General features: G+C 45.2%; 1 protein-coding gene and 1 long non-coding RNA gene across 2 annotated transcripts; both read left to right on the forward strand.

Annotated features, from left to right (window-relative positions):
* Positions 1-33,309: 33,309 nt before the first annotated feature.
* On the forward strand, positions 33,310-49,497 carry LOC125946837 (uncharacterized). The gene is made up of 3 exons (XR_007467914.1): positions 33,310-33,482; positions 40,667-40,885; positions 49,395-49,497. It is a non-coding gene; the product is annotated as an uncharacterized LOC125946837 (long non-coding RNA).
* Positions 49,498-61,863: 12,366 nt separating this feature from the next.
* On the forward strand, positions 61,864-66,560 carry LOC119458254 (cystatin-1-like). Its single transcript, XM_037720081.2, has 3 exons — positions 61,864-62,058; positions 63,233-63,337; positions 66,376-66,560. The coding sequence occupies exons 1-3, from the start codon at positions 61,984-61,986 to the stop codon at positions 66,535-66,537; spliced, it is 342 nt and encodes a 113-aa protein (XP_037576009.1). The 5' UTR covers positions 61,864-61,983; the 3' UTR covers positions 66,538-66,560.
* The last annotated feature ends 5,529 nt before the right edge of the window (positions 66,561-72,089 follow it).

Here is a 72,089-nt window from a genome sequence, read left to right on the forward strand (position 1 = left end):
TTACCTCGACGACGTCCTTGGGTTTTCTCCTACATTTGAGACGCACCTTGAGCGCGTTGCAGCCATCCTTGACGTCTTCCGCAAGGCTGGGCTCCAATTAAACTTATCGAAGTGCCACTTCGGGCGCCGACAGATTACAGTGCTCGGCCATCTCGTCGATGCTTCCGGAGTACAACCCGACCCGGAGAAGGTTCGAGCAGTAACGGCTTTCCCTGTACCTCAGTCTGTCAAAGACGTCCGGAGTTTTGTGGGGCTCTGTTCTTATTTCAGACGGTTCGTGAAAGATTTCGCAGCAATCGCTCAACCACTCACAGAAGTTATCAAGAAAGACGTGCCTTTTACATGGGGTTCCCCTCAGGCTGCCGCATTTTCACGCCTTATCATGATTCTGACTAATCCACCGATCTTGGCCCACTTTGACCCGTCCACACCACCAGAGGTCCGAACCGATGCCAGTGGTTATGGGATCGGCGCCGTCTTAGCGCAACGCAAACACGGACACGACCGCGTTATAGCCTACGCTAGCCGACTCCTGACAACTGCAAAGCGCAACTATTCGATTACCGAGCGCGAATGTCTTGCTCTCGTCTGGGCTGTTTCAAAGTTCCCCCCATATTTATATGGCAAGCCCTTCTCAGTAATCACAGACCATCATGCGCTGTGTTGGCTTTCGTTGCTCAAGGATCCTACTGGCCGGCTCGGTCGTTGGGCTCGCCGACTACAAGAATATCCCTACACAGTGACGTACAAGTCGGGACGCCAACACCAGGACGGAGATTGCCTCTCTCGCTACCCAGTCGAAGACCCGACCTCTACGTCTGAGCCTGACACCGACGCCTACGTTCTCTCTGTTTTTCCACTGGTCCATGTCGCCGACGAGCAGCGCCGTGACCCGTCCTTGCGTGTCATCATTGACCACCGGGAATCTCCACTTGCCGACAGTTCCCTTCGCTTATTCACACTTCAAGATGGCGTACTCTACCGCCACAACGTTCACCCCGACGGCCCAGCATTGCTCCTTGTGATCCCTAAACACCTTCGCTCGGCTGTTCTCCACGAACTTCACGACCTCCCCACTGCTGGTCACCTCGGTGTGTCGCGTACCTACGACCGGATCCGCCGACGCTTCTTTTGGCCTGGGCTTGCTCGCTCCGTTCGAAGATACGTAGCTGCGTGTGATAAATGCCAGCGACGCAAGACACCATCGACGCTACCTGCTGGGTACCTACAACCAATCGACATTCCCGCGGAGCCATTCTTTCGGGTTGGTTTAGATTTACTTGGTCCCTTTCCTCTTTCTACCTCTGGGAACAGGTAGATCGCTGTGGCCACAGATTACGCCACGCGCTACGCCATCACCCGAGCACTCCATACAAGCTGCGCCACAGATGTTGCCGATTTTCTTTTACGCGACGTGATTTTGTTACATGGAGCTCCACGACAACTTCTCACAGACCGTGGCCGGACATTCCTGTCAAAAGTTATCACGGACATCCTGCAGCCCTGTGCCACGAGGCACAAGCTATCCACGTCATACCATCCGCAAACTAATGGCCTCACGGAGCGTCTTAATCGCACTTTCACAGACATGCTCGCGAAGTATGTCTCTTCAGACCACACAGACTGGGACCTCACTCTGCCGTTTGTCACCTTTGCCAATAATTCCTCGCGCCACGACACAGCCGAGTATTCCCCATATTTCCTCCTGTTCGGCCGAAAACCAGCACCGCTCCTCGACACAACTCTCCCTGTTCACGCGGCACCCACCAGTGAATATGTACTTGATGCCGTCGCCCGCGCTGCTCACGCAAGGGAAATTGCCCGTGACCGCTTTCTGAACTCCCAAGAGAGTCAAAGGCGTTTGTACGACCATCGACACCGAGACGTGCATTTCCCGCCTGGTTCTTTGGTGCTTCTATGGTCTCCGTCGCGTCAGGTCGGCCTGTCAGAAAAATTGCTGTCGCGTTACACAGGCCCGTACCGAGTGCTTCGTGCCGTGACATACGAGATCGCCCCTGACGCCCCATCTGCTTCCCAGTTTAGCGATATCGTGCACATTACACGAATGAAGCAGTATCACCCTCCCAGTGATGACATTTAGACGCTCCGGGACGTCGCTTCTGCCGCCGGGGAATTATGCTACATGCGTGTGGTATTTCATTGTTTGACCAAGGCGCGCGGGCGCCATCACTCGAGAAAAGAAGAGGAAGCACGAGCTGGGCTCGCGCTGTGAACCTAACCGGTCAGCAACCTGTAAATAGTTGCCCGTCTTACTGACTCGTTCTTCGCGTAACAATATTATTTGAAGTAATACGTATGAAGTGCATCTCCACGGTGGCGTGCACGAACCTTCCAGATATTTTCAACTAATCTACGGAGCACCACACTTGTTCTGTTGTGTTAAATTTGGACTTTATGTCAAAGTGGTGACCAATTATCCGACTTCTCTCAACTGCCTTCAGTTTGCTGGGACGTTTAAAGGTTCCCAGAGAGAAAAAAAAAGTTCCCAGAGAGAAATGTGTGGACTTTTTGCAAGGAAAGCTTTCCTGTGTTGGGCCTCAAAATATGCCTTTGACTGAATACTAAGAAGGATGGCGCGCTTTGCTTCGTGGACCGCCTTAACTAGATAGAGGACACTCTACCTAAACACGCGTCCAAATGGGCTCATAGTGGCCGATACAAAAGTTTGTACTGTCGAAGCGTCAGTTCTTTGTCGTCAGTGGTAGGCCATTGTGACTGGGACGCAAGCAATATGGAGTTTGCCGCTTCGCAGTCGAAGCAGCGCGCCTTCGGCGCTCAGCTAGTGGCAGAGTCGTCGGCTACTAGAGAAAAACCACATGGATGCAATCTGCGTATGCACCCTGCAGCCATGAACTAGAACTTCAGCGCGCAATCTTTAACACTAAACAAATTTAGAGTAGAAACGTGTCCTTATTAACTGGTCTGCGGCCGCTAAAGCGGATCGTGCTTTTGGCATGTAAAGTTTGTGAATTTGTTTGTTTTTGAAGTTTTTTTCACTTTTTTGTATTTGGGCTGCCGAGTTAGATGTATGGCCTTTGCGCAAGTGTAGGCCTTAGTCAAGCGTATTCCGCTATTACGAGGCATCATGGCACCTTGCAGCTTTTTAATTATTTTTTACGCTTGGTTAACGTGCCACGTATAGCCAATTATAGCGGAGTACATTTAAGCTTTAGCTCAATAGTTATCGTAATCACGTTTAATTCGTCATGTAAAATCTGAGGAAAGCTGAGGGTGAGGTCCTAATTTAATTTTTTGCGAACTTAAAACGCCTGTTATGTCTCTTATTCGGTTTTATGCTATTTTTAGATGTGCTCAAAAGATAAGATGAAAATGCCGCTCCGCATTAGAACATTTAAAAGGCAGAAGACGTATACGATATAATACGGAATGGGGATCTCTGACTCGGCTCTTCTTCAGTGCCAGGCGTTACACGGCGCTACTAATGCCGCCTCCTCTTTATCAATCACCACACAAGTACAGAAATTGATTCTTTGCCTGTCATAAAGGTCCTGGAGAGAATTTCACTAACGTTGATTACTTATTCCCAAAGTATATGAGATTAGGCACTACGGACCTGTCCTTAATCATTTAAATTGGTTGCAAAGACACATGTTACAGTCAAGTTGCAAGAAACATGGCACTTCATAACACAAAGAACACATATCCGCGGGCCTATCTTGCACTTCCTTTCCTTGCTCCTACCCCCCTAGAATTCCCTCCAGCAAAAAAAAAAAAACAAAAACAAAAACAACTTCGCGTTCTTGCATCGTGTTCCTCTCTTTCCCAAGCAACTTTCCTAAAGAGAAAAAAACTGGTTTAAATTTACCTGACAGGTATTCATTAGGCTTCTCGCAATCCCCTCTTGTCTAATGCTATGAGAAGGGATTGATTAAGGGCGGCTCCAGGTGGCCGAACTGCACATAGTCGGCGCAGAAGACGTGCATGTGCACTACGTGGGGTGGAGTTACCTACGGGAGACCTCGCTTGCTTATAATACCTCGCCTCCTCATTGACCGGCTAGTTGAATTACCACGTGGGTTGGAGATAACTACCCCTATGAACCTTACTAAATTGCTGCATGATTTAGGTTTGCACCTGTCAGCAGCATATGAGACATATTACCCCGCGTCACCTCAAACGCTCCTATAACGCAGGCACCTCGTCCCACTGTCCGTCTCGTTTCTCTCCCCACTTGGCACGAAGAATCGTCTAACAAGCAGCGGACGCCACCACCTGCTGTGCCAGCCACCACGACACCGCATTCATAAGTCCCTTCTCTCCTACTTCATGGGACACCGCACGAGGGACTCGAGCTGCTGGAGCAGTTGACACGGACGCGAGACAAAGAAGAGACTCGAACGAGAACGACGCGAGGAAAACGGCGCTGTGTTTTTATCCTGTATTGCAATATTTTCTTCTTTATTCAAGATCTCGCATTAAACCAGTTAACACCCCTGTAATATGAGTGCTGACACACCCATTGATGCAATGTTTCCTTCTACTATGTCGTGAGGTACATAGGTCTCCTGAAATTCAAAATAAAGATCTGATTATTTTTTGAAGCATATTCGTAATACATCTGCAAATGATCGGCGCAGTCACCTTGTTCGCGTTGTTCAAATGAAGAAGCTTTACTAACTTGAAACTGCACTCATAGATACACTGTTTCTTTCTGCGATGACCCAGGGTACGTAGCCCTCCTGATATAAAAAAAGTTCTGTCAAGTTTTTGAAGCGTTCTCAGAATGCATCTGTAAATATATATCATTTTTTCCACTTCAAAGTTCACGCACGCAGCTGAAGCAGCACGTTCTGCCATTAGGCGTTATCCAAATATCAAGCCATGAATTATAATGCATTCCCGCTTTGCTTTCACAGCATTTGTGCCGATGCTCTGACACCTGCCATTTCGATCCATATACAGATGTTTGATCGCCACGATAACGATCCGGCAAAATGTTCGCTTAGTATGCTTTTTTTAAACTTTGCTTTCACTGTCTCTTTCAAGGAGGAATTGATAGCCCCATATTCGCACTGAGTCAGTGTGTGGAACAGGAACTGTTCAACGCCCTGTGGTCTTATTTCCAGAGCAGGTATGAGTTGTTTCATTACCGTTCGCTTACTAATCACTTTGAAAAGGGAACACAGGTACGTCCTCATAATTAAAACTATAGAGACTATTTGCTTCAAAGAAAAATGATATTTTTTTTCTAATGCCAGGTAAAGCCTCAGAAGGACAAGTGCACTGATATGCGCATGAATCAAGCACAAACCGCACTTTTCAATTCAAGGCTACGTGCGTAAGGAAAACAAATAAATTCAATATAGAGAATTTACGTGCCAGAACCACAATTCGAATATAATGCACGAATCAGTAGAGAACTTCGGAGTCTTTTCTACCACCAGGGGCTCTTAAACGTGCACCTAAAACTAAGTACACAAACATTTCTTGCATTTCACTGCCATCAGAGAGTGGACGCCGTGGCCGGGTTTGACCCGCGACCTCGAACACAGCAACGTCATGCCATCGTCATTGTATTACCGCGGAGTGTAGATGTGGTCTAAGAAGCGGCAGAACTACCCTATGGTTATCGTTTGAACTCATTTGCACATATCTCAGTTTCGTCAGGTATGATTTCATCAATGTACTTAATGAGTTAGCATTATAATGAATGCGATTTGCCGGGGCGCTGCGTGTGTCCGTGACATTTCCCCCTTGTGATGTACTGTCTTTAAAAACGCATTATGATACGGCCTCTCACCACAGCATAAAAAATATATGTCGTACGTTCATACGAAAAGCAGTGTTGTTGGTTGACGGTTTCTGAAATGGAACGTGGCATAGCATTACGAAAGTAGTGTACACAAGACAGATAATACATAAGTACCGATGCGAAAGCGGAAGCATTCACGAACATGAATGGTCACCACTGCGGAAAACGACAAGGAGTAAAAATATAGGAGCAAGAGCGTGAAGTTTCATCCGCGTTTGATTTTTTTTCTGAAGCGAACATGACCTTTCTAGAAAAAAATGAATCACCATCACATTCAACGTTGCTGACGTCAAGTGAAATGTCAACCTCTGGTGTGTCTTTCTGAGGTAGTCGACCTTCGTGCTTGGCGCTCAAATCAAATGAACTTTATCGCTTTAAAAAAGTCACAGATTGTTAGAGAAACCAGAAGGGAGAAAAGGAGAACGTCGATAATATGAAGTATGAACATATAAACCTCATAAAAGAATAACAAAAGAAAAAAAAGTCGCAGTTTTGCGCGGAAGGCGAAGCATCGATTTAGTACAGAGCTATACCAAGCAAGGATAGTAGTTTATTGGGTCGTATAAAGTTGTAAACATTCGCTTACTAACTAAATTGACAAGCACAGAGCCACGCGCGCACATGTAAAGATGAACACAATTCGCTCGAGGACCCGGAAACTCACATTGAAAACGCCGGAGAAGGCGCGCCAGCAGCAGCAGGCAAATTGGCCTTCGCGCTGACTCTCGCCTTGCTTCAGCGCGACCTAAACGTCAAAAGCACAGGGCATACGAAGCTACCGGCACTCGGTGCATCATTTGGTCCCAATCGCAGATCGCTTTGAAGATGAAGCCGGCGCTTTCGCGCACTTTGCCCACAGCGCAGATCGCTTTCAAGATACGGTGCCCACGCGGCCGCGCTGTGAGCAGCAGCCGACGGAGCGAAGCGCACCCGCCCTCCCTCACCGTCGCATCACCCCCTTGCCTCGCGCGCGAAAGACCGCACGCTTCGGCCTGCCTTCCTCCCTCGATTACCGGCTCACCCTCGTGCGCTTTCACTCGCACACACAGCGTATGGCGCGCGGCGACGATTTTAACGCCGCTGGATTTTATACGGAACCTCACGGCAACGACGACGGCGATGACGACGGCTACTCCGACGGCAGAAATGCGCTTGAAGTGTCCATATATTTGCTATCAGAATAAAATAATAGCACAATACAACAGCGACTTTTTTATTTACACATTTGCTACGATTATTTGTGTTGAGCGTGAGTTTGTTCGTTGGCTATCTTGCTTAATCGCGGCTCCCTTTATTAAAATAATACAATATGTTTTTTTAAATCATAAGAATGTTGGATGCGCCGGCAAAAAGGCAGCGTGAAGGCTTGACGAGGGGGACGCACCCTGCAGAGGCTTGGCAGTGGTACTTGACAACAAACAAACAAAAATAGCATGAATACATTTTCAGATAATAAACTTTGAGATAACAAAGACAAGATAACAACGTTGGCATTGTTTAGTTATATATATATATATATATATATCGATTGAGAGTTCCTGTTTAATAAATGCGGGAGAGTGTAAGTACAAAATTTTACAACCATAATGTGCACGGATAAAGGTAGGAACAATTTCAACCTTGTTCGTGTAGAATACTTAGGCTCTTTGCATTTAATTACAGAGAGGTGCCACATAAAATACTTATTTTTAATAACACTTGCTTTATACCGTGTGAGGGGTAATGTTTCGTACAAATGGGGAAGAGGGGTTATACCAAGTGCTTTAAAGAACGGCTGAGTGTTTTCTGGTGGCGGAACATTTAAAATATTTTGATCAGCTTTATTTTGAAAGAGATGCAAGTGGTTAATATTGGGAAGAAGATGTGGTATCCCAAATCAGAAAGCAATAACTACCAACAGAAGAAAACAGTGCATTATACAACCTTTGCTTAAGACGCTTCGGCATGAAGTACATCAGTCGACAGAAAATACCGACAACCTTTCAAAGTTTCTTCACCGTTTTATTTAGACGTGCTGGTGGCATGAAGCAGAGGTAGAACACCGGGCTTCCAAGCCGAAGGTGGTAGGTTCGAATCCTCCTCAAGTCCGCTACATTTTCAGGCTTGAAGTGGCACCTGACAAAGGCAAAAAAACTGCAGAGAGCCAGTAAGGCTATGCTGGTCAAGTGCAATCAAATTAGGAAGGCCCACTAAGCTACAACAAAAGCACTCCCTCACCAGCACAGGAATCGACCTCCCTGGTGCAGTTTTCGGGCACTACCTCCGTTATGATTCCTGCAGTTAACCCATGGCCCTGAGTCCCCAGTGACTGCGGAGCACCTGACCAAGGCGGCGGTCAGACCTGTAACGGGGAAGATGGGGCTAAGAATCCATGGGTCCGGACAGGCCGCCACTGGAAACTGAACCTGGCAACGTTCAACACGCGCACCTCATCGAGGGAGGCTAGCATAGCAGGGCTATTTGAGGAATTATCAGGTATTGCCTGGGATATTATAAGCCTTAGCGAGGTTAGAAGAACTGGTGAGGCTTACACAGTGCTCACTAATGGCCACATAGTCGGCTACAGAGCTCTTCCAGATAAGAGACAATACGGGGCAGGATTTATCATCCATAACGAGATAGCGGGCAGCATTGACGAGTTCTGCTGCAATAATGAAAGGGTAGCAGTCGTCGTAATAAAGCTACAGTTTTATAATAGAACAGCTTTATGACGACTTTGAATTAGCAATGAGAAAGGTGCAAACTCTTATACTGTAGTCATGGCCGACTTAAATGCAAAAGTGGGAAAAAACGCAGGCTGGTGAACAAGCAATTGTCAGCTACGGCATCGATTCTACGAACGCTAGAGGAGAGATGTTGATAGAATTCGCGGAAGGGGCTGAATACGTTCTTAAGGAAGCGTAGCAACAGGAAGTGGGCCTGGAAAAGCCTCCATGGAGAAACAAGAAATGAAGTAGATTTCATACTCTCGGCCAATCCCAGCATAGTACAGGAGGTAGAAGTGTTGGGTACTCAAGAGACCAGAGAGAATTCTCTGAACTGTCCAAACTGATCAAAAAGAAGAAAGTAGGGGATATTCGAAATTATAGCTTGGGAAAGATTGCGGAAGCTCTAAAATAGAGTGTCGATGGAGCATTAAATCAGCGAGAAGAAAACTTGGCAGTGGACAAAGCAGGATGTATGCACTGAAATATAGGCAGGGTAATGTCATCAGGAATATTGATGACGTAATAAAAGCAGCGGAACAATTCTATACTGCCCTGTACAGTTCCCAGAGCAACCAAGCAAATTTAATTCGAAGTAGTGATGAACACGATACAGATGCTCTTCTATAACTAGCGATGAAGCTATAAGGGCCTTCGAAGACATGACCAGGAGAAAAGCTGCTGGAAAAGGTGGAATAATTGTAGATTTATGCAAAGATGGAGGAGATATGCGCGATGAGCTTGCGGCCCTTTATACGCAATGTCTCGCGACTTCACGTCTACCAGAGAGCTAGAAGAATGCCAGCATTATATTAATCCAAAACAAGGGTGACGTTAGAGAATTGTTAGAGAGAGTTTTATGTCCATTAGCTTGCTTTAAGTACTGTATAAATATTCACCAAGATAATTTCCAATAGAATCAGGGCAATACTTCACTTTGATGAGCCAAGGGTACACAGGCTTGCTTCAGGAAGGGATATTCTACAATGGACCACATCCATATCATCAATCAGGCAATCGCGAAATTTTCGGAGTACAATCATAATTATCATCATCAGCAGCCTATTTTTACGTCCACTACAGAACGAAGACCTCGCCCTGCGACCTCCAATTACCCCTGCATCGCGCTAGCTGATTCTGACTTGCGCCTGCTAATTTCCTTACATCATCACCCTACCTAGTTTTATGCCATCCTCGACTGCGTTTTCCTTCTCTTGGTAATATCAGATTACAGTAAACCTCTCTGTATGGCTTTCATGGATTATTAAAAGATATTTAATTCAGTAGAGATACCAGCAGTCATAGAGGCATTGCGTAATCAAGGAGTTCAGGACGAATACGTGAATATATTGCAAAATATCTAGAAAGATTCCACAGCTACCTTGGTTCTCCACAAGAAAAGTAGACAGCGACCTATCAAGAAAGGGGTAAGGCAAGGAGACACAATCTCTCAAATGCTATTCACTGCATGCTTAGAATAAGTACTGTTAGACGGTGAAGGCTTAGGAGTGAGGATCAACGGCGAATATCTCAGCAACCTTCGCTTTGCTGATGACATTGTCCTTATCAGCAGCAATGGGTATGAATTACAACAAATGACTGAGGACCTTAACCGAGAAAGTGTAAGAGTGGGAGAAAGATTAATATGCAGAAGACAAAGATAGTGTTCAGTAGCCTCGCAAGGGAAGAATAATTCAGGCTCGGGAGTCAGCCTCTAGAAAGTGTAAACGAATACGTTTACCTAGGTCATTTACTCACAGGGGACCCTGATCATGATAAGGAAATTTACAGAACAAAATTAGGTTGGAGTGCATGCTGCAGGCAGTGCCAAATCCAGGCTAGGAGCTTACCACTGTCATTGAAAAGAAAAGTGTACGATCATTGCACTCTACCAGTGCTAACATATGAGGCCGAAGATTGGAGAGAAACAAAGTAGCTCGACAAGTTAAGGACAGCACAAGGTGCGAGGGAACGAAAAATATTAGGCGTAACGTTAAGAGACGGTAAGAGAGCTCTTTGTATTAGAGAGCAAACGGGGTTAGCCGATATTCTAGTTTACATTAAGATAAAGAAGTGCAGCTGCGCAGGCCATGTAATCGGTAGAGTAGGTAACCGCTGGACAATTAGAGTTACATAATGTGTGCCAAGAGAAGGGAAGCGCAGTCGAGGACTGCAGAAAACTAGGCGGGGTGATGAAATTAGCAAGTTTGTTGGCCCAAGTTGGAATCAGCTAGTGCAAGACAAGGAGGGGCCTCTGTCCTGCAGTGGACATAAATATAGACTGAAGATGATAATGATGATGTCATAATGAATTTTTATTAAAGATGACACCTATACTTTTTACTGCTATAACTGTTTAGATGAGTGACGAACCCATCCTTAAACAAAGTGGCGGCATGTTTCCGGCTTATTGCAAGGTCTGAAAATCACAGCTTTCGTTTTTTCAGTGTTTTTTAAACAAATGTATCTAGAACATTCTAGAAGAGAATGTAAACAATGTGAGGCTTATTGATAAAGACCTAGCAAATGTGCTGGGGTGCTATAACGTAAAATTATTCCAAACTGTTTTCATTCCAATTCCTGCAATCAGCCTCCACGATTGGTCAACACATTTTCGGGCCAATCTCAACTTCGCATGTCGTCAAACGACGTCACGAAAACCGCGATAGCTCCCCATCTGATATAACGTGTTCACACTGATTATGCATGATTAAACCGCACAAAAGCAAAATAATCATTCCTGATTTGGCGCCTTTTCACCATTAGCCATCTGCTATTGGTCCAGTTTTTTCTGGCTACGCCCACTTCACCTGTCTGTCACGCGACCTCACAAAACCGCGAAATCTCACTGCGTCAAAGTGACGTGTACGTGAAAAAAATGCACTAATATGCCGAACAAAACTGAAAATTTTTCTCAATAGCCACAGACTGCCCCGTTCTGAAAGGAATAGAAGATGGCTGCCCACCGTTCACTCAGGCCCTCGCTACTCGCAGCTGCCGCTGAGCATGTATTTACTTGCGGATGATGAACCTTTTTGCGTGGAAGTAAAACGTTATCAAGCCCTTTCGGCATGTATACGACATCGCTCTGCAACTCTTCCTTGCTGAAGATGCGTTTTAGCGGCATTCTCATCCTTCCGCTTCACGCCGCCGCGATTTTCGACAAGCGACCGCAAGCTAAGTAAGGGAAAGCGGACCAATCGGAGAAGCCGGCAGCACCCTCTTCACGCGGTTATCTATTTTCACTGTTCCGGCTCGGCCCCATCTAATTCCATCTCCACTAGAGCGTGCTCCTTTGCTCTTGTCAGCCAATTAGATAAGAAAAACCGCTGAGTGTAGACAATGTTATTGGTTTTGAAAGCGAACAAAGGTGACCTCCTATAAACGAGAAGAGTGTTTGATTGGGTTGTTCAGACAACGCTGCGAGTCACCGCCCGATGCTTGCATCGGTGGTTACGTAAATTTGACGTCAGGAGTATGGAATCAGAGTTTGGAGTCATTTTACGTTATAGCGTCCCAGTTCTGAAGAATAAGGATGTGTGACAGTGACAGAGACAAGAACTTTTATTGGTCCTGAGAAACTGGCCAGGGTGAGCGGAAGGCTCCCTCAGGTCAAATCGGGGGCTCCGTCCACGATGGCACCGGGAGGCGAAATCCCGTTGCGATGTCATGGGCCCTCTGGACTGCCTGGAGTCGGATGTGGTTGTGGTCGCTTCTTAGGAACTCCTCCCACTGTTCCTTTGTGGCATGTATAGGGTTTTCTATGGTTGGGCGCAGCCAGAGCATGTGATCGAAAGAGCATGAGTCGGCTCGAAAGAGCATGAGCGATTTCGTGAAAGGTGCACAATGGGTCTTTCTGGATGCAAGCCTCGTTACGATGAGGGCCGTTGACGGCTGCGCGGGTCGTGAAATCGCGCGCCAGCCGGTGAGCCCGTTCGTTGGTGCTGCAGCCGTGCGGTTGGATGGAGTCTCCCAGGTGGGCCGGGAACCATGAAATGTGGAAATACCCTTCCGTGCCAACTTGACCGAAATTAGTGAGCTTGTTGATCGCAATTCTATTCGCCCGTATCGATACGCGCGCCGCCGAAAAGGACCTAACGGCTGTACGGGAGTCCGAGAAGACGAAGAGGGGAGAATGTGCGCTGTGTATGGCCAGGGCGATAGCCGCCTCCTCCGCTTCGTGAGCAGAATTGGTGCGCACAGAGGCCGCATTCACCAGATTGCCTTTCGCATCCACTACCGATAGGGCGAACGCGTCTTCACTGTCGTATCTAGCGGCGTCTACGAATAGAGCGTGTAGTCCCTGTCGAGTGATCTGTTTGAGGATTGCCTGAGCTCTCGCGCGTCTTCTACCCTCATTGTGTACTGGGTGAATGTTAGGAGGAATCGGGTCTACCTTCATTAGGGAACTAACGTTTTTAGGTAGACAGACTTTATCCTCCGGGTCGTGCCTGGGCCGAATGCCTGCCTCGTTTAGTATTCTAACTCCTGCCTTGCTGAACGATAGTCTATAAACCTGCGCCGCCGAGTGGGCTTCTATAATTTCGTCTATCGTGTTATGGAGCCCTAGCTTCAGTAGTCGTTCCGTGCTCGTGGACTGGGGAAGTCCCAGCACACGTTTGAGGCCCGTTCTTATAAGCGCGTCTAATTTGGCCTTCTCTGCCCTGCTTCAATTAAGGTAAGGGGTTATATAGGTAATGTGGCTTAGGAAGAAGGCATGCAAAGCTTTGATAAGATTGTCCTCCTTTAGCCCGCCTCTTCGGTTGGAGATGCGGGTGATCATTCTGATGACGTTTCCAGCCTGACCAGAGAGCTCATTGAGAGCCGTCGCGTTGCAACCCTTGGCGTCGATGAGCAGACCTAGAATTTTGACCGAGTCTGCCCTCGGTATTGGCTGCCCGTTTTTTGGCTTTGATAACTATGGGGAGGCTGCATAAGTCACGAATGTTGGGAGCTTGCTTATGCAGACGATGTCATAATTATAAATGAGGAATAGCAGTGGTCCGAAAATACTACCTTGCGGAACGCCTGCAGGGATGTGCCTAAAATCTGATGATTCACTTTTTTTTTTACCAGTTATACTCGAGAACTTAAGACTGAATGATTTGAAGGAACTTACCGCGAAAAGCGTAGTGCTCTAGCTGAGCTGACATTATTTTCTGATTGACGCGGTCAAACGCTGTTAAAAAATCAATGAATATACCAATAGTGAAAATGTTTTGCTCAAGGGACTCTAAGATAATCTATTTTTCGATCAGAAGCGCGGTTTCCGCCGAAAAATGTTTTCGAAAACCATGTCGGCTAGGAATCAGTATGTTTTGTTTTTCACAAAACCAGATGTTCGTCTAAATAGCATTTTTTCGAAACACTTGAAGAAAGGCCGGTAGGATTGAGATAGCGCGATAATATGGCATAATATCACCACCTTTATGAATAAGCGTGAATTTAGCAATCTGTATTCTTTTGGAGAACACTGCATGTTCGATGCAAGAATTAAAAATATATTCTAACCAATTACATCAGAGATCATCAATGTCAAGCAACTTACTCTTTAGGGACTTTTTTATTTCATTCGCATCGGCTGGTGACAGGAATACACTAGAAACAACCCGTTTTTCAAGACATTTCACATTGATGAGATCGTCATTCCCATCAATCTGAGACATAAAGTAATTATTGAAATGTTCTGCCCGCCTTTTACCAGTCACAGGTTCATTGGCCACGAAACGTTGGAGCACGCCTTTAGAAGTCGTACTTCGATTTAAAATTCGGTTCACGTTTTGCCACACAAGGTCGCTCCTCTTTAATAAGTTTTGATTGAACAATTTTTCTGCATATCCTGGTTTCACCTGACGAAGCAGTACCGTAACTTGGTGCCGGCCTGTATTAAATTGTACAACATTGCGTACCTTGGTTGCCTTGGTTGGAATAAAGCCGTTATAAAGGTCCGTTTTTTATCATTTTAAGGTATTCTTCAGTTATCCACGGTTTGCGAGCTTTTCGAACTTTTTGAGGACTACAAGAGGAAAGCTTTGGTCATATACAGACATAAATGTGGTAATAGAGGCATTGTAAGCATCATCACGATCAGTTTTGTTTGGCACAACTTTCCACTCAACATCTGCAAGAGTTGCCCGAAAGTAATTTTAAGTGTCATTATAATTGCGCTGATACCCTATTGTACACTATTTGCATTGTTTTTGAGAGTTTATAGATTCAACAATCAGCTATATTGGAATATAGTATCTTTTATGGACATTAACCCTTTATTGACGATTGTTGCGTGCAGGCAACATACCAGAAAAAAAATTCCAAGCCGAGTTTCAGTTTCCTTATTGAGTACGAATTTTCCGGCTTAATGTCTTCGGCCAGCACTGAACTGACAGTCTGCAAGCATCATTTGATGGTTTAGAGCAGCAATACGGACGAGGGAGTAGAAGTTTGGCATGCGACTCATTGTCTTTTGAAAGCAAGGTCAGAGGAGGCAGGCCGATGCAAGATATTCAACTGCGGTGGTGTCACACATGTGAAGTAAAGGAAATGAAATGTATACCTATGGTTCACATATGATGAGAGCTGTCTATGCAGATTAAGGACGAAGCCTTAGGTAGCTTCGGGTGAAGCCCACTTCCAATTACCTGTCTGGGGTTTTCCCCCTATTGCTTAAAAAGGTTCCGGAAAATAAATTTTCAATTTTCAATAGTTTTTAACATTTGCAAATATACATTTTTTCTGTGTTCTTATATGTCGCGTCATTAAAGCTTAAGTAACTCCTGAATTAAGACGATCTGCTGTCACTGCCTGTATTCGTGAGGGTTCACTTATGACGGAAATGAAACCATTACATTGCAATATTGTCTTAATCTCTAGTTTATTAGCAGAATATGAAACAAAATCAATGTTTATGTCAACATCAAGAACTATATTCAGGTTGTTTTCTGTGATCAATTGGAGATATTCATCGAGAAAGCAAGACAGACAGACAAAGAACTTTATTAAATAGGTCCTGAGAAGCCCCGCCCTGGGGCAGAGATGCGGGCCGCTCCCACGTGGGGACGGGTAGGCCGAGCCTAACCGCCGCATCGTGGGCTCTCTGGACAGCCCAAGTTTGTCGTGACCGTTCTGAGCACTGGATGGCAGAGCTCCATTCTTCTTCCGTGATGCGATTGGGCCCCTGTAACGAGGGGCATCGCCAGAGCATGTGTTCTAGATTGCTAACAGCCACACAGTCGGGGCAAGTAGAGCTAGAAGCCTCTGGAGTGATCGAATGAAATAAGGCCAGGTTGGGATAGGACTTAGTCTGAAGCATGCGTAAAGTGGACGACAGAGGTCTAGCCAGTTTTCTATGAGGTGGAGGATAAGTCCTCCTACCCAGGTGATAGTGCTTAGTGATTTCGTTGAAAGTAGTGAGAGTGTCCCGAAACTCGAGAACCCCGGCCTTTGAGCTCGCATTTGCTCCCGCGCGGTGGATTAGTGCGCGCGCTTGGGAGTGGGTGATGTCATTGAGATTGGGCAAGGAGTCAAGCTGGGGGCCGAGGTGCGCGGGAAAGCGCGTGATGGTGTGCGTAGAGATGATCTTTTTCTTCAGAATCTTGTGAGCCTCCTCAGCAATGGACCCTGAAGCGAAAGCCCTGACCGCCGCTCTCGAATCAGTGAAGATTTGTGTTCTGCTGCTATCTAGGAGTGCCATAGCAATTGGGACCTGCTCCGCTCTGGAAGGAGTTGAGCACTTCAGGGAAGCTGCATTGACTATCTGTCCGTTGTGATCAACGATGGCAGTGGCGAAGTTAGACGACTGTCCATATTGGGCTGCGTCGACAAAACATGCCGACCCGCCGCGGTTGCTCAGTGGCTATGGTGTTGGGCTGCTGAGCACGAGGTCGCGGGATCGAATCCCGGCCACGGCGGCCGCATTTCGATGGGGGCGAAATGCGAAAACACCCGTGTACTTAGATTTAGGTGCACGTTAAAGAACCCCAGGTGGTCCAAATTTCCGGAGTCCCCCACTACGGCGTGCCTCATAATCAGAACTGGTTTTGGCACGTAAAACCCCATAATTTAATTTTTTTTAACAAAACATGCCGAGTGGGGATCGTCTTTGATACTCTTGAGGAGAGCGAGGGCTCTTGCCCTGCGTCTGCTCACGTTGTGTTGTGGATGAACATTATGGGGATACGGTGCGACTCGTATATTATTCCTTTGATCTTCTGTGATTTGATATTTCCGTTCTTCCATGAGTATAGGGTTGATCCCAAGAACCGCCAGGATCTATCTTCTTTCCAGCCGGGGTGCAGGATAGACGGGCCAGTTGGGCCGACTCCTGGGCCTCAATTATCTCGTCTAAAGTGTTATGCACTCTATAGTTGCATAAGGAGGTCCATGCTCGCCCGTAACGGAATGCCTAGTACTCTTTTGATACTCTTTATGATGACCGTGTTAAGTTTTTTTTTTTCTTTTCGGAGTTATACCAATTGTGCATGGCTGCCACATAAACTATGTCACTCATGAGTAAGACGTGGAATAATCTGAGGAGGTTTTCTTCTTGAAGGCCTCCACGCCTATTCGACACTCTGTTTATGAGCCTGATCATGTTCTCGGTTTTGGCTGTGAGCTTGTTGAGCGTCGTATTGTTACTGCCATTGTATTCGATGAACATGCCCAGGACCCGAATGGTGTCTACTCTGGGGATGGTACAGCTGCTTTTAGTGTAGAGTTTTATGTCTATTTCAGACAACGGTTTCCAGCCTCTTGGTTTGGGACCTTACCTGACTGGCCTGTAGAGGAGCTCAGACTTGCTCGGGGAGCATCTAAGCCCCGTACTTTCCAGGTACATCTCTGTTTCATCTACAGCCTCCTGTAAGCCTAATTCAACATCTCCTTCGCTTCCTCCGGTGCACCAGATTGTTATGTCATCGGCGTAGAGCGTGTGATTGATCCCTTCTATGTTGGACAGCCTTTCCGATAGTTTCATCATGGCAATGTTAAAACGTAGTGGTGAGACTACCGTTCCTTGTGGCATTCCTCTGGGGCCCAAACTGAAATTGTCAGACTGGAGGTCACCAATTTTGAGCGTGGCCTTGCGATCCCTGAGGAATGAGCTTATGTATCTGTGGAAGGCTTCTCCCAAATTGAGCTCTGATATGGAGTTCAGAATGTGCGTATGGAAGACATTGTCAAACGCCTTCTCCAGGTCTAGGCCTAAGATGCCTCTTATATATCTTGTGGTATTGTCAATGATTTGACACTTGATAAGCTTCATCACGTCCTGCGTTGACAAGGCCGGACGAAAGCCGATCATGTTGTAGGGAAACAATCCTTGTTGCTTGATGTGCTTGGAGATGCGGTTGTTTATTACTTGTTCCGCCACCTTTCCCACGCAGGACGTAAGTGAAATGGCTCTGAGGTTTGTGAGACTCGGGGGTCTTCCAGGCTTTGGGATGAGGATGACCGAGGCCATTTTCCAGGACTGCGGGACAACCCCTCGTTCCCATGTTCCATTTATCTCTTCTGTCAACCATTCTATGGAACCATCGTCCAGGTTTCTGAGGGCCCGGTTGGGGATGTCATCAGGACCAGGGGCTGACCTGCCATTTAGTTTCTGGAGGGCTTCCCTTACTTCGCATGACTTGAAGGGGACATCTAGTTTGGGGCAAGATGAGCCTTTGTAGGGCGGATAGTCTTCTTCACTCGAGCTGCCCAGTGGCAAGTACTTGCGAGCGAGTCTTTCAAGTACGGTCCCTACCGTCTCTGATTGTGATGCCTCGTGGAGAACCTTCGCTATCACTTGTCTTTGGTTCGACTTGGTATTTGTGTCATCGAGTAAGAAAGCAAGCAAAATTGGAAAAGTAGCTTTTAGGAGGCCGGTAGATAACATAGAAGAGTTTCTACCACATTGTAAGGAGAGTGTTTCGTATTCATCATGAGTTAGAGTGAAATCAGTGAGAAGGCTGCGTTTAAAAGTTTTCTATGTCGCTATTATAACACACTCGCCTTATTTATCAGGGCGATTTTGCCGATACGTGTTGTAGTAGGGCAACTGTAATGCTTCACAACTATTTGGAAACCAGGATTAAGTGATGATTATTGTGTTGAAAGTGAAGGTAAGTATGGAAACAAACGCTTGAAACTCGTCCTGTTCTGTTGCTTCGCGACCATGCCATAGGCATGCAAGTTTTTTTTTTGTATGTTGCATGTGGAGGGTAATATCGGCCGATGAATGAAGTAATGCTGTGGATTTTTCTGCGAAATAACAGAAATTTCCCGGCATTTGTTACAACGAGCTGGTCACGTGAGATTGCAGTACCCCGGGGGAGTGTTTGACAGGCTGAAAGCCCACTCGCTGCACGCGGGTTGGGATGCGCTGATCGCTTCGTAAATCGCGGGTGTCCTTTCTTTTTTTGTTGTTTTTGTAGGCAGTCCGCAGAGCCCATTCATCATGCAGAAAAGTTGTGGCGTGGTTGGATGCTCAAATCGCACGAAAAGAGTAAGTGGCATTGGCCTTTCCTGTTTCCTACATTTTGTAATCGTTTTGAGCTACAAGTTTTAGCTGATTGCGTAATGTTGCGTTGCTTACCTAACTTATTGCTTGATCTTGATTTACTGCTGTGTGTCATTCTTCTCATTTTATTTTTCCGCTTCAAGTGCTTAGAAGATGTATAAAGTTGTACTTGAGTTTCATTTTATTCTTTTTCTTTTATTTGAGTTGTGCGATCAACCTGTATACTATAAGTATAATATTTCATTTTCACATGTCTTAAAAATTTTCTGTACTGTCATACTGCTGCTGCTGCTGTATGGGCGGCACGGCCCAGTCAGACAATGTTTTTGCCTTTAGCTGTGCCCCCTAGGACAATTCTTATATTGTCCTCAGTACATCAATAAAGAAAGAAAGAAGCGGCGCCGCCAAACTGGGCAGCTGCAATTGGGAAACCGACATATCGCAGCCGGCAGACACACCGACATAATTTTCAGAGTTCGCTTGCATTGTTCTTGAAAATTCAGAATAAGCATGTGATGCCTTGGTTGTGTCTTCTGAATGATGTCAATTTATAGCGCGAACACAGGAGGCAACCACAGGGAATAAAGCGGTCACGTTGTCATTTACGTGTTTACAACATCACAGAATACGCATGAAACTCTCTACTTCACATATTTTGGTCGATCAGTGTGAACGAGGCAAACAGCCATTTGCTACTGTAGTGAACAGGTATTCTAGCGTGCTGACATATCGATTGTAGCCCCTGCCGCATGGCAATTTCAATCGCTGATGTATTTGAGTAATGCCCACACGACCATTCCGTATCGTGATTTTGCTCGATCAGGATCAATTCATTTGGGATGGAGCTTCTTGATTGCGATTGTAGATGTCGATCGTCTGGACCCTCAATGTTCAGTGAGCTCAACCGAATAGCTGCGCAAGTCCCTTCGTGGCAAGGTCGCATGCCTTAAGCAAATCCTACCTTTCCTGTGCTACTGCAATTTATTGAACATGATACTTTGTAGTTCAAAATTCGAAATAAGATGTAATAGAGAGGGCCGACAGCATGGGAAAGACGAGCACTACACTCACAACTGCTTATTTCTAAACAGGGCATCCTATATATGCACAAACGTACACATGCACAAACGCATAAAACGCACAAAGGGCGCCAGTTAGCCGAAGGAAGTATGAGCGTTAAATGCTTAGCAATCTCCTTTCCGAATCATAAAGCGTAACAGTTGCTCGACTCACGCAGGCTAGATCGGTGAACAGTTCCCGTGTGGTTTTTTTCTTGCTTTTGCCTAGGATCCTGACATTAAAAAATAGCGGTTCACAGTCGGGACAAGACCTGCAATGCACCGACAAGTGCACAATCGTATCCTTCTTTAAAAAATTGGCGTGCTTTATGATTCGGTCGTTGATGCAGCGCCCTGTTTGCCACGTGTAGCACTTGCCACAGCTGAGCAGAATCAGATAAACCACTCCAGTGGAGCAATGCACGTCACGCTTACCGTGCTGTACTGTACACCCGTTCGTGGCGCCACCCGTGATTCTGGGGCAGAGATAGGTCAGCTTGTTCGGGGCGGAAAGAACCACAGGTACTCCATACTTGTTCGCTACCGTCTTAAGGTTGTGGCTAACCTTGTGAATTTAAGGCACCACTTGTGCCTTTTTTTTTCTAGTGTTACGCTCGACTTCATCGCCCGCCTTGGCCTTGTTGTTGCCTTTCAGCTTCTGGAGCAAAGTTTGCCCCACTCATGTTAACACCGAGCGAAGGTAGCCGGATTTTTAAAGCCGTCCAATCTTATTGTCAAAACTCATCTTGATCTTTTGAACACACGATTTTTTAAAAGCAGAACTCAGGCAGGTTGTTGCCATCCCTCTTTTAATAATATTTGACTAGGCGGAATTGTGTGGTAACAGCTCATTTTGAGCACATGGTGAACAGTACCCGCACCCACGTTGTTTTAAAAACGTCATTTTTAAATCTAAATACTCGAGTACGTTATCAACCGGAGTCTGGTGGGTAAACGATATATAGCCATTGGCATGAAGTTTACAAAGGCGCAAAACTATGATAATTTCATCATTGTCAGTTAAAGAACACTGTTAGTACAAAGGGATTAATAAACCTTCTACATATCTAAAAACGTTTATCACATGCGTGTTCTTAAAGCAGTTGTAAGGGATTATATTCATTCCAGAAAGAAATAAGTTACATAGTCAAGGCGAGAAGCACGAACCCATACACATGCCCTTCTTTTAAAAGTAGAGTTGGTTGTCAAAAAGAATAAAAGTGCTTTTGAGATAGGCTTCCAACAAGGCGAGAAGATTGCCAGAACTAAGGCCAATTGCAGTCTGAAATTCCGATGCACCATGGGCATCTTGCGGGCTTTGATAGCAACAAACATTTCGCGATGCGGAATAGAGTAAAATAAGGCGTACAGGAATGGAGTACCTTTTTTCAATTAAATTCAGTTTATTTGGACTTACATAGATGATACAGGATGTCCACGAGGCGTGTCAAAAGGAGGCAACAATGCCTCCTGAGCAACATGTGTCTGGACGGCGGTTCTGCTCCAACGAAGATGTGAAACATGAGGTTCAGCTCTTCCCGAAGGACATGGCAGCAAGCTGGTATGACATGGGTATTGGAAAACTGCCACAGCGCCTACAAAAATGCATCGACTGAAATGGCGATTATGTAGAAAAATAAAACATTCTTAAATCTTTAAAATGATGCAACTATTATAGTAAATAAACGGCTGTTCCCATATCCAAAAAAGTTAGGAGACCTTACTTTTCGGATTGCCCTCCTATTTCGAGTTTTTGCGCTAGCAAGTATGTTGTTAAGTAAACACAAACTCGCCCAAGAGGAAGTTATTCTGAAGTTTATTGGCCAGACGTTTTGACGAGGTATACTTATATGCCACCAAAACGCGCGTTCGGCCGACCGTCATATCGTTTTGATGCGAGAGCGTCAAATGGCCCATTGAGCAATACAGCCGGTGGCGTCTGTAGTAGCAAATCGACACCGCTCGTGACGCTGGCTCAAGCCTCGACGGAGCAGAGCGGGCGAAACGGGACTGCTGCGTCGATAGCGCGCCAGGTATTGTGTGAGGGGAGGGGGCACCGCGGCGATGCCGGATCACCAGTTCGCCTCGATGGAGCAGATATGGTGACGCGACACCACGGGGCGTCGTGTCGATGCCCCGTTGGCGGCCACTGCTGATTCCTCAGTCTCTCGTCGCGTCGGATGTCGGTGGCATGCGGCGTCCTTGATTTCTCAGCAATATCGTCCAAATGATTCCGGTCTGCAGTCAACATGGTAATGCAGAAACTAAAAAAATAACGCGCACCAATTTAGTGGCCAAACTCGATAACATACCCCACAGAAAAACTCGAAAACATCACTCGCGTGGCAAAATTCCCGTCGCAATATGCGCTCAGCGGCCTTCAAGTGGACATTTATGCTTTCGCTTTGACAACTCGTAAGTGCTTAGTTGTCTTCGGAATTTTTTTTCAACCCATCGATGAGGAAAGAATCGGAGTACTGCTCGCCGCAGTCGAAAACCTTCCCGACGTAGCTCTCACGGGCAACTTCTGGCAGCGAGCTCACGTACTCGGACAAATCCCTCGCTGCATGTGACGTGGTATCCTTGGCGTGAGGAACACCTTCTGCCCACCAGCTTTATCCACACATCTCGCAAATCGCTTTGCGCATGCTCCGTGACGTCAGGATGTTTATGAAAGGGAGGGATCTATTCGAGGACGCTAACATCAAAGAATAGGCAGTGCCTCGTACCGAGAAGAGTGTTCCATGAATTAGTGTTGCGGAAGCACTCATGCAGCCTATTTTTGTGATACTAGTATATCGCAGTAAATGTGGTTCGAAAGGCTTGTTTGCAGGCCTCATACACGTCATAACTCCCAACAAGCTTCGTAGGTTGCGAAAGAGTGTGGACTCTGGTTAAGCAACTGATGCAAGTTCACAAAAGAGTTGTGCTACCAAGGACGTAAGTGCCGTAAGCGTGCCCTTAAAAAACTCCAATACTGAAAAATACTCTCTCCACTTGGTTGTGCATCCGGTAAAAATGAAATTGAATAATCTCACGCTGCATCACTTTTTGCATGCAGTAGTATCAGCCAATAAATAAGAAATATATAATAAGTGACTAATCAACATATTCGTCGGCTACGTGCTCCTGGTTGATTTCCACTGCCTGATCTTTAATTACTGCTCTCTTGAATCATCTGACTATATCTACCATGAGCTTCTAAATGTCACAGTGAAAATTAGCCTAGCCTACTGTTACCGTTATCTACGTATACAAATTTTTATAGGGGGCGCAATAATCAATGCCTTGAATTACTTCCTGTAAGGCGGCTTGACCTTTCCACACACAAAAAAATAATGTGGTTCGTACGCGAAACAGTGGAACACCAGATCACTTAAATATACTACGCATCTTTTCCTCAGGCTTCCAAAAGCGCAAGAATGGTGCAGTTCATCTTTGTTGTATTCACTTCATTTTTACTGCTACAAAGTAAGTATGCATGTAGCAGCAATGGCATTTTGCTTAGATCTAAACGGTAATTTTCTGTATATCTTATAAAGAGGTGGATATGTGTCAGTAATTGTTACCAGTGATGGAGAGTGGCATATACAAGTTATTCGCATTCGACCATGTTTTTTTATTAAAAAAAGAACATGTCTATGATCTAGAACTTTTTAACGAAGGTAATGTTGCATTGAAATGATTCCACAAATTATATGTAAAAGCACGCAGAGGGAGCTTTGGTAAATCCAGAAACATTAATAATAGTCACGCAAGCTGTATCGATTGTGTATTTCTTATCACTATAACATTAGCAGATGCCAAAGATACAGCACTTTATAGGGTGAACGAGTAGAATGCACATGAATGATTCTGCAAAACTAACCTCCCTGGGCTGCACTGCATTCACGCGCCTATACATTACACATTTTCCTTTTTTAACTTCAATGTGCATTTTACATACCATGGAAAGGGAGAAAAACTAAAGTGCGAAAGGCGCGAAAAGTAACAGAATCGTGGCCCAGGCATGACTGCAACTCGGTGGAAGTCGGAGCCTATACAAAAGCAGCCATCTTAATCATGCATTTCCAATCCAGAAGTATGCGTTGCGTGAATGTGATACGAAATTCTTGCACGTAGACTGTCGCCTCCAAGTTACCATTACTCCTTCCGGAAACTCTAAGTTAGGAATTTACAGTGTAACTCGCTTTTCAGCCAACAAGGAGCCTAAGTTTTCCATATTAGATAAAGCTTAGGATAGAAGAGTGGCCGTTTTCTGGATAGGCTACACGTCTTTGCATCACAAATTGTAACACGTAGTTTCCAAATATATGAAGAGATTCAACAATCAGGCTCCGAACATGAAAACAATGGGGCATTATGAGTGAAAAAAACTAAATACATTATGTTCACAGTCAAGTTGAGTAGCCATAAGTAATTTTTTGATGGTAATTCAATTGAACTTTTGTTAGACAAAGTGTGGTCCAACAGAAAACATGTTTATAAACATTTGGATCCGTAGCATCATGCTAGTATGGATCCATGCAACAATAACATGCATAAACTTTCAGGCAGGAAACACATCAGTTTATAGCATATGAGGTTAGCATTCAAAACAAGGAATTCAGAAATCTAATACATTTATGCATCAGTTTAAGAGCATATCAGGTTAGCATAGAAAACACAAGAAATAAAAACTAATACAGTTCTTTGTAATAACGTTTTAGCGTCACACGAAAAGCTCTGTGATGTTTTACATGAACTGCTCAATGGTTCTGGTGGTGAACCCTAGCATCCGACTCAACCACAAGAGGCTCACGCGATGGCAAACAGTGGTTCGTTGCTAGGCAGCACAATAAGAAATGTACCGAGCCCTTCATTGTTTGTTTCACCAGATGGCATGGATATCTCAAGCACGAGCAGACCCTGCTTCCCTGTCTCCAACTTCCCAGATATCGGCACGCGAGCTTAAGACCACGCATTCGGCTGTACGCTTGGTGCTAACAAACCGTATGAAGGCTCCCAACTCAGCACCAATGTAGGCAATGGCAATGTCTTGTATGCAATACGTTTCGTGAGACTGTACCCGCAAACGATTTATACCTTGGAGCCTGGGATGTCCGCTCATTCGTTGGAAATGTGATGGTGGCGCTCCTGTCACCATGGCAGATCATTTTCTTCTTTACGGTTGCCGGCCTTGTAAGTAAAACGAGCGATAATTCTTTTTTAAGGGAACTTTCTTTGAACTCTTTATCATTTTGCTGACCGTGGGTGCTGCTGCTCGCACAGGACACCACAAAGTAAGGAAATCGGTCAATGTATAGTCACGTGTAATGCCCGTGCAAACGGGCTAGGGACGGACTTTGTTGTCTACATAACTACGCTATACAACCGCAAGTGGCAACCTGTAGGAAATGACGGCGGGCATCATATATACGCGTATACGCCGTATACCAACTTATATTGAAAGAAATCTTTTCTATGCCTTCGCAAAGATTTGACGCACCTGCTCGACTCATGTCTCGCTGAGCAAAGTTGGCCAGTCCAGTAATAAGTCCAGCAATAAGCTGGACTGATCCAGGAGTAGGGGCATGAAAGTGGGTCTGATCCCGGAGTAAGTGTAAACTATTGTCCTATGGGTTATGTGATTTGTATAAAGAGGGCATATGCAGCAATTCCGAGCTACACAACGGGATTTCACGCGATTCCGCGATACACAGCTATGCGGAGGCGGGGAATCACTGAGCTGCGAAATGCAGCTCACGGGATGAACCGTTATATTACATTTATTAGCCGCTTCAAGAAATATTCGCTTCTCATAGATTACAACATTTGCATGGACCTGCATATTGTTTGTAACGATATAGTGACTAGGAGTTTGCAGTTATCGTTGAAAAGTGGGCAATCAGCGCCTTTACTGGTACTAACATATGGGGCAGAAACTTGAAATTAATCAGGGAAATTTGACAAGTTAAGGACCGCCCAGCGAGCAATGACGTAAAATGTTAGGCATAACATTAAGAAAGATAAAGAGAGCGCTGTGGATCAGAGACCAAATGGTGGTAGCCGACATTCTAATGGACCTTAAGAGGACAAAATGAAGATGGACAGACAATGAAAGGCACAGCGCTGGTAACCGGTGGTCTATTAGACTTACGGAGTGGGTGCCATTGGAATGGAAACACCGTCGAAAACGGCAATAATTAGGTGGGGTGTGGAAATTAGTAAATTCGAAAGCAAAATTGGGTGTCAGTGAGCGCAGAGAGGGCTGGTTGGAGATCTCTAGGCCTCTCTTCAGTAGACGTAAATAGGCTCCTAAAGTGTTATTTGCTCGTAACAGCCTTTACAATTATGAAGTTTATTACCCTAAAATCAATGCTTTACGCGAGTTGTCTAAATGGGGTGTTCCAGAGGAATTTTGACCACGATTAGTATTGTACAATTAAAACGCACGAGCGTCTCTTTAACCATAGGAATACGGCCAACGCGGTCGGGAGCCGTGTCTGCGAATTTGTTCTCAGAAGCCGAGTACTAAATCCACTCAGTGACCGAATTCATTTTAGCGATTTTAACGTTACGACTGGCTCTCTAACGTGCTGGTATCAGAACACGGAATAACGGTTTCTCTTTGCTCGAAAGCCATGATCTTGATCGCTACTATCTGCATTGTGCTCTTCTGAGAGCGATAAAGCTTTTGCTGGAGGTGTTCCAACCTGTCGACATGCTAACGTTTTTTGCAAATATGTTTGGAGGCAAACAATTTGTCGGTATGAAAGCCGCATGGCCCACATCCTGGAAGCAGGAGTTCTACAGTGGTGTAACGTAGAGATAGCCTGAAACGAAAGATGGCAGCCTCGTTCGGCGTCGAAAGTTTGCCGTAGAGCGCTATTCTCCTTTTTTTTTGTTCTGGAACCCTGGACCTCGAAGTTCTAGCAGCCTTGTGGCTATGGTTAATGAGTACCATTACAGTCTGTCTGGATGTGCGGCTTGTCACCGGCGGGTCTGTGACGATCAAATAACGGTGACCGCCTTCTACCCACAAGCTGTTCCACGAAGCAAGTGCGGCAAACCCCCGCAAAGCTGACGCTTTCTTTCTCTGTTTTTTTTTTCTGGTAGCCAGTTTTGCTCACATATTGGTTGTTTAAGGAGATGCTGGTTGCTGTGATTGAACGACACTTTCAATCCGAGGTTTATGTTTAGGTACAGGCTCCTCTTGTTGGGATGCAATCTGTTAGTACCATGCCGTTGAGAAGGTTGGACATTTCTACCATATATTTCTAGATAGCCACTCATGATCTGAAATTACTCTTTCAGCTCAACAAATTGAACTTCGTTCACGCTGAAGGCATTTTCAATAACCGCCGATCCTATTGCTACCTAAATTGATGATCGCATCACTTGGGTGGTGTGAATTCTCTCTTGGCCTACCAGTAATGAATTATAGAGAGTGAGTGCAGCGGCAGCACAAGGAGCGTCGATGTGACCTGCTGTAATATTCACAATGTGTAAGCTACAGCATGCTGCCGCAATAGTGGGATCTAGCTACCTGAGGTCCGTGGGCATTGTGTCGCATTGACGTCAACGTTCGCCTGTGTCCGGTCCTCAGAGGTCGGCAAGCGGCTCCAGAAACGGCGCTCATCAGAGGCTACAGCTGCTCTTTGGGCAGAAAGTTGGGTCTTTGCTAGGGATGCTGGCTCATTCTGACTACTACGTTCAAGGCGAGCAGGCCTGCCGTCATGTCAGCATATGAAGTTATTTCCGGAACATTCGGGTACCCTGTGGAAATGCTGCAGTGTTTACTACATTTGGTGAGCTACATAATCCATTGTTGACGACCAGTGACATTATTGGCGCGCGCCTAACGGGATTCGGTGCATGAACGCTTCCTCGGTACAGCCACTGCCGCAAGTGAGACTATTGTTCAAGAGGCAACCGTAGTTATGTGTCACTGTAGCGTGTTTACGCCGCCATATGATAGGGATGTGTTTCGTTTTGTCGGGACACTACTTCTTGACTTTTCGAGTTGACTTTCTCCGCTTAACATACCCGTTGGCGGGAGTTAGTCTCGAGTTGGTATCGGGAGTTGGTGCCTATGTGAGATCGAGCGAGTTCTCTGGTGGTAACGGCATGTGATGACCCTAATACCAGGGAATGGAAGCTATTTGCAAGCACTCTCCTGCTGCGGGAGGTCGACTTACGGCTCTAGAGCACAAACTCCTGAGTGTGATTTCCGGAACGGCCCTGAAAAAGATTCAAGTTCGACTTCTGAGCATGGCTGGTTATAGGCAAACATGATAGCATGAACGCGGGTCGGTTTCCTGGCCTGCACGTGTGAATAGCCTAAACCTAAGAACCCGGACACAACAAACAGTCATTCTGTTTGCGCACGTCCCTCCCCCCCCCCCTCCCCTCCCTCGAGCGGTGAGCCAAACTTCCTCATTGTAAGTGTGTTTCGTCGAGTTAACTAGTTAGTTTAAATGTATCAGATAGCTCGCATCGTTGCACAGGAGTTTCAAAAAATATCGTGCTGTTATTTTACGACTACTTCGATTTAGTGTTCATTGTTCGCCAGATGCTTTCAACCCCAAAGATACGAAACGTGAGCATTTAAAATAGCAATATGCTATATGCCACCTTTAAGGCAACCTCATTTCACGACTTTGCAGAAAACAACAAATATAATTTCTATCAATAAAATGAAAAAGAATACTATATATTTCTCCAGAGTACGTCATATTGCACAAACAAGTAATTGCTTAGTGGTTCCCGTACAGAACTCTATGACCCGCTGAACAGCATCTTTTCTTGAATGCTGTAAATGCCACGATAAAGCACCAGGCAAGCCACTAACCACACTGGATCTGCTAATTAGCAGAGTGCATGACGTTCTATTTAGCAGCGTCCTAGGATCGGTCACTTAGAACATTTAAGTATAATAGATTATCCTGAAGGGCCAGGAAATAATCAGCACCGGTTATGGATGATGAAAGAGAAATAAGTGGAGCAGTAAAAACAATTTTAGCTGAACGATACTAACGATCCTGCATCCCTCAAACTTTATGTGGTCAGGCAGGGTACAGAAATGCGCTGTTCTCTCTTTCTTTAAAGGCACTTCTCATAAACCCTGCAAAATGACAAAAGAATACCTGTATTAATAAATACCTTAATGACTCAATCATTTATTGATCGTGCCCAGGAAGAAGAAGAACGCAAACTTTATTATCAAATCAATAAGAGTCCAGCGTCCTTTTAGTGGGTTTGGGCACCCGCCGCGGACACGGTTCCGAGACCTTGTCTCGAAGCGCCTTCCTCGGATCGCTGTACGCTGCAGAGTTTTCCTGTCAGGTGCGAGCTGAGCACCTGACACGAGCGGAGGCTACCACCGCGAGCGGAGGCTGGCGGTCGAAGAGACGGAGGTGGCGGTACTGCCCGAATTGTTTGTTATGTCCTGACATTCCCTTAACATGTGAATAAGTGTGCCAACCTCGCCACAGGATGTGCATCTGTTTGTAGTGTACATGTGTGGATACATGAAGAACCGTGAGGTCTATGTGCTGGCGCAAGCATACATAAAAAAACAGCAGAGGAATATCAGTAAAACAAAAGAATGAAGAAAAATAACAATCTTGAAAAGAGTACATACGAGGCGCAAAATGAATGCATAAGAAAAAGGAGGAGAACGGCAGTTTCACAATATGTGAAACTATGATACAACAACGCAAACCTCGGAACAGAACAATGACTGCTAGTTGTGAAAAAAATCAAGATCATGAAAGTGGGCGTTATAGAGACTGTATTTTGTGTTGATGATGACAGGCAGGGACAAGGAAAGGTTTATGTTCTCTGATACAGCTGAGGAGTTCGGACATCCGAGGTTAGCATGATGGAGTGTGAAGAGAAACAGAAGGTCAGGGCGATTACTTCGGTAGCGATGTAAGGGCAATGAGACCAATCCAACAGCGCTAGTACAATGTCCAATGTCCAGGGTTGCAAAGCGGTGATTATATCAGCTTAGAAATTTTTGGACCCGATCTATAATGTCACTGTTGGATCTGGAAGAGCCATTCCAGACGTCCAACGCATATTCGAGTTGAGGAAGACAAATGGCTGTGTACAACTTGCGGAATGGTGTAGGAGACTTGAATTCCCCCAATAATCTGCAGAGCCAAGAGAGCGCATACATTACAGCACGTTTAGTATAAGTAGAAAAGTGTAAGGTTGCATCAACAAGTACACCGAGCTCATTGATCTTAGAGACCTTACACAATGGTACAGAATCTACAGAATAAGAACAAGGAAACACTCGCTGTTCTGTGCGTGAAAGTCATGACTTTGGTCTTAGCAGCATTCAAGGTCAGATTGTTATTATTTCACGATTTATAAAGAGAGAACAGGGCAGATTTCAGGGTGCGACAGTCATCAACAGTGTGAATTTTCTTAGGATCTCGATGTCATCGGCATATAGAAAAAAAGAAGAGCTGTGAATAGCAGAAAGAACGTCGTTAATAAAAATTTAAAAAGGAGCGGTCCTTACATTGACCCTTGAGGGACGCCGCTTGCTGCCTTGTAAAAAGAAATCCATGGAAAACACGGGGAATGCAGAAGATGGAACACGAACACGAGAAGAACGTGAGAGCAGGAGCCAACGTTTCAACAAGTGGACTTTTCTTCTTCAAAAGCATATGTCGCCTTGAAGAAGACAAGTTCACTTGTCGAAACGTTGTCTTCTGCTCTCACCTTCTTCGCGTGTGGCTCATCATGTAAAAAGGAGACGTTTGGCCATTGACGTTAACATAATTCGATCTACCAAGAAGATAACTGCGCAAGAGATTCACAACTGACAAGTCAACATCAAAGTGTGTAAGTCTGATCAAAAGCAACGAGTGGCTGACTACATCAAAAGCCTTGCTGAGGTCACAATAAATAGTGTCCACTTTCCCCCTTTGAAGTACCGGCGTGGAGATCTGTGTCATGAAACTTGCGAGATTTGTGATAGTGGAGCAGGCGGTGAGAAATCAATGCTGATTCGGAATGAGTAAGTTCTTCACAGTAAAAGACTATATGTTCTGAAGAGCAAGCTAAAAAATCTTAGACGTGGCACAGAGAAGAGAAATTGGGCGATAATTAAAGACATCATATCTACAGCCAGACTTAAATACAGGAAAAACATGAGCAGTTTTCCACATGTGCGCGAAAGTGGAAGTAGTGAAAGAGTTTTTAAATATAGATGTCAATACTGGAGCAAATATGCTGCCATAAGCTAATAGAATTGCGGAGGGAATGCCATCAGGGCCGCAGGATAGGCAGGGCTTCAGGCGCTTAAGGCCTTTGTGGATGAGCTTTTCATCCAACAATACAGCACTAGATATAGGAACCGTCGTGTGCTGCTGCTTGACACCAGCGTTGAAACCTGCAGCTTTATATTAGGATGAGAAATGGGCAGCAAACAATCTGCGCCTGCTTGGACTGCTACCCCTCTAGAGTCAAGCAGGAGAGAACACTCTCCACGCTTATTGGAGCGCCTACGGATATACTTCCAAAATTCCGCCGGCTGGTCTGAGGCGCTCTTTTCCAAGAATACAATATATGAGCCTTGATCCCGCTTATAGAGGCGTTTACAGAGAGCCCGAAAAAAGCGTAATTCTCTCTGCAATCAATAGCCACATGAGTTATAGATTTTCGGTGCGCGCGATTTTTTGCTTTAGGGCAATTATGAGTTCAGACGAAAACCAGTGGGGATATTTAGAACGCTTAGGTCTTTACTGGGAAATGTATTTGCGCAGACTGCTTAAAACAAGCTCCGTAAGCTGATCTACTTGGTCATCAACATTGGTTTTGTCTGTAGCCAGTGACCAATCGGTGGTGGACAAGAAATTATATAAGCTAAGACAATCACCACGCTTGAAAGAAAAGTGAGGGGATTCATATACACCACTGGAGGAGCTCTGCCTCAGGGCTGACACAGAGGCAGTTATCTTTAGTGGCGGATGAAACTTACCGGTACGCACAAGCTACATGTCAGAACGAGAGACATCTAAAACTTGAGCATTCGAGATGCAAAGATCTAAGACGTTGCCACAGTGATTGGCGATCAAGCTGCTGAAGGAAAAAGAAGGACAGAAAGACGAACAACAGGCTGCATTTCTTCTCTGTGAAATGATTGTAATGAGAATATCTAAGCGTGTTCCAATTGACACCTGGTGTAATAAAATTGTCAAAAAAGATTACTTTGTGCTTACTATGGGAAGATATTACACTTTTAATAGGAGATCTAAGCGTGTTCCAATTGACACCTGGTGTAATAAAATTGTCAAAAAAGATTACTTTGTGCTTACTATGGGAAGATATTACACTTTTAATAGGAGAGATGACCTCATCGAACAAAACAGGCAAAATATTCGGTTGTATGTAGAAACATCCAATCAACAATTTTTCGCATCGGGCTAGGCTGACTTCTAGCCATATCGACTCCTGTACACTTTCTATGTCGTTGTGCCTAACACATCTCAGCGAATTGTCAACAGCAATCAGTACGCCACCACCTTTTTGATGAGATCCACTGAACTCCCGGTCACTGCGAAGACGTAGTACGGTGGAAGGAAGCTTAAAGAGGTAGTGTCACTGCCGAACCAAGTTTCAGAAATAGCACAATTATGTAAAGAAGACGAGATGACATTTCAGAAAAATCACGTGCTTTGGTGCGAAGTCCACAAGCGTTTTGGCAAAAGATGTCCAAATTATATGCCACTTTGATCCTTGGGGGTTATTTCGGTAGCAGGAAGCATGTCGTCATGTAACACCCCACGGAACGGCTTGAACAAACAACCCATTGGCCAAATTGACGGCTCGTTTAGGCCCTCGGAATGGCCTCGGAATGGTGCTGCGCAGTGAAGCAATGCGGCTCACAAAAGCGATCCACGTTATTGTGATATTTTTCACAGCGGAGGTAATGAGTAGGATTTGCGTGAACACAAATAGGCATGCGTGGACACAAATCCCGAACAGCGCCTATAAAACTTGGGTCACCAGTGACCCATAGGCTCCGCGCGAAAATGTAAAAATATCTGTAGCATAACTGCAAGTCGGCCTAGTTGGAACAGAAAAATTTAAGAAAATCTAAAAATACCGACGCTCCTATGGACCAGCTGCGCCATCTAGCGCATTTCCTTAGTACTAATCTTTGATTTCTTGCGTAGTTTGTTTTTTTCCCGCGCGGCGGCAATTTTTAACGGCGGTTTCCTTGTTTTGTTCGCGAAGATGGCAGAAGATCTGGCCGCCGGACCCTTGCTCGAACAATGTCCTTCTGGCAGTTCTGTCGTTTCTGCAAGTGATTATTCTGCAGTTTCTAGCAGTAGTGAATCTGAGGATGATATCTGATCGTCGGATTTCAGTTCGGACGACGGCAACTCACAAAACAAGGCCGGATCGTCGTCAGCTGTTCGGCAGTAAGTTCCGTTTTCTGGCACTTGACAGGTGGCAGATTTTTTAGGCAGCTTGAGATGTCGTAAGGAGGTTGGCAATATTATATCTCTTATTTACTGTGTCTCTACAGTATATGGTGGACATCTGTTGCTATCAGCTAACATCACTCCCTATCAGGGAGTGATGGTTAGCCCAAGAAGAGAACCAGGCCTCGGAATGGTGCTGCGCAGTAAAGCAATGCGGCTCACAAAAGCGATCCATGTTTTTGTGATATTTTTCACAGCGGAAGTAATAAGTAGGATTTGCGTGAACACAAATAGGCATGCGTGGACGCAAATCCCGAAGCAGCAGTCCCATAGGGGTACAAGTTGTGGGTGCTCGCTGACCCTCAGACAGGCTACACCATACAATATTATGTGTACACGGGAATGGGAGAGAAAGCAAGCAAGGTTAAAAAAGCGGAGAAGATGCAAAAAGTCCTATTAGGACAAGGAACTTGACCATAAAACAAATGTCGTCTGTAAAACCTGCAATGTTTGCTTCGGCTTTACTACAGCCAAAAACTGTTTTGCCCAGTCCCACGCCAACCTTAGGAACTGATTTTTTTCCACATCTTAGAACTTCGAGATATGGTTCTAGATTTTGTTGCCACTACTAAACATTGTAATAAGAAGCTATACTTGTTGCCTACACAATTTACAATTTTTTATGGTAAAGGCATACTTTACGCTATTTTGGTGCCGTGTTCAGAGTTATGTTTTGTATTTGAGATTTTTTTTCTGAGCTAGAATTTAGCATAAATTTCTAAAATACCCATGGTTCAACAGCTCATTTCTTTTTTAATGATGTCTATTGCAGTATTGTGTATAAAAAATTTCAGTGGAAAAAAAATATTATTGTGGCACCTGATGGGAGAAGGCACTTTCCACTAGCTAGAAAAAATTTTGTAACTCATATGATTTATGAGATAGAGACTTAAAACTTTCGTCTTTTATAGAATATTGATTTGCAAATATTTCTTATATTTCACATTATATTTTTTTCTCCTTTTGTGTTATGAGTACCACATTGGAAATATTGTGTGCAATTTTCAATGAATCTTCTTTTTCATGAATATCATTGCTTGTTACACCTTATTTGTTTTTACAAGTAATATAGTTGGAAACGTTTATTTTTCTTTGTATTGAGATATAGCATGACACTGTAACCATGATAATGAGTACTCCAAAAAATAATTACGAAAACCTACAAAAAGTGGCACATTTTGCCACGTTAACGAAAGAGTCGACGGTTACCTGGAAAGAAGAATACGATTGATATTTGCTTCTAAGTCACTGGCAGGAGAGGGGAGAGATATACAAGGCCTTTACGTGCTTCGTCAGGTCGAAAAAGATTGTTTCAGAGCTCAACTTAGACACAAAAATAGCCTTAGGTCGTTGCGGCCGTTGAGCTACAGATAATATCTTTAGGGCTCCAACCGAGGCGGGACTCTCGTTTTTTTGTGTAGTCTCGGGTGCTTTTTTGTAGAGGACGGGAAATCACGTGGTGAAACTGCATCTCTTCGTTCAGCAGTGCGTTGAAGCACAGGTACACCAGCTCGCGTTGAGGCAGGAGTACAAGAAGTAGTAAAGGTAGAAGACTGTCTGGAGTCGACAGGCGTCTTCACAGGCGTGGCAGTTGCACGTCGCGAAAGCTCGACGCTCAGGCAATAATAACAATAATCGTAATATAATGCTGCCGTGCCCTCGTAAATGTGTACAGATTGCTAATAACTGTTGGACTGCTCTTCTACTCCTTCTTTGTGGTGACGTAGAAAGCAATCCCGGTCCCACCGCAGCAGAGAAACTAAATGTCATTCTTGACGAACTTCAAGACATAAAAGATGCGGGCAAGATACGCGATGCTACTCTTTCAAAATTGAATCGGAAGCTTGCAAAATTGGACAAGGTCTTGGAGTTATTAAAAGCGAATGAATTGAAAATACAAAAACTGGAAGAAACGGTACAACATTTGGAAGAAGTTTTGTTGACTCAAAATAAAACGCTTGTTGACTTCGAAGACCGAGCTCGCAGAAACAACCTCTTAGTTTTCGGTATTAAAGAATCCCGTGACGAAAAAAGACAGGATCTTGAAAATAATGTTGTCCGCAATTTTTTCCAAGAAAAGCTTAGCATTAGTATCAGTTCAGAGGAACGTATTCATAGGATTGGTATAGGCCGGGAAAGAAGAAGATAAGACCTGTGATTGTGCGCCTGTACAACTATAACGAAAAGATACCCCTGTTTAATAATTGCGCGAAACTAAAAGGTACCGGTATATCAATTTCGAATGAGTATTGTCAAGAAACCTTGCAGATCAGAAAGAAATTGTGGTAGTCCGGATTAGACGATGGTCTTCCAAATGACAAACTGAAACTTGTTGACGACAAGTTGTTTGTGAATGGTAACGTCTATGCATGGGACAAGGCTAAGAATTGTAAAGTCTTGCTCCGTAAGAATACTGAATCAGATGACTGACGCTCTTGTACTAAAGAGGAGCCTGTTCAGAAGGTTCTTCGTATTGTTTGTTTCAATGCGCAAAGTGTGTTCAATAAACCAGAACGGCTTGAATGCATTTTACTCTCATATGACCCTTACATAGCCGTCATCACAGAAACGTGGCTTCACGCTGATATCCCAGATAGTTGCGTATTCCCACCTTCATATTGTTATCGGAAAGATCGTGAAACAAAAGGAGGTGGTATTTCAATTCTTGTAAAAAGTGAACTTCCATCCATTCTGCTACCAGGCGTTAATAACGGTCACGAAAGCGTTTTTGTGCAAATTTGAATTCAGCGGCAACACTGTCATTATTGCGGGAGTTTACAGGCCACCAGGATCCGCACCAGAATTTTTGTTAGAACTCTATGATTACTTAGAAAAATACCGCGATCAGAATATAATTGTTGCGGGAAATTTTAACCTTCTTTGTATTAACTGGGTGGAAATGAAGTCTGGTTAGTTTGATGTCCACAGTTCTGAAGTGTTGTTTGACATTATGCTTGCATATAACCTTGAGCAAACGGTCCTTGTCCCAACGCGTGTAACAGATTCTACCTCCTCAACTTTAGACCTTGTATTTTGCTCAAATCACATTCAGGATTGTGTAACGCAGGGTCACGATGGCATTTCATATCACAGTCTTATTTATTTTACTTGTATCTTCCCGCGAAGGGCGGGTTCTCATAAACCGAAAAACGTGGGTGTGAAAAACTATTCTGTTGCGGATGATGTCGAAATTGTGCTTCATTTAGAGGACTGTCTTTTCTCCTTTTGTGAGGATGGTATTGAAGTACTCTGGACCAAGTTTAAATTGTGGTATCACCACTGTATAAAGAACTTTATTCCAGACAGAGTAAAAAAGTTTGGTCGAGAGAGCACTTGGATCACCAGAGAGCTGCTCCAGATAAAACGTAGGTTAAAGCGTCGCAGGAAATTAATTCTGCTGACGATAAGGTGCTTAAAGAACTAAAAACTACCCTTGAGTATAAAATGCGAGAGTCCCGAGGACGTTATTTTACTGAAACACTTGGGCGTTTTGCATCAGAAAGCCCACGAAAATTCTGGCAGTTCTTGGGAACAAGGGCAATCGACGCATTGAGCAGGTGGCGTTGGGCAACACTTTCGTTACAGACAGCAGGCACATAGCGCAAATGTTTAATTGTCACTTTAATTGTCAAAGCGTGTTTTCCAAGCCGGACAACGATTGCGATATCACTAGCGCCACAGATCAATCAGGCGGTATGTCCATATCCTTGGAGGGTGTGCTTGAACTACCGTTACGGTTAGATGCAAAGAAGTCAACAAGGTCCAGATAAAATTGCGGCTATTTTTCTTTAAAAGAAATGCACAGCTGATAGGTAGATTTCTCCTCATAATATTTAATATGTCCTTAGAAACTGGTAAAGTACTGACAGATTGGCGCCTGACTCGTGTTGTTCCTGTTCTTCAGAAGGGTAGCCCGATAGAAATTAGCAATTATCGACCAATTTTACTTACATATATTCCTTGCAAGATGTTGGAGCATATTTTGGTGAAATATTTAAATAATTTCTTGGATAAACACAATATTATACACAATGCACAGCATGGGTTCCGACGGGGCTTTTCTACTAACACGCAGTTAGTAATAACCATTATTGAATTTGCTAAAGTTTTAGATATGAATGGTCAGGTGGACATAATATTTTTGGACTTCTCCAAAGTATTCGACAGGGTGTCTCACAATAAACTAATCCTAAAGATGAAAACAATTGGTATACCTCCTGAAATAATCAACTGGGTTATATCTTATTTGACTAACAAAAACAATATGTAGATGTAGAAGAAACATGCTCTGTAAATTTACATGTTTACTCGGGAGTACCCCAAGGATCTGTGATAGGACCGGTCTTGTTTAACCTCTATATCAACGATATGACAGACTCTGTCAACTCAACTGTCTCCGTTAAATTGTTTGCCGATAACTGTGTCATTTTTGAAACTATAAATTCTGTTTCTGACCAACATGAGTTGAATGTGATTCTAAAGCTACTGGCAGAATGGTGTGCTAAATGGGATATTATTATTAATCTTGAAAAAACAGTACAGATGTGCCTTACTAATAAAAGAAGCAAACTGGTGTTTTCCTATAACATAAACGGTAACATGATCAAACAAGTAGAAGAATATAAATATTTAGGAATTACCATTACATCCAGGCTTAAATGGACCACGCACATTGATAACATATGCTCTTCAGCTCGCAAAAAATTAGGCTTTCTAAAACACAAATTAAGAAGATCATCAAACGAACTAAGAAACAAGGCGTACAAAGCTATAGTAAGACATTCTCTTGAGTATGCAAGTATTGTGTGAGATCCTCACACAACTGTAGATATAGAAAAGATAGAAAAAAATTCAAAGATTAGCGGCTCGTTTTATATGCAACCGCTATAAACGCCGGGACTCTCCGTCTACTATGTTGCAAGAAGCGAAGCTGGAAGGCTTAAAAGACCGCAGAATAATTGCTAGAATTAAGTTTCTAAGCCGATTATATTTCTAGAAACTTAGATATAGCCATTGATCCCCAAGAGTATACATAACCACACAATCATTTGAAAAATCCCGTCATAGGCATCACCACTATATTGATCCTAGTTTTGCTCGCACGGATGTTTATAAGTATTCATTTTTCCCCAAAACAATAGCAGACTGGAATGGATGCCGCATGATTCCCTCCTTCTTGCTCCTGATGAATGATGTGGACCGTCAGAACGCATTATCTGTGATGTGCTATATTGTTAACGTTGCGCGTTGCTTTTCTTTTTATGACGTTTTTATACATGCAATATCTCGCTCAGTTTTCTATAAGTGTGCGTCATCCATTTCTGGTGTCTCTTTTTCAAGGTCGAATATTATTGTCTTATTTATTTTGCCTCTCCTGCCTGGACCGTATTTAGTCCGCAGTATGTGATAAATAAAAAATAAAATAATAATAATAATAATAATAATAATAATAATAATAATAATAATAATAATAATAATAATAAAGCGAGGCGCCACGCCTTCACATTCTTCTCAATCAGCACGCTACTGAATGAAGGCCGCTTTCTCCACATTGCGGTTGTTAAAGGGACACTAAAGTCAAATAAAAAGTCAAGCTCCAGTGATAGAGAATGCTCTAGAAGGTCGAAGGCGACAATATAATCGCGAAGAGAGCTTTAGTAATCGAGAAATTGAGGTAAATGCAGGGCACGATAAGAGACTCCCCAGGGACATTCCAGTACATACCCGATGACGAAGGCACTCCAGTCAAAAACACAAAAAAATAAGTGACTAGCACTCAGGTACTCGTATTAAAAAGATTATTTCGTTGGATTATAAGACGGAAGAAAATGCTACTTGTCTACTTCTATTAGCTTCTTAGAAAAAAATACCTTTTTGGCGTTACACTTGATAACGACGCGGGCGTTCAAAAGGTTTCGTTGTCGCTCGACTCTGCGCAGCGCGCGCTTTCGAGTTTCAGTAGTTTCGATATCGCGTAGTGCTGGGCTGGTGTTGCACGCTCGCTGAACTTGCACTTGAATTTGCTAGCAGCAGAGAATGCCACGCCTATGTGATGTCGCGGAATGCCGGAACGGTACGCGCCACTACAAGAGCAGCGGCAGCGACGAATCCAACGTGACTTATCACTTTGTGCTAAAGAGTGAGCGTCTACGTTCGAAGAGGTAAAGTGCCGTACCTCTACTCGCTGCTTTCGTGCTCGGAAGAGCCGGTGTCGAGACGGGTGTTGAGGCCGTCGTCGTAGTAGGCAACGACGCCGGCAGCGCGAGCCCTCAGCAGCATGTCACGCTCATCGGAGCTTACATTGCTATACTCTAGCCCAGCATCGCGAGCCAATGTGTCGTTGTCAGGGTCGTCAACTAGTTGGTTCATTGCGACGAACGATGGAAATAAATTTCAACTTCAACTTCAACGTCGACGATCACCGTGTGCATGCGCTTTATCTTCCGCTTTCGCACTGCCGTCGGCTCTGTCTTGGCTCTGTTTCTGGCCGCGCGTTTGCGCTTTCCGCAAAAAAAAAAAGCCGCAGCGCCGTCTGCGGGCGCCGTTTTACTCACCGGCGGCACAAAGTCACTATATGGCCATGACGTCACCACTCCTATCTCTGGCGGGCGATTTGAATTGCGCTAGAGGTACGCGGACGCTTCAGACGCAATTTTGTCTTAAAATAAGTCTTTTCTTGGCGCGAAAGCAGCGTTTCGAGGTTTCTGGTATGGTATTTTAACAGTCCACGTTGAAATAATATTTGCTTTAGTGTCCCTTTAACGTTATGGGCATGTCCCCTAGTCATTAAAGAAATGTCAGCGAAGTGGTATGAAGAAGGTACTTTCGTGTTATTCAAATAAAATTGAGAAACTTCTGCGCCAAACACGTGCTTAAACGAGAACGAAGGAAACTATTAAACATTGCTACAACAGAAATACCTAAATAATCGAGGTATATTTCATCAAAATATAGAATACTAACTCTTTTAAGGGTGCGATAACACGAAAAAAAGTTCTAATTCTATTATATTATTTCTTTTTTTTTCGAATACCATTCACTGTTCCCAATTGTACTAATGTGCCACGATTGTTAACGTTTGCTATATTTTTTATACTAATATATTTGCCAATATTCCGCAGTGGTTGATAAAGCCTCTATGTTCGTCGACGTGGAATACGCTCCATGCAGTGGCAAACTTGTCAGAGGGAAGCGGTGCGACAAGAATCGAACTGGGCGTCGAGTTATGTGGTACTACAATGAATCTTCCGACTCTTGCCGTAAATTCACCTATCGTGGATGCAACGGAAACAACAACCGATTTAGCAGCAAGGAGATGTGCAAGGACATATGCAAGCCATGTAAGAAAAAAAAAAGGCATTTGAAACGCGTACTTTTACTTTTTTATTTCTCCCTAGGACACCTAGGGAGAAATTTATTTATTTATAAATTTTTAAATAATTTATTAAAAATTATTTATACGCGCATACGTAACTAGCTTAACTATATCTATCCATACCTTCCTGGTCGTAGTATTGGCCCAACATTTACTGCACATCAAAAATCCCTGACTCTTGGCTTCAAAAGTGAACATTGCCTTGTGTGTTTGTATGCGGTTAAGGATTGCACGTGCTGTTAACTTATAGCGATGGTGCAAAAGTTTTCTGTTCCTTCTAGTGGAAATAAAAGTGAATGCTGGGGTTTTAAATGCCAAAGCTATTATATACTTATGAGGCGCCTCATAGTGGGGGACTCCGGATTCATTTTGGCCATCACGAATTCTTTACCGTGCACCAAATGCACGGTATACGGGCGTTTTTGCGTTTCGTCTCCTTTAAAACACGGTCACCGCTACCGGGATTTGATCCCGCGCCATCAGAATTAGCAGCATAATACCAAAGCCACCGCACCATCACGCCGGGTTTTTTATAATAAAATAAAATAAACATAATCAGACATATTATTCGTGAAACTGGTTCCGCTACCGCTGTAATTTAATATATTTGAGTCCATTGAAAAATCCACGGAGCTTTCCCTCCTAAGATACTTTTCTCCTATAGATGTTGTATAAACACATCTAAGCCTTATTGCTTTCAACATTTATATTGATTCAATGGGGAATCTAGCGACGCAGAGCCTATAGTTGGTTGGCTTAGTTTAACAAACTTTATGGCACCGGTTAGCTTCAACAACTTCAGAGGTCAACTAAAAAGATTATTTCGCAGGTAATATTTACTCAATACATCTCGAAGGCAACTTGGGCGCTTGCAAAATGAGCTATGGAAATCTACATGGTATATCAGTTCCATGAGAATTGAAATTGCTTGAACGACCCGTGTAGAACGAGCGCGCACACACGGTTTTCTTGCTTACTTTGGGAATTGCATTCTCTTGGTCTAAAACCGGCAATTCTAGTTACTTTTCAATACCTTCCTTGTCGTAGTGATGCGATCACCTTTCATATCGCATTATCTCTCATTAAACCCATATACCTGACTTCAGAGACTTCCCAATTTATCAAATGTTTTAATAAATATTTGCACAAGCTCCAGCGGAAACAGTCCATTTAGTTCCCGTTCTTGGTAAATGCAAAGAAGCCAGAACACCAGACAGTTTGCACTTTAAAATGAAGTATTGGAGCCCCTTTTAACTAATACAAAAGTCCCAGATGTCATTTAAATTTCCTTCATTCAATATAGGCAATACGATATATCATTCTCACAAAAGCCACCACCATCATTTTGATTTGCATCGCGTGACGCCAAGAATCCTGCAACACCGGTTGGTCATTTGCAATGCGTATATAATGAGCGAAAAAGGAGCTGCCGGCATGTTTTCACTGAAAAATATCGCTGATCGCTATCAATGCACAGTCTATCTTGCTGCTCCGAAGTGCTACCACACTCACAATGCGTGGTCTTGACCACTCAGGGTGACCGCCCATAATAAGTCTGCTGGAGGAGACACATTGTCGGCCGTGTGACTCTTTATACCGCATACTACGGGTATGCAAACGAAAGACTCAGTGGTGCGGCGACAGGGTCACTGAAATTCCCTGTTACCCTATTGAACCAACGATGACTCCACCTACAACTATCAGCACCCACAGATTAGGTTGCTTTCAAGACAGCAAAAGAAATATAAAGAAATGATAACCAGGCTAACTCGTGCAACCTTCCAGAATTACAGTTCCATTTTCCGCCAAGCAATTATTATGTACTAGTGGTGTAATTACTTCCTGCGGCCTTAAATTAAACCACACATTTTCAGACTTTTCATGCATATGACCAGTTATATGGCCAATATTAGCTTACAAATGTAAATAATCAGTGTCATGCTTCTTTATTAATGATATTATTTGATATGAGAAGACACGTTTAGAATGGAAAAAAAGGAAATGCAGGGGGAGCAGGCTGATAACTGCCACCGAGAGGAGCACAATGCCAGTTTACACTTCAGGAAGGAAGGAAGGAATAGAAAAGGAAGTTGAATATAGGAAGACATAAAGTTAAGAGGAAAGGAAAAGTCAGATGACAGGCCACAAACACAAAAGTAATACAACGGCAAAGAATAGAGTGGACAAATAGGAACAAAACATTCACTCAGGAGTAGAAAAGAAAGCCCAAGTCGCTATTATTGCATATTATATGCAAAAAATTCAAAAAAAAAAACATTGCTTCTTTTCTAAGGATACCAAGAAACACGCAGACAAAGCTGTAACACCGCTTTCGAATGATGCAGTAATTAAGAGCAAAGGGTGCATCTGGGCGAAAGGCTTTAGATGTTGCCCACACATAAGCGACATCAAGTCTATAGATTTATTATAATTACGAAGTATTTGCCACTGTTACGAAGTCTTGCCTGTTATTGCAAGATAACAACCGGAACTTTAACGCGGATCTACGCAGGTATGGCACTTTGCTGTAATTATAATACAACGTGTTGGAAAGCCCCTAATTATACAGGCACTTTCAGCTCTAAACACATACCCACTACTCCAAGTCGGCGTCAAAGATTTTTTTTTGAACAGCGGCACCCGCCCAGTCCCGCATCTACATTGACCCATCTCAGTGTGAAAGAGGTTCGTTGAAGATCTGCATGTATGTTCACTTTGCCGCATACTAAGTCACTCAAGTTGGTCCGACGGTTGGTGTCGAATCATGTTCGCTCAGCACAGCAGCAAATGCACTACCCATTGAACCACTCCCTACCCATTGTCCCAGGCTGGCGAAACAAGGGCTAGATACAATCGTACGTAGATACAAACGTAGGTATATAGTCGGTACTTGGAAAGTGGCTGAGGTACCCTAGGAATGCTACCGGAGTAAAAGCAATTTCGCCTATGTGTTCTATGGCTTCATAAGATTGAGATAAGATTGAATTGACCTAGATAAAGTACCTAGTACTTTATAGATGTCAATTCAACCAAGATAAAGACAATTTACAAGACAAGATAAAGACAACTGACCTAGATAAAGTACGGAGCAATTCATCTAGGTCATTTACATACAGGAGACCCTCATCATTAGAAGGAAATTTACAGTAGAGTAAAATTGGGTTTGACTGCAAACGGCAGGAATTGCCAAATCCTGACTGGGAGCTTACCACTGTCGTTGAAAAGAAAAGTGTACAATCATTGCTTTATACCAGTGCTAACGAATGGGGCAGAAAGTTGGAGGTTAACGTAGAATCTCGACAAGTTAAGGACCGCACAAAGAGCGATGCAACGAAAAATGTCGCGCCTAACGTTGAGAGACAGCAAGAGAGCGGTGCCGATAAGAGAGCAAACGGCGATAGCCGATATTTTACTTGACATTAAGAGAAAAAAATGAAGCTGGGCAGGCCATGTAATGCGTAGGATGGATAACCAGTGGACCATTAGAGTTACAGAATGAATACCAAGAGAAGGGAAGCGCGGTCGATGACGGCAGAAAACTAGGTGAGGTGATGAAGTTAGGAAATTTGCAGGTGCAGGTTGGACTGAGCTTGCTCAAGAAAGGGGGAATTGGAGATCGCAGGGAGAGGCCTTCGTCCTGCAGTGGACATAAATTTGCTCTGTGGATATATATCCAGGACGCTAGTATATGGCCAATTAACCATAGTTGTAACACTTGCGAGAAATATGTTAGTGTTGTACCGCGCAAAAGAACGTGGTATAGATGTTTCGGATTGAATTGGATTGGATTGGAGCAAACTATCTGTGCCTGCAGTTGAGCGCGTGCGCTCCCCGACGAGGGCCTACGTCGTCTACAAGGTTGCCGTTACTCGGCGCGTGTCTCCGCTCGCCCTTGCCGCCTCGCTAGGTCCCTGCCTTTCGAGCGCCACGAGGACCTCCAGGACGGCCCAGAGCTGTTAGTCTTTGTTAGTTCTTCGCGGCTGCCTCGATCCGTGGCGGGATCGTTCTTGATCTGGATTCCACCTGGATTTTTGATGCAGTTCCACAAGATATGCTTGATGCTATGTAGCGGGGCTGATGGAGTAGCGGGGCTGAGCCAAATGTTCTTGAGGGGCAACTTGGTCAGAGCTGGACATATATGAGCGATAGCGGACATGTGCATAAAAGTAACGTGGAAATCGTGTCTGTGCTGTAAACTCCACCAACTTCGGCAGTGGCGGGAGATGTGGCCGACGCGATGACAATGGAAACAAATAGGCTTGTCGTTTGGAGTTCGCAATGCGGACGAATGACGAAATCGTGGAGGAAAATCTGACGTGGGTCGAGGTGGAGTTGCAAAATGTGGCTGGACATCGGAGCGAGGAGCCGGGTAAACAGAGCGGATCCCCAGATGGGTGATTACCTGTCGAACGACGGCTTGAATAAGCGGTACAGGAACCGAAGGCGGGCCGAAGGACTAAGGTTCCAGGGTCGTTGGAGCGGCCGCCTTGAGTTCACACTGAACGATACGAGTAACATTATCGTAGGTGCTGGCTGACCAAAAGAGAACATCACACGATGATGCCGCTGTGGTATTCGGCACGCGCTGAAACTGAAGGGTGATGCGGCGGGTTTGACTTGTTCCAGGTGGTGGGATTCTTTAATGATGGCGTCAACAACGGTAACGTTCGTAAAGACAAGCAACTTGAAGGCATCGTCCGCAATACCTTTAAGGATGTGCGAAACTTTCTCTGCCTCAACCATGCTTTCGTCGGCTTTGCGGCATAGAGCTAGGACATCTTGTGTGTAGGTAACATATGGCTCCGTTGACGTATGAGCACGAGTACATAATTTCTTCTTGGAAGCGAGCTGGCGACCCAAGGGGTTCCAAAATAAGTCACGAATCTTCTGCTTGCAGTTGTCCCAGCTTGTTAGCTCGTGTCCATGGGTTTGAAACCACACTCGAGGCGTTCCGCCGAGGTAAAAGATAACGTTCGCGAGCATGATAGTAGGGTCGCACCTATTGTTAGTGCTGGTGCGTTTGTAGAGGTTCAACCAGTCATCGATGTCGGTACCATCCAGGCCTGAGACCACGCCAGGATCTTTGGGGGCGGAAAGCGTGACGAAAGTCATTGTAGGTAGGGCGGCCGTTGTCGTCGAGGTTGACTGACCGGAGGCCATGGTGAAAACCTCGAGTGAGCATCCGCTGCGGAGCTCCGTGGTGAGGACAGGGACCAGAACAACTCCACCAAATATGATACGTATAAAGGTGCACGAGAATGACTATGTACAGGTATATTTACAAGCGCATATGCATGTAGCTCTGCCCAGAACAAACAGCCCGTGCCAGGTTAAAACGTCGTACTCTTCGTCCTTTCAGTCATGGTAGGCGTGCTCTTGGTCACTGAAATAACTTCCGTAGCACTATGTTCGAGAATTTTGGAAAGAACCCAAGTCTAAGAAATCGCACTATACTTAGCACCTGTTTTACGGATACCTGAAGTGGGTATAACATTTGCATTCTTCCCTTCAACAGGTTCACTACCTAATGTCAGCGAGTGCTTCAATTCCATGCATGCAATATTTGTGTATCACTTCGAGCCAGCGTGTTTTTGGTAGTTTCTTCTTTGTGTGGTCACAGTCAGCAGCAGTTGGTAGCTTAAGCCCACCTAATATTTTTGATACGTCGTCGGACATGAGTCTCATGTCTGGTATTGTGGAGCAGAAGTGGGATGCTGTTTGACTGGGAAGTCGCTGAACTTTGAAAACACTTATGAAAAGTAGTTAGTGGCTGCCTCATAACTATATCGTTGTTTTCGCAAGGAAAATTTGAGAATCTCTTTCATTTTATTTTTGCACAAGGGAGGAGATAGCATATTCTTTCGATGTATTTTAATTTTATTCCGAGTGGGTGAGCTGTACCTGAGTGGTTCTGGGCTGCGGAAATAATATATTGCCGATCATTAGGGCGAGGATGCCGAATAAAGAGCAGGCCATATGAAAATAATTTATTGCTGGTCTACATACGTTTTGGACGTACAGCGCCCTGTGGGATTGTTAACGTTCGTCAGATTCAGCTGTATTACTTTGTTGGCGGACCTGATGAAATGCTTTTTTCTCTTGTGATTTTTTTAGCATTTTCTTAAAGCGCGCGTTAGAGGAGTCTGTTCTCACAAATATGGTAGGTTTCTATTTGATTGTATAGGTCTTTATTCCGTTTTTATAAATGTAATGTTGTTCATAAAACGTTATCTCGTTTTGTAAACGTAATGTTGAAGTCGTTGTAAAAGAGCGCCAATTCCGCATTAATGCGTTCGTAGTTTCTCTTCTTGTCGACATTGGTTTAATATTTTCTTTTTACCACCAATAGCACATATGTGTCAAGAAGACTGTGCTCGCTAAAGCCTGGATGTAATTTAACACTTCAGATGTCGTCTGGACATGTTGTAAGCAGTGGGACTAGTATGTTTTCGCCTCTGGTGGCACTAGTTATTTGTTGCAGATAAAATCCCAGTTAGAGGACAATCAACTGTTTGGATTTGTTAAGTGGAAGTCCAGCTGCTACTGGAAGTAATAGCAAGTTTATGGGAGTGTTTGAACGATCTTCCAAGAAAGACAGGCGATTCGGGAGACTTCAACTTTATGTGCGTTATAGGGCATCTCGTAAGTTATCAAAAAATAAAGTGCACTGTCCGCTGTATTTGCCAACAGATGCCAAAAACTGACTTCCCAGGTGTGCTGTGTACGCACACCTAAGTTAGCTCCTGGTTCACTTTATGGCATGTAAATGACGATGATATGGTAATTTTAACCACAGTTAGTACACCGCCGCCTCTCCTGTCGTTTCTGTAATCACGGTAATGCGCGAAATCTAGTGGTGGTGGAAAATGTTCGCTCTCTTTCGTAATACTCCATTATATTTTGGCGATTTTCGTGCCTAAACAATCACTAGATGGTGAGGCACGCCGTACTGCTGTATTTCGAAAATGTTTTCCACTTACGGTTTGTCAACGTGTTCCTAAATTAAGTACATCAGTTTTTTCCACTTCGCCCTCATCGAAATGCGGACACTGCAGCTGGAATTGAACCCCTGTCTTCCACATCAGCAGTCGATCGCCCATGCCACAAAGCCACCGCAATGGTTATCGAGAGTCAATGGAACGTACGTTGATGGCATTCCTCAGCATACAATATTGTTACAAAGTATCTTGCTGTTATTCAAGCGTTCTGCTTCTTTTTCTGCACGTGTACCTTTTAGAATAGTAATGAAACATAGTAATCACTAGGTGAATAGAAGCTGAAAAAAAGCGAGATTTATTCCAAAAATGGAAAGAGATGCGTGATACTATAATCTTGTGAATGGTGCACGAACTAACAATTCCTAAATGCTACGCAATTTAATATATCCGCAAAATTTATAGACTCAATATCGTTTGATTCCCAAGGAGCAATAAAAACATATTTCACCAAAAAGTAGATTTATTGCGTTATAGTTCAGAGATGGCTATTTCAACGAAGCGAACCTTCTAACTTTTGTTTATTTTTCCAAGACGTACTAGTACATGTTCCTGAATGGAGTAGTGTTTCTGTTGAAGACAGACTTTGTGAGAACTCATATCAGTGAAGGGAGAAATTTTCTCTGTCTACGCACAAACTATTACAATTCTGGTACGCATACATTTACGTGACCTATGTTGTAGAGGTTAAGAAAGAATCTCGAGAACAATTAAGGACCACACAAGGAACGACAGAACAAAAAAATGTTACGCCTAACGTTAAGAGAAAGAAGAGAGGTGTGGATCAGAGAGCAAACCGACATAACCGATATTCTCGTTGACATTAAGAGGAAAAAATGGAGCTGGGCAGGCCATGTAATGCGTAGCACGCATAACCGGTGGACCATTAGAGTTACAGAGTGGATACCAAGAAAAGGGAAGTGCATTTGAGGATGGCAGAAAACAAAGCGGGGTGATGAGGTTAGAAAATTTGCAGGCGCAAGTTAGAATCAGCGAGCGCAATACAGGGGTAACAGGAGATCGCAGGGAGAAGCGTTCGTCCTGCAGTGTAAATAAGTATAGGCTGTTGCTGCTGCTGATGATGATACAGGATCAAACACCAGTGTCTTTTGGAATAATGCGAAGTAATACTTGTGCCAAGGTTTGTCGACATCTCATTGAGCGAAATGGTACCTTGTCATAGACAATTACCTGTCAGTAGTGTATTATTGCATGTCTCAGTTGATATGTCCTATAAGACTTTGTTATATTTGAGCCCAGTAGTTATAATGCCCAGGTCCTATATGGCCATATCTATGAGTAGTATGTCACACTGAATCGAGTACACTTATGTCGGTTCGTGGAATCATACAAAAGGCAGAACTTGCGCACTTTTGGTGAAATATCTTGAAGAAAATCTAAAACAAACGCAGTCAGGGCAGGTGCTGCAAGCAGCGACAATGATACACATGTACTTACGCCGCATTTTTCCCCTCACAGACACATATTCGTTGGATGATTACAAAAGGCGACTTGGAGAAGATATAGTTGCCTAACGCTGATTTATTGCTAATGCTGTGCGACAATTGCATCTCACATTTCCAATAAACTGCTTACCATTCAATAACCAATTTGTTTTGGCTGCACAGACTTTGCCTATGTGTCCCAGCATGCGCTAGCACCTTATTACAAATCTTAAAAGAAAAACTTTTTTACACTTCGGCGCATTATGAGAAAGCATTTTAACTCTCGACCTCTCTCTTTAAGCAAGAAGGTCCATGAAGGCATTTGCTAATACGACGCAGTTGTCTGATCTATATGTTGGAAATTCGCGCACAAGGAAACAAACCAATAAAGAAGTAAGGCCGCAGGACATCGTGATCCTCATAACGTCCTTTTTTTAAATAAGGCTGTGCGCAGGAAAAAGTTTGAGTCATGATCCGTACCGGACACTCTGGTGTAACTGGTCTGGTAATAGTCGACGTGAAAATACCGCGCATTACGTAGCTGGTGAAAGAAAACACTTCGACACGACTAGGCGCACAAACAGTTGTCTTATTTGAAATGAAAAGTAATATCTAGAACGCTTCAGAAAAAGTCCATGTAATTGATTAAACATAGCAAAATAGTGAAGCAAGCACATTGCACATGACAACAATGAAATACCTTGCCTCAAGTCCTCACTGTTTGTGAAAAATTTAAAAATAAAATACAATTGAAACTTTCTTGCAGTCAGTTCACATTCATTCAAGGAAGCACCTTGTAAATTACAACACACCCATCGCAGGTGATACACTATCAGAACTTGAAAACTTGAGCACAGTTGGGTTCACGGTACTGCACTGGGGAGGGAAGAAGTTCAGGCAGAACACGCACTTTCACATGGGCACCACTGACTATCAACTTTTTTGCGGAAAACTCGTCCAGTGCACCTGCCTCGAGTATCCGGTCGGATTTCACTTCATAAAAGCTGCTTTCCAAACCAAGTTCAAGTCCGTGAGTGAATATTTCCTCATCCAACGCGACCTTGAAAATTTGAAGTGGCGGAAGCCCCTTGGGCGTCGATAGACTTAACGCGTCCGCGACCACCTTCCCACTTGTTAATACTGGGATCGCCCCTACCGAGCGTAGGAGATGGCTTCATCAGAAGATATGGATCTCCAAATACCCCCCCCCCCCCCCCCACATCCGAATCACAACGCGGACGAAAACCGGGACACAAGACGAATTTCCGAAGCGAGGACTAGCACAAGCCAGGGGATCGAGCCCACAACCAGGATACGGATGGCTGGCAGTTAGTTCTATCGCGGGGACAGCGAGAGGTCGCCAAGCACAACGACAGAGAAAAGGCTCCCAACAACAAGAATAACATTACCCGAGAGCCATCAGCTTGCGGCGAGAAAGGAGACGGGCAAAAGGTGAGACGGGCAGCGGTCGTCGTAACATGCGCCCGGAGAGGGGTATTGTCTCGACCACCATTACCGAAGAATGGCATCAAAATAATACTGAAACCCCACAAGAGACTAATCCTCAAGGACTATCTGAAAACAGAAATACCACAAGCGATTATTCCAACGAAAAATAACGGGAGAGGATTTCATACTGCGAATCCTAGAGGAGACGAATATCATCATCGTCTCTCCAAACCCTCACTGGAGGTGGCGGACATCATTCGTCGAATAACATGCATGGAGCTGCGAGGAAACAGCACCCCTTCAACGTGTACTTAGCGGATCCGGATGATGGCTACAAGGGGGTGGTGCACGGATTCCCAGCGCACACCGAATCAACAGATCTCCAACAACTCCTGCGAGTCAGCACCAAAGCAGTCGCCATGGAAAGAGCCCGAATGCTTGGAAGCTCAAACGCCGCCCTCCTCACCTTCTCGGGAGGCACGCACCCCAAATGCGTGTAGTACATTGCAGTAGAGATGCGGTGTACGGAGTACAGACTTACAGTCCAAATGTGCCTGGGGTGCATGCAAGAGGCACACGGCTCGGACGTATGTCCGAGCCGTGTGCCTCTTGCATGCACCCCATATGCCGGGGCTGCGGACTCGAAAATCTACCCCCGGAAGGTCACGAATGTTAAGTGAAGTGCGCCGTGTGCAGGGCGGCGGGGCACGAGACGCGTCGGTGCCGGAACAAACTGATTGCCGCCAAGCGGAGGAAGACGACTGGCCAATCTGGATCGCGGGAGCGGTCGGAACAAAAGACCAAAAAGGCACCGGGGCGCTGGTTCAAGTCGATGGAGGAGGAGGACTTCTACCAACGCCGATCGAGATCCTGATCGCCACAGGGAAGCACAGCGAAGAGCAATACACCTTCGAGGGACAACTCCCGCTCCCGGGCTTCACAGCGGTCGAATTCGCCACTGCCTAAAAAACAGCAGGTGAGTAGGGTGAAGGTTATTTCTCCCACTGCTCCAAAACAGAACACTGGCGAAAATGATAAACGCTTTCAGAAAATGGAAAAGGAACACGCGCGACTTAGAGAACAGCTCTTAGAAACACAACGCAAACGAAAATCACTAGAGAAGCAAACGTCAGTGTTAGATGCGCGATTAAATAACAAAATACAACAGCTCAAAACGCCGCGTCAGACCAAAGAAATAGCCGAAACGAACGCGGCGGCAGATATAGCCTCGGACTCCTGGCAGACATGTTGCATGTATCTCAAGAGGCACGTGACTGCGGCTAGCCTCGCGACAATCCCCAAATCATTCCACCACCGCCATCGCCTACTTTTGTGCCCAGGACACGCGGGGCTACAGAGGAACGAACAGGCTTGAAAATAGCCCGCATTACGTAGCTGGGGAAAGAAAACACTTCGACTCGACTAGGCGCACAAACGGTTCTTATTTGAACTGAAAAGTAATATCTAGAGCGCTTCAAAATAAGTCAGTGTAGTTGATTAAACATAGCAAAATAGTGAAGCAACCACATTGCACATGACAAGAATTAAGCTCGGGTCCACTAACCGAGCGATAGCGTCCTCTTCGAAACCCAACCCCTTACACTATCCCTCACAAAATCCCATCAATTTAAATGTCAAAGACATCCTTGCTCATCAGGCGGACTCCACAGAAAATACCCGCCGCCTCACCCACAACTTAGCGGGGAAGTTGTGGGTGAGGCGGCGGAAGTAAGCGCAAAATACAGACCGTGGTATTCCCCCATCTAAAATTGTTAAACGCCGTGTATCCCACTCGCTATTGGGCTAAGCGTCCTTGGTGCGGTGGCATACCCACCAAAATATATGTAACCTGGGAGTGCACTAAGCGTCCTCATGGGCCAACTAACAATATCACAATAGAGCAGTGGGAGGCACAGTTGACCCATTCCAACTTGGCAGGAGAAAATCCTTAATTAGCCAGGTCAGGCAGGCGGCAGAGGTCAGTGGGGCCCTGTACTGAGTGGCTCCGACCACCGCTCCTTAAAATGTTTTCCTGTCAAATAAAGTTTACATATATTCGTAAAGGGCACAGTTTGCCGAAATATTACAAAGTGCCAGGAAGATATGCCCCCTTAAGGAACACTTTAAGCCTAAGATGAAATCGCCCTAAAAGCTCATAGTATTTCCGAGCACTCCTCGTAATTACTTCAAGGTCTTAATTGACACGCTCATGAAGTTGAGTTCTTGTTTATGACGCCCACAATTTTCTTGCGACTAGCCTACTTTGAAAACTTTCCAATCTTGCGGTATGTAGGCTCTCGTATAACTTCTGTCTGCCTTTCTGTAGATCACTTTATCTTTCTGTCTATCTTATCTAACTTTCACTATAACCAGTGACCCAAGTTGTCTTAGTTTGGGCCTGCTTGGGCCACTAGGTATATAAGCTAGTTCCTGCTGAGCCGGGCAGACAACATGGGACATTGGTAATATGCCCGAGTAGACAACTTGCGTCACTTGGTATGTGCCTGAACAAACAACTTCGGCACTGCTTATGTCGTATTGGTGTGTGCCTATTCTTGTCAAATCCTCCATTATGAATGTGCCAAGATGAAAGAATGTGTATGCAGCCCTAAATACTGTGACGGGGCGTCAAATAGAGAAAAGAGGGACAGTATTTATATACAGGGATTGTTGGCAGAGATGGCCAAGATGGCTGAACACGCGCCGCGTTTACCGGTGATCGTCGTCTTCTTCCTTAATGCAAGGAGGCGGCCCGTAACATCTAACCGCCCCGGCGGGCTTAGCGCCGTCTCGGCGCAGACTAATTACACGAGGAGGCGACGGAAAAGTACGGCTTCAGTCAGGATACATGCACGACGTCACGAAATGGCAGGGTAGATGGTGAAGAACTGATTTCATAGTTCACGTCACTAAGTTGCCGTAAAACCTTGTAAGGTCCGGTGTAACGCCATAAAAGCTTTTCGGAGAGACCGACGCGACGAGAAGGAGTCCAGAGAAGCACAAGAGATCCCGGAGAAAAGCAGAGGTGCCGGTGGCTGCGGTCGTAACGGTCCTTTGGCATACTTGTGAGTAGGATAGTCGTTCATAAGCTATCTGACGTGCCAGATGCGCTCACGCGGCAGCATCGTGGGCATACTCCGTGGTATGCTGTAGAACAGCAGGTAGGAGCGTGTCAAAAGGCAATGCAGGGTGGTGGCCATACAGGAGGTAAAACGGCGAAAAAACGGCGGTGTCGTGACAGGAGGAGTTGTACGCGAACGTGACGTATGGCAAAGCGCTGTCCCAGTCCCAATGATCGTCAGACATGTACATTGACAGCATATCGGTTAAGGTGCAGTTCAGCCTTTCGGTGAGCCCGTTGGTCTGCGGGTGGTACGCAGTATCGAGCTTGTGCTCCACAGAACAGGAACGAAGGACGTCATCGACAACTTTCGACAAGAAGTAGCGGCCTCGGTATGTGAGCAATTGCCGAGGAGCACCATGACGAAGGATGACGTCATGAAGGAGGAAATCGGCGACGTCAGTGGCGAAACTAGTTAGCAAAGCTTGCGTGATGGCAAAACGCGTAGCGTAGTCGGTCGCAACTGCGATCCACTTGTTCCCTGAAGCAGACGAAGGAAATGGACCGAGGAGGTCGAGACCGACGCGGTAGAATGGCTCCTGGGGTATGTCAATAGGATGCAGAAGGCCTGCAGGCAACCCTGTGGGCCGTTTACGTCGCTGACAAAGGTCACACGCAGCAACGTAGCGTCGAACAGATCGGTGCAGACCAGGCCAGAAAAACCGGCGCCGCACGCGATCGTATGTGCGGGATACGCCAAGATAGCCAGCGGTCGGAGCATCGTGGAGTTCTTGGAGAACAGTAGCCCGAAGATGCTTGGGGAGAAAAAGCGGAATCTCTGGGTCATCGGGAGTGATACTACGACGGTAAAGAATATCGTCGTGAAGCTCAAACAGACGAAGCGATGGGTCGGGCTGACGAGAATGGAAGCTGTCAATTATAGACCGTAAGATGTCGTCGCCTTGCTGTTCAACGCGTATGTTGGCCAGATCTGCAATAGTCATGACGAAGTGACCAGTATCACGTTCGGCGGTATCGGGAGGGTCAGCAGGGTAGCGGGATAAACAGTAAGCATCTTGGTTCATCTGGCCAGATTTGTAGAGCACGTCAAAGGTGTACTCCTGTAGTCGTAACGCCCAGCGGCCAAGCCTTCCTGTAGGATCCTTCAGCGACGAGAGCCAGCAAAGGGCATGGTGGTCTATGACAATGGAAAACGTTCGGCAGTACAAATAAGGGCGGGATTTTGCAACAACCCAGACCAAAGCCAGGCATTCGCGCTCAGTTATCGAATAATTCCGCTCCGACGACGAGAGAAGGCGGCTGGCGTACGTAGGCAATCACACGGTCCTGGCCGTTCTGGCATTGGGCGAGTTCTGCACCTATGCCGTGGCCACTAGATTCGGTGCGAATTTCTGTAGGGGCCGACGGGTCATAATGCGGCAAAATTGGCGGTGAAGTCAGTAAACTGACAAGGGTGGTGAATGCGGCAGCTTGTGCACGACCCCAGGAAAAAGAGATGTCCTTCTTGAGTAGGTCAGTCAGCGGCCGGGCAATTTCGGCAAAATTCCTGACAAAGCGGTGGAAGTAGGAACACAAGCCGACAAAGCTCCGTACATCGCTAACTGAGCGAGGAACAGCAAAGTCTCGGATGGCACGCACCTTGTCGGGGTCAGGTTGGACACCGCTAGCACTAACAAGGTGACCGAGAACGGTGATGTGACACCGAGCGAAACAATCGGAGGAGTTAAGTTGTAGGCCAGCGTGGCGAAACACATCAAGAATGGCCGACAGGCGGGCTAGGTGGTCCTCAAAAGTAGGCGAAAAGACAATCACGTCATCTAGATAGCATAAACACGTAGACCACTTATAGCCACGAAGGAGAGAATTATTCATTCGATCGAAGGTCGCGGGGGCATTACACAATCCAAAAGACATAACCTTGAATTGATAAAGTCCATCTGGTGTGACGAACACAGTCTTTTCATGGTCCATGGCATCAATGGTAATCTGACAGTAACCGGAGCGTAGGTCGATGGAGGAGAAGTACGTGGCGCCGCGGAGGCTGTCCAAGGCGTCATCGATTCAGGGAAGGGAGTAGACGTCCTTGCATATGATGTTGTTCAAGTGTTGGTAGTCAACACAAAAGCGCCAGCTTCCGTCTTTATTTTTTACTAGCAGCACAGGGGAGGCCCACGGACTGCAAGAAGGTTCGATAACGCCTTTTGTGAGCATTTTGTCAACTTTGCCTTGGATCACACGACGTTCGGCGAGGGAGACACGACAAGGACGGCGACGTATAGGGCTCGCGTTACCCGTGTCGATGCGATGTTGGACAACAGACTTTTGGCTCAGAGAACGATCGTCAAAGTCGAAAGTGTCGTGGTAAGACTCCAGGAGGCGGCGAAGGTCAGTAGCTTGATCAGAAGGAAGGTCATCAGGGATCACTCCGACAAGGACATCGCGCGGCGAACTGCTTGTGGTGCAAAAGAAGGACGAACTGGAGGAACTGGTGGGATCCAACGCACAAATTTCGCAGTCTTCGGCAGCAGCAGTGATGGCGGCGAGTGACATGCCTGCCGGAATCAGTTGAGGAGAGGCGCTGAAGTTTAAAACAGGAATGGCGATGCGGTTGCCGGGGACAGTCACGAGGGTGTTAGGCACGGCGACGTTCTTGGCGAGAAGAACGTCCGTTATCGGGGATAGCGCGTAATTGCCATCATCGACAGGAGGGCTCGAGACCATGATGACATACATGACGGCTTGCGGGGGCATGCGCACATAGCCGAGAGAGCAGAGACGGGCTGAAGGCGTGGTTGGGGCATCGGTTAGGTGACGTAGATCGAGATGCAGGAGGCCAGTTGCACAGTCAATTAGAGCAGAATGAGTTGCGAGAAAGTCCAGACCAAGAATAACGTCGTACGGACATTGTTCAAGAACGGTATATAAAGCAGTAGTTGGGTGACCGGCAATTGTGACGCGGGCGGTGCACATACCAAGGATGGTGGGAGTTCCTCCATCTGCCACTCTTACAACGTGGGAAACCGCAGGTGTGACCACCTTTTTAGGCGACGGCGAAGACGAGAGCTAATGACAGAAATATGAGCCCCGGTGACGTCAAGTGCAGAAATCGTCACGCCATCAACGTCAACGTCCAACTCACAGCGTCGAGTCGGCAGAGTAACTAGAGGGTAACTGGGGCAGAGTCGTAGATGCAGCGTTACCTCCGGGCGCTGCATCGTTTAGTTTTACGGAGTGAAGGAGCCACGGTTGCTCGATTACGGGGTGCAGCGAGGTGGCGGGGAGCGGGAGGACGGACGGCGGTACGGTTGCGAACGCGACTGGTGACCTCTAGGTGACGGCGAGCGGCTGGACCATGTCGTGGTAGCGTCAGGATTGTATGGGTGTGCCGCAGATAGTGGCTCAAAACGGCTGCGATCAAGGCGGCGAGCATGGCCAAAGGATGGAGTACGTGGCGGGAACGACCAGCGGTTGTGACAGTAGCGAGCAACGTACCGACACGGCGGCAGTTAAAGCAGATAGGCCGATCGTCTTCAGTTCGCCAAACAGGGTTTCGCGATGGTGAATCGAACCGTGGATACCGAGGGAATGATGTCGGGGCCCCGGACGCGGATGTAGGGCTGACAACGGCGCAAGCAGCGTGAACCCCGAGATTCGCGAGTTCGTTTCGCACGATGGCTTGGACGAGTGAAACCGCTGGTGTGCTCGAGTCACCGGCGTTAGAGAGAGAGAGAGAATTAACTTTATTAAATGTCCTGAAGGGGCCTGGGCACCCCTTACGGGGGCCGGCCCGGTGGCTCCGCCCATGTGGGGACTGGGAGTCGGAGCTCGCCAGCCACCTGTTGGGCCTTCTGGACGGCCTGGTGTTGAAGGGCCCTGTCGGGGTTAGAGCTGGTAAAGAGGCTAGCGGGAGCCATTGCCTCGATTTCACGGCGGACAATCTTCGTCAATTCGGCCGATGGCGGCGAAAGGTCAGATTGCGGCCGCTCGTCACACGAAGACGTTGCAGCGGTGTTGGGAAGCCGGGCGAATGGTCGACGGCGGCTCTTAGCCTGCTCGAAGCGCTGACGCTCCTCGATCATGACATCGACGGTAGCACAATTTATGCACATGAGCAGATTGAATGCGTCTTCCGCTATCCCTTTCAGGACGTGGCCAACTTTGTCAGACTCTGGCATGTTACTGTCAGCTTTACGGCACAGCGCCAACACATCCTGTATGTAAGACAAATATGATTCCGTCGACGTCTGGGCGCGAGTTGACAGCTGTTGCTTCGCAGCGATTTTCCGACTGAAGGCCTGGCCGAACAGGTCACGGAGCTTTTGTTTGAATGTATCCCAGCTCCCAACGTCGGCCTCGTGATTGTTATACCATAAGTTGGCCGTTCCACTGAGATAAAACACCACATTGGAGAGCATGACTATCAAGTCCCAGTGGTTGGAGTCGCTCACCCGCTCGTATAGCGTGAGCCATTCCTCAACGTCGACACCATCGATGCCGTTGAACGTTCCAGGGTCTTGGAGTTGGACTTCTACAATCGGTGTCCGCGGCGCAGAAGCAGATTCCGGTTAGTGTGCCATGGTGGTCGCACCTCAGCGCCGACCGCTTCGGAGCTCCGTCGTCTGGCGAGAATACCCCGCACCTCCCACCAATGTGTGACAGAGCGTCAAATAGATAAAAGAGGGACAGTATTAATATACAGGGATTGTTGGCAGAGATGTCCAAGATGGCTGAACACGCGCCGCATTTCTCGGCAATCATCGTCTTCATCCTTAATGCAAGGAGGCGGTGCGTAGCAATATGTTGAAGCGATAGAGTCCCATCTACATCGACCGCGGCTGCTTGACGAATAGCGATTACTAAGAAAATGCCTATACAACGTGGCATCTCCACCAGATGGCGCATTGCATCAAGAGGGAAACACGAGAGAGGTACCGGATGCTGTACACACAAAACGCATTATTCCCCTCCATGTGACTCGTTTGGTGAGCCTTCCTACAATCTCCATGCTTGTTCCAAAATAGCCGCATACCATTCAGGAGTTTAAAGGACGGAAACACCCCGCCAAAGCCGCTCGCCGCCTCTGTGCGGCCGTAGTTGCTTAGTGGCTAAGATGTTGGGCGGCTAAGCACGAGGTGGCGGCATGAAATCCCGGCCACTGCGGCCGCATTTCGATGGGGGCGATATGAGAAAACACCCGTGTACTTAGATTTAGGTGCATGGTAAACAACCGCAAGTGGTCCGAATTATTGCGAAGTCCCCCACTATGGCGTGCCTCATAATCAAATCATCGTTTTGGCACGTAAAAACCCATAATTTAATTAACTGTGCGGCGGTACAGGCGTATGCCCACGTCGCTTGCTTGGGGAAAACACGGAGAACCGAACGGACGACAAACGAACATAACCATCTTAACGTACAGGGCATCCCATCACTAATTAGGTACGCATAAGAAAGAATACTGATCACAATAACGTGGTCAATGATTTCCAAAAGATGAACGCGCCGCGAATGTTTTTATTGCGAGAGAAATTATATGGACACTCCCGCCGCATTTCTTCCGTCGGCGTCGCCGTTGCACTGAGGTTCCGTATAGTCATCGCACCATAATATCGTCACTGTGCGCCGTATGCTCTATGTGCGAGTGAAAGCGTGAGAGGGCGAGCCGTCGATCGCGGCGCATTCTAGCGCACGCAAGGGCGGGAAGCGGGAAGGAAGCGCCCCGTCTTCCATTCGCGCGCGATGCTCCGGTTGGAGCGTAGTCATAGTGAAATATTTTGCGCACACAATAGACACGGACACAGCGAGGGTAGACACACGAACGCACGTTTGTGTCATATTTCACTATGAATACGTACCAACTCGCCCAACTATCAGTTCTGCTGAACCGTAGGAAGCGGGGGGGGGGGGGGGGGGGGGGGGGCGTTACATTTCGCGTCGCCCGAGCGACCGAGCGCGCCACCGGGCCGCAAGGCTCCGGGTAAGAGCAGGGAGGGGGGAGGCCACGTACTACGACGCGCGCTCCCACCCGGGAGGTTGTATCTTGAAAGCCATCTGCGGTGGCGGCAGAGTACTTCCTCCCCGCTCTGCGCTTGCGCGGCTTATTTCGCTTTGATGCTAGCGGCCGGACGAAGGTCAATTCGCTCGCTGCTGCTGCAGCGCTTACTCACTACGGTGTCTTGACAGCGACTTTCCGTGGTAATGGAGTAAGATAAGTTCATGTTTGCTTGTGCGCGAGTGACACCATGCTTGTTAATTTAGTTGGCATGCCTATGTTTACAAGTTTACACGGCCGACAAAACTACTATCCTTACTTCGTATAGCTGTCCACTAGTTTGCTATCGCAATCACTGCTTCGGTTTTCGGGCTAAACTGGAACTTTTTCAAGCTAATCTTGCTATCAGGTACATATTTCGGTGGTGTCCGTGTACGCAAAAAGATATCATCATCAGAAATGGCTCGATTGTCGTCTTCTTCCACAGCTGGGACGTTGGCGCCCCTCAGCGCCACCGCGCGAACGCGCTCGTGCCATTGCTCCCACCTTCGTCGTCGTCGTGTTCTTCCACAGTGGCTCCGTCACCGCTCATCATTCCAGCGTAGAATGTCACCTATCTTCTGTCGTCGTAATAGGGAGGCCGCGTTTACGGAGGTATGAGCCATTGCTTAAGGGAGTATGAGCCATTCATTGTCTTACGTGACGGACACATTTCATTTTGAAGCAATTTAATTTTCAAGAATCGCAAGCGGCAATGGCGACCGGAGGCTGCTGACCACTCCGCTGAGCAATCTCGAGATATTGAAAGCAAACGTTTGTGGTTCGACAACAACTTGTCCCCCATCAGTATGATCCGCTCCGACGAAAAGAGACACAAGTATGAATGAATGAAGAGATTCTAAGATGAAGAACAAGGGCACATTTTAGTGAACATAAACTTGATGGTAAAAGGGACGGTTAAGTATACAAAGGGACAATCCTCGCTTATCATCCATCTTCACGAAGTGGAAGGGCCGACAAAATTTTTTGAACATCATAGCGTATCCTCTGTTTGAGCAGGAATACTCGAAACGCTAAGAACTACGAACACTCGGCAACGAGGTTCTGATGATCAACGAGGATCCTGCCTGTTATTTCAGACCGAGGTCATTACATTGGTAGAGTGCTCGACAGTGCTACCAAGGAAAACGAAAGACTCCCGGGAACAAGAAATCTACAAACAAATAAGCTGATTGTTAAAGGTTTTATCTGTGTGTCAACGTCATCAATTTAGACAGAAGCGCTCATAGCAATATACCTATATCTATGGGTTTGGTTTAAAGGAAGGCAAGTTGCTCCAGGTAAATAAATATTTATTTTTCAATGGAGCATATCATCGCAGAAAGATGCGGATTTCCTTTTTTTCGTGAAAGGCTTATGACAACCAGCGTAATTATGCGACCAACAAATCCATTAGTCCCTACGCATTTGAAATTATGTTACTCAATAATGCTACCTGTTATTATTATTGCTTACAGAGGCACTGTGGTGTTCTGGGTGCACGAACTTACGTATTCAAGGTTTGCCCCTAAGTTCAAAGTGTTTCCCCCGCAGTAATATGGGATCGGTGCTTAAGAGACGACCACAGCTCGTTGGCAATATCCGAAAGTATCGGTATCACTTCAAGTCAGCGTATTTGAACAGGAGCGAAAAAGGGCCAGAGACACCTGTGTCTCTGGCCCCTTTGTTTGCGCGCAGCTGTGTCATATGTAGGCCACGTAACACAAGCAGCAGATGGATACAGCTGTGTCCGCTTCACTCTTACAAAGAACAGTTACGTAGAGAGGAACTTCGCCGTTGTTATATCATTTTGTTATGTATAAGCAAGCTTACGGGATAATGATCGAGATTTCTTGCACAAATAGTTTACTAGTGTCGTGTTAGAGTACAGATTTAAATTTGCACCCGGAATGCGAGCTATCGGCAGGTCCGGTTTTATCATGCTTGCTCACGCGGTGGGAACTTTGTTATTTTTATGCAGCTGCGCAACATCAGCCATGGTAGGAGGCTGGATGAAACAAGATCCTCACAATAACATCGGTTACCTTCACCTTGCTCACTATGCCGTCTCCACTGCAAACACGAGGTCTGAAGAACTACAACACAGTCGTGCGCCTACTTGAAGTCATGACTCAGGTTTGGTTGCATGCGCCTTATTCTTCTGTTTGTTGTGTTAGAGTCAATAGTAGGTATGCGGAACCAAGGCCCTGCAGATAAAAATTTTACGAGTGCTATGTGCGAGTGCGCTACGTGTGTCGAGATTACTAAAGATAAAGGCATACTACAGGCGTGGAAAGTCATTGGTAGCACCAGCCCGAGCCTTGACGGTAGCATCATTCTCTATTCTAGCCATACAGGTTTGAGAAAGATGAAAAACACACAGCTTCTACTTCTGTATTTCACAAGTAATGCTACGTATCTGGGCTACAGCCGTTGTCTTGTTTTCCATGCATAGCAAGTGCGACGCGTCCTAAGCACTCTCTTTTCAGCCGTTCTCTTCTGTTTTCCTCCCTTTGACACCAGTCTTCTGCTAGGTATTTCCATTCTCCAGTCATAGCAATAACTGCGATTTCTGTCGAGACCAGCCACAATGTTTTGTAGCTATTGTTCATACTGTGCCGCTTTCTCAATACTGCGTTGCACCCAGTGCGCGAATTCGGTAAGCTCTGGCATTGATCCCATGACTTAGAGTACGGATGTCGCATGCAATACCTGATTACAAAACACGTCTCCCGGAAGTTCGCGTTGTTCTCTGAGAGAAGCTTGCTGCTTCAGCAGTTCAGTTCTGCACTCCGCAAACTGAACATTGTCCTAATCTTCAGAGGAAGCTTTAACTTGGGTGAATTCCAACTGCCACCATTAAAATAAATGTATAGGACAGAAGTGCTTTTTCGAGGTACCAATTGACCGGTTTTAATTAATACTTTTTGCATTTTAGAGAAAAGGTTAACTTTTAGCGACTGTCGGACGCGGAATTCTGATTTATGGTCCTAATGTTTTTACAAAAATTACTAAATATTGAATAACTTGAAAATATAGATGCACTAAGTTTACAATTCGTAAATCTGCATCAAAAACAGTTCTCTAAACTGCACTCGTTGGCATTTCTCGCTGCTCCCTTTATTGCAACTGATTTTGGTGACTAACATGTATATTATAACCAGAGCATAAATGTTATATGTTTTAAAGCGAACATAAAGTATGATGTAGGAAATGGGCTGAGAGTGTCACTCTTTTGCTTCTTCACAACAAGCGCATCAATTGCGCCACACGGAAACTTCTGAGCAGTTCTGTTTATTCTTCTGGACAGGTTGTAGCAGGTGTAAACTACAACCTGACATTCACCACCGCTCCATCACACTGCGTGATTGGAAAAGTTCGATATATGCCCCATGTCTGTATGCCAGCTGAACAGGTAGGTGATTCTTCAATTTGATACTTAGAGGAACATGACGTAACAATAAACCTTAAACTTTGAATGGTGATTTTGAGAGGGCGATTTATTGCTTGTGGATTACTTCTTGTATACCATTCTGCGTTGCTATTGCAGTAAAGGTTAAAGTCGGTGTCATTTGGAGCGGAACTATTGTAGCCAACAACAATGTGATGGAGGGAACAAATAGAAGGCAGACAGTGTTTTTTTTTTTTTTTTTTGCAGTTGCCCTTATTTAAGGGACATGAATTTCTTATTTTCTAGAAAATAAGACGTAAAATCGCTCTTAGAAACATAACGAGGTAGATATGATTTATTGTGCCAGCTAACTCATCGTGAAGAGAAACTCTCCCTTCAGAGAGATTTGTTTATTGTAGTATATATGTTATATAGTGGTTTAGGTACACATATGCCCCTAGTACTATCAATACCAATCCTTTAAAACACGGGCCGATGTACTCAATTACAAAAATGCGTATAGTGCTTGAAATAGTTCAACACACCAAGAACTTTCGGTGAATTGTTTCATTTAGCATGACTTTTTAGTGGGCCTTCATGTGTACAGTTAGGCCGAGACATTGAGTTAAACATGATACCATCATCACAAATAAGGTAAACGTCTGTCGGCAAAACGTTAATATGAAACAGCGGCGTCTTCATTTTGGCAATATGCTGCATATATTAAACATCAATTAAAGAAATGGGACCTAGCATAAAACGTTGGGGCGGCTGTCGACCAGCAGCTCGCATGCGTGTTGTGCATAGGTCTCGTATTATCTGAAAACTATTCTACAAAGCAATAAGTTAAGCCTGATTGCACCCTATCATAGAATTAAGCGAAAAAGAACGAGAAATACATTAACAAGGAATATTGGAGCACCGTAGATGATGTGCCGTATGTTTCTGTTATGCTTTCTTTTCTTACGGGAAGCACGCATTTTCACATACCTGCAACAACTAAATTTAGACTGGGGTTGTTTAAATCTTCCCATGTAACATGTTCTGCCTTCCGGGTATCTTTCCTTTTCAATTTCGAGCCTGTATATTCTAAGCACACAAAAACGCTTGCATCTTTTCATTTGGATGTCATGTAACCTGCGTACTTTCGATTCACTCCACGTCCCGTCTTGTCATTGCTCAGGAAATGTATGGAAAATAAAGATTCACGCAGTGGAGCTTATGTACCTAAAGAGTACGTTATGCGCCTAAAGAGTATGCTTCCATCGACCTTAAATCCAAGCGCATTTGGAAGGTTTAGGTTACTACTGTTCTCACTAAGTGAATCCCTTCACATTCTATTATAATGTGTTGAGTGGTCTCCCGAACTTTGCTGCAGCATACACATGTCTCATCTAGATCCAAATATTTGCTCCGGTATGTTCTTGGCCTCAAGCAACCAGGTAGTGCTTCAAATAGCAAGGCACTACCCCTTGTGTTATCGTACCGATTTTCCCTTCTAATCTTGGTCTTCCCATTATTCTAATTCTCCAATGTCATTTTTGTTCCCATTCTGTGCATTCAATTCACTGTCTCTGTTTCTCTTACTTTCTTTTTGATGGATCCTGGTTGTCTGTTTACACTTTCAGCTACCCCGAATTTGGTTGCCAACTTTCTTGATCTGTTCCTTCCGTATGTGTCCCCGCTTTTCAGGTCGTGATACTCGGGCAATTTAGCCACCGATTCGTTCCCCCAGTGTATTATTTTTCTCCACCCACTTCGACAGCTCTAACTTTATGGTTCGCATTCCGTTATATGTATTACTGATGTTCTGTAACTGTGGCCGGTGGGGTCGCAGCAGGTACACTGGTTGTGCATATCTATTAAAGTTGTCGGGAGTAGAGTTGAAGCGGAAATGGCACAAGGGGCAGGGAAACGAATGTAGAGAAGCACCACGTCCAGTTCCCTGCCAACTGTGCCATTTTGCACTTTAATTCTACTCATGGATTACCAACTAGCCCGCTCCTAAGCCTTGCTGTATAGTTGGCGTTGGTGACGAAGGCACCTCGCAGTTCGGTTACACGATAGTTCGTGTCCTTTGTCTTGGCGGCTTTGTATCGATTGTGAAGATCCTATGACCACTCACCGCCGATATCCAATGATGAACACAACCATTGAAGCAAATAAATTTAACCGTTTCATTAGTGTAACACGAGAACAGCTATAGTAGTACTCGGTATTGAAAAAGAGTGTGTCTATTTTATACTTTGTGGATACCACAACCTGACGTTTCCCATGTGTTCAACATTTATTGAACAGCCTATTGTTCCTCGGCTTTCGGGCTTAGTCGGTGTGATTCGTGGGCAAAACAAGAAGTACTACCTGTCCAGAATTCTCTGCAATTTGTACCAGCCGCTCCTGAAGAACAAGTTGATATAAGCAGAGCTACATAACATACTGCACTCATATTAGTAACTGTTGGTACACTCTCGTGTTTCAACATCAAATTATGCAATTTTACTGATAAATCTACTTTGAATACCCTGCTATAAAACCGGGAAAATCGTAATTTATGGAGAGCGAGGAAAATTTAAGCACTCCATACTGTTCATCTGGTTAGTATGAAGGTCGGACTTACTTTAAAAGATATTCCACTGTGTTGCTTGAGAGGAAACGCCTATACTCCGCACCCCCTATATCAGTTCACATTTTTTATCATATTTCGATAAATTTTTCATTCGGCTATATGCTTGTAGCAAGTTTGCGGAACAAAATTTCTTTATTGCAATCCTCAACGAAGTATATTTGCAAAGTAACGAAGAGAAACCTTGTATTCCTTTTCAACCAGCAAAAATGTTTAATGAAATCGGCCGAACTACCCTATTATATATTTGTTGTTAGCCCGCTTCATTTGACGGCCATCTTATTGTACTGAAAATTATGCTGGCCGACCATAAATTCGTAGCCATTCGGAGTACGCGGGGAATCCACACTAATATTCCGGCAGAGCTACTCTTCCGCTTCAACAAATGAAATTATTTGATCCTTCAAAAATTGCATTTTCTTTTCTCTTCGTTTTTTAGGAAAATGCGCTGTGCTCTGCGATCATCTATGTCATTCCCTGGATGCATTCTGCCAGCGTGACTAAGTACACGTGTTCCACTATTAAACATAGGGACTTCTCTAATCAGCAAGTACAAGTGTCTATGGGTACGCATAAAGCGCGGGCTTCAACCATAATATAATTAAAGTGACTTCCGACCAAACACAGCCTGATCTTTCATCAAGTTGGAACAATTTTGTATTAACAAATGTAATTATTTTTCAGAATAATCCTCGTTTGAATGAAAAGAAGGGAGAAAATTTATTTCTGTTAGCAAATGTTTATACTTGTATTTTTTCATGACTGATCAGCTTCCCCTGATGGCTATAAACACCACGAGTCTTGATAGCTACAGTGACGGTCAGCCCAATTTGTTTGCTGCTTTGAACATTGAAATTGTGTAAAATACAAACCTGTAATCTAGATACAAATTTGCGACTTCCAATATTAAACCAAGTCAATTTGATTTGTATTGCGCTATGACTTGTAGGTATTTAGAGCATCAGGGGAGCTGTATCAATTGCTACTCTGTGAACGTAAATTCTAGACGGATGACAGGACCAAGACACGACATGCGCACTACCACTGGAAGTTTTGTGTGCCAGTTGTTGCACACTCTCTCCCAGCAGCGTTCCTTCAGGGCCCTAGAGTAAGAGCTCCTACCAAAATGTTTGGGAATATAGAAAGCGCGCGTAAACTGCTTGCAGTAGCCTTTCGCGCTACTCGATACGGCCATCCGTATGACTTGTGCATCACTGTGCTGACAGTAATGCCATTAAGAGGATGGGTTGTTTCCCAGCAGCGGTCCTTCAGGGCCCTAGAGTAAGAGCTCCTACCAAAATGTTTGGGAATATAGAAAGCGCGCGTAAACTGTTTGCAGTAGCCTTTCGCGCTACTCGATATGGCCATCCGTATGACTTGTGCATCACTGTGCTGACAGTAATGCCATTAAGAGGATGGGTTGTTTTATTCACTTTAGTTTAACAAGGTAATGTTTATGTCATTCAGCGCAATTATTTGCAACCGGTGTAACGGACACTACGGAACAAGTAGCATGCATCAAGGTTTATTTCGAACTTAACAAACCTTCATCTGAAACCCATGGAATGCTATTGCAATCTATGTGAGGTAATGCCGTGGACCAAACAGATACGTTTATGTGGTACACATGAAACAAAAACGACCGAAATTGTGTCGACGACGATGAGCGTTCGAGACGACCGTCAACAAACACTACAATAAAATTGACAGCAAAGGCACGTGAGGATATCCTTGAAGATAGCGCAGAGCTATTCACAATAATTGTTATATTGTAGAAGAGCCATACAGGACAGTGCAAGGCGGCTTTTGGACGTTCTGAACACGATACGCATTTCCGCGCAATTTCTGACAAGACTGCTCCCCGAAGAATACGAGATCTATCAGCAACTCCAAAGCTGAAAAAGGTAGGTGAGAGAGAACCTAATAAAAAGAGCTTGTTTTAAAGAGAGTGGTGCCAAGTGGTGCCTGTTGCACAGATTTCTTCACCATAGGAAGTTGAACAGTAATTCAGTGGAACTGTCGTGCTGCTTATAAATATTCTCGAGATATTCTTACGTCACAAGAAACTCGGCTTGCTGCTGGCCAGCCATTTTATATGAAATAATTTCGTCAGAACCCATCTCATGTGGAATCTCGAGGTTAATGCGTTTAGTATTGAAGCAATGTAGTGACACCGTACTGCCAACGCTGAAACGTGTTTGCCGCCGGACTACTCTCTCGAGCTTGTACCTGCCCACGCTGTGCCATGAAGTGGTCCCGCCGTGAGGACGCAGCGTGGCGTGGGTTCAACCCCGCTCAGTATCGAATAAATTTAGAGGAACATTTTTGTTATTGTATAGCAACACATACCCATTGGAACATACCTAGTCACAGAAGCTGGTGTCAAATAGATTCATTAAAGAGTTGCGGACACCTACTGGCACATGCACGGTGACCCAAGTTGGTATCAAAGTGGTTCATTGACGAACAGCACAGACCTAATGGCACATACCCAGTGCTCCAAGTCGGAATCAATGAGTTTCATAGAATAGTGGTACATACATTATGCCACATGTCCAGTGTCGCATCCCAAGTTACCCATGTCGACTTCAAAGGGGTTCCTTGAAGAGCGGCACATAGCTGCTCAAAGAAACATACCGAGGACTCAATTTCGTCCGACGGTTGGTTTCAAACCCTGTTCCCTCAGCACAGCAGCCTGAGCGGTATCCATTTTACCTAGAAATACCCCTCACCTAAGTTGGCGGGAAAACACTTAGAAACAGTTGCACTGTCAAAAAATGTAACCTGGTTTAGGGTAAAGTGGTGATTTGTGACTGAACAGTTTTAGTAAATAAGAATGGTCACTTCCATAAATAGAACAGCAGGGAAACGAGGGGCTCGGTACTTAGAAAATGGAAGACTCTGTTTGCTGAATCTGTAATAGATGGTTCAACCGTTAAAATACAGATGATTCGTGCATACAGCAAACGGAAGACGCTGTATATTTTTTTCTTACGTAAAGTGTTTTCTCATTCACCAGTATTTCCAGCATGCGACTCTCAGTTTAGCGACGCTGTCGTGCTGTGATGGAAAATTCTGGACGTCTTCTCAAAATACTTCTCTTGCTTGCTTCAGCAGTTTACGGCACAATAGACAGGTATTTTATAGGAAGAAATGCTGCATAATTGCTATGCAGGCGAAGTGCTGCTGCAAAGTCATGAAGCCCCAACTTCCGGGACCAGGTTGGCTTCAGTCGAGGGCACTCAATGCGCTATCTAGTCTCTATACCAGAGATCATGGGTGTGCACCCTTTTGTAGCGGCTTTCCTTTCTAGTCAGAACATTGGAAACAGTCCACACCTTGCTTACAAAAACTGACATCACTGTGTGTTGAGTCAATGGCTTTAGCTTTCTATGTGAGCTGCCTACGCATTCTAGCAAATAGTTTAAACATTGTAGTTGGCACACTTTTACTACTGTTTCTAGACAGGCCAGTCGGCTGCGAGATATGTAAAACATCTTACCAGTCTTCTGGCAGGATGCCAGCAATATAATCATATGCTGCAAAGCTGGATTGCCCTTGAAAATTTACTTTGCACAGGGCTACAGCCGGCAGGTATGGTTATTGCGTGCGCTAGCCCTGTGTGAAGTAAACGTGAAGTGTAAAATGTTTATGGTGCATTTCTGCTTGTTTGAGTCATCAAGCTGCGCGATAAATGTTCCAAGTTTACCCATTGTAGGCTGTAAAGGTAATTACGAAGGACGTTCGTCACACTCGTTTGTCGTGGCGCGCGATGAGGGAAAAGGACGCAGGAAAAGCCAGCCTGACTCGGGATGCAAAATGCAAACTACATTTATGACAAAAGTCAAAGTAAACCCGGACAGAACGTTACGCACATGACACACATAATATGCTAAGAGGAATTAGGTTACTATGAGTTCGAGAAACAGAGTTCAAAACATGTAGCAGCTCACAGTACGTGGACAAGAGACGAGAGGTTGGCGGAGTGAGGGACGATGACGTCACGACGTAGAACATGGCTCGATGTTGGACGGTGAGGAGAAGATGGCTCTTGACAAATCAGGAATGACCGCTCAGCAGTCAGCCTGCATCCGAGCCGCAGTGCACGCTGCAGGAACGGTCAGCCTGCCCAGCGGACAGCTTGCGCTCGAGCCGCAGTGCGCGGCGCATATGCGGCCATTAGCCAGGCCACGAACGGTGCTCCACCGAACAGCTGACCGAGGAGACGCCTTGCCCGCGATCCGCAATATTCGCGGCAAGTAGTATCACAGCAGGCCACGCCACGCTCCGAGCTGCATTACTCGTGCTGGCGAACGCCTTGGCCAAGGGCAACGGTCGGGCGGCAGCTCCAGGGACGGTCATGTTCCTTAGAGCCTTGATTGTCGGCGTCCGACACGTCGGCCGGCTGTCTTGCGTCTCCCGTTGACTAGGCGCGTCTCTCGCCACGAAGCATTTCGCCACGTGCTCGCCATACGTAGCCCAATCGTTGTACGGTACGACGCATCTTCGAAATACCACTGGACCATCGCTAATTTGGCAGGATCACTCCAATGCGTGGTCCACTCGCGAAAGAACGCGTGCACACTTCGTCGTCGTCGGCATCGTTTTCTTTCATTCATCACATAGGCTTTTAATTGCGATGGTTTCGCTTTGTCTTTGCAGATGCAGTAATCCTTCTGTAACAGGCAAAATGAGCTAAAAAACGAAATGCCGTGATAACCTTCCACAATTGCCGAGGACAGGAGCAATGGCCGATAGCGCATAGTTGAAGTTTCATAAATATGCAGTTTCCTCACAGCTTAAGTGTTCAGCAAATGATAAAGAGCTATACTGTGCCGCCTCTGCATGACCAATGCAATCTGTCTACTTGAGGCTGCACTGAGGCTGCTCGGTACTGTTCGGCAGTTCTACTTTAGTTTTCTGCTATACAGAATTGCTTAGGTAGTTGTAGCTTACTTTGCGATAAAATGCAACTTGAAGCATTGATCATCTAAACTGCATTTGGTATAAATCATGCGATCACAATTATAACACGAGGGGAAAGCTATGGGCCTCTGAAAAATATATATACCTACTACAATTATAATGTGGCGTGATGCCATAACGAAACCGACAACAACGCATAGCCGCGGATGGCGCTTGCATGCCACCAAAGTTGTTCTACAGGCAGCACTTCCGAAGTACCCGCGAGACAATCGAACAAGGCAAAGTCGACCTTGCTCGTTTGCGTTGGAATACGACTCCATACGCAGTAGCGATCACACTATTGTTGCGCAGTGGTTTATCTCGCCACATTCAAAGCGTCAGAAAATATTTTTTTAATCTGTATTATAGTCTTGTTGCGAACAAGCATATAACGTGAAGTGCATTCCAAGGCAAGAAACTTCAGAATAAAAATTCTTCGCATTATATTCGAGTAAATTGACAAGCTGCACTGCATGTTTCACATGAAATAAACTTTCGTTAAGCCACAGTGTGTGAGGTTTTTATACACAAAGTGAACTGCATTCAGCGCAAATATCACCAATCTACAATGGCATGTAATAATGATAATCTCTCATAATATGAAATCTGTAATCCTAATGTTACAACAAAATTTAGGTTGTTCTATCTGAGCCCTGTAAATTTCAGTATGCAGGGGCACCACTTCGGAAAGCAATAGCGATGTAACGTCTACGTTAACATACATTACCGATGCATTCCTGTCACATCGTCAAAAAAAATCAATTTTCCCAGCTTAGTCTGCCTTGTACAAGATTGAAACTAAGGCATAAGTTTATACACTCACCATAGCAGGAAAACCTCACATTTACACTTGACCGTCACAGGAAATAGAACTGTTGACGGCAGCCTCCTATGACGCTAAACCTCGCTGCATATTATACAGATAAATTATAGCGGTAGCACTCAACTTGAAAGCTATACAGGGCTGTGGTGTGGGAGGACACACCTACAAGAATGTCCACCAATCAAGACAATAAATATGTATGCGTACCTTTCCTCACGATGACCACCAATCACGACAATAAATGTGTTCGTAGCTTTGGTCAAAATTCTGTGTCATGTCTGTGTCGTGTGCTAAAGAGCTTCGCTGGTCATCCACCTTCACAGAGTGCAATGGCGCATGATTATTTTCTCCCTGTTTAGCATTTT

Source organism: Dermacentor silvarum, chromosome 7 (assembly GCF_013339745.2).
Source record: "Dermacentor silvarum isolate Dsil-2018 chromosome 7, BIME_Dsil_1.4, whole genome shotgun sequence".
Taxonomy (NCBI): domain Eukaryota; kingdom Metazoa; phylum Arthropoda; class Arachnida; order Ixodida; family Ixodidae; genus Dermacentor; species Dermacentor silvarum.

Excerpts from the sequence above, each read along its gene's own strand:
- LOC119458254 (XM_037720081.2), top strand. The coding sequence starts at position 61,984 with ATGCCGTCTCCACTGCAAACACGAGGTCTGAAGAACTACAACACAGTC. Across the intron at positions 62,059-63,232 it reads TACTTGAAGTCATGACTCAG|GTTGTAGCAGGTGTAAACTA; the intron begins GTTTGGTTGCAT and ends TCTTCTGGACAG. Across the intron at positions 63,338-66,375 it reads TCTGTATGCCAGCTGAACAG|GAAAATGCGCTGTGCTCTGC; the intron begins GTAGGTGATTCT and ends TTCGTTTTTTAG.